General features: G+C 41.4%; 1 protein-coding gene across 1 annotated transcript; it reads right to left on the reverse strand.

Moving 5' to 3' along the window:
* Positions 1–458: 458 nt before the first annotated feature.
* ZC3H12C (zinc finger CCCH-type containing 12C) lies at positions 459–45,923 on the reverse strand. The gene is made up of 6 exons (XM_049822803.1): positions 45,817–45,923; positions 24,783–25,549; positions 12,377–12,516; positions 9,382–9,616; positions 8,375–8,481; positions 459–7,614 (listed from the first exon to the last, which is right to left on the reverse strand). The coding sequence occupies exons 2-6, from the start codon at positions 25,475–25,477 to the stop codon at positions 6,218–6,220; spliced, it is 2,574 nt and encodes an 857-aa protein (XP_049678760.1). The 5' UTR covers positions 25,478–25,549; positions 45,817–45,923; the 3' UTR covers positions 459–6,217.
* Between the last annotated feature and the right edge of the window lie 24,842 nt (positions 45,924–70,765).

The following is a 70,765-nucleotide window of genomic DNA, read 5'->3' on the forward strand; positions in this document are numbered from 1 at the left end:
CACAGCTTATAGCAGCTTCTGCTGTATCTTTGCATTCGTCAGATAACTATGCTATCTACCCCATGATATTCAGGGCTAGGCCACTAATAATTACACAGTGGAATATGAAGAGATGTGTAGCAGTGCTTGAAAGGAGACCAGGTCCACTGGCACAACATCTAAATCCAGATTCTGCTACTAAATGACTGATGTGGCTACTTAACGCTGGAGTTTTAGTTTTCTTAGTAATCAAACTGAGAGGAAACAGCCTATTAAATACAAATTACAACAATCTGTAACCACTTCTATGTTTGGAACTCCCTGAGTGAATTTACTGAAAGTGAGCAGTCTTGTTGTGCAGACAGGAACACAAAGCTGTCTATAACTCACCGCTGTTGAGTTTTTTTGTGGTTTGTGGGTTTTTTTATGAAACAAAACCAGCCCATCAATAAGGAAAATGAATCTTTATTTTTTTCTCTAAAAGCAGAATCCATGTACATTTTTTTTTGTATGGTGTAGAAGGTGGTTTTAAGATGTGAATAGTCACATCACAGAAATAATACAGAACCAGTGAAGGATTGAAGAGCCAGTTTGACAATTGCTTTATCAAGTAGTCCAAACATTGTTTTTAACTAATGCTTTTGCTGGAGTGGACTTCAGGACAGTATTAAAATCTTACCTACTCAACACAAGTACAGAGATAATGAGGGGGAAAAGAACTACAAAACACAATTATTGCTGCTGTATCTGCATTTCTGTTTCCTTGCAGGATGTTCTGTAATATGCTGGTAAAACAGTTCTTAAATATCAGTTTCATTAAGAATGTCATTCAGATAAATAAAAAGTAACCGACCAGCCAACCTAAGATCGTAAATTAGACTTCATCTGAGACCAAAAGAAAAAAGGTTGTTCTACAAAAAGTGGAGAGGTTTTGTTTTACAAGGTGAAGAGTAGATTGTTACATCTTTGAAACACTGAAGATGGATGTGCTTAAATATCTAAGATTTGGGTTGTAGGCATTCCCAACACCCACAACACGCAATTCTGACCAAATGACCTGTCAGCACCAGTGAGATCCCCCCTCCTTCTGGGAGCATGCACCTCCCCAGCTGTGCTCCAGCCTAGCCCTCCCACACTTAAACATACACCTGTTTTACTCTGGGATTCTCTAATGATGCTAAAATCAGCCCATGCAAGTGCTTGGGCTCAAGTCAGGCATACATGTAAGTGTTCAGGAAACGGGGCCCTCCAACAGCTATTAAGTCCAAGAAAGGGGATGAGAACTATTGCAATCATTTTAGCTTAAAGAGTAGACAGAGTAATAAACACTTCACCCACAAGTTATGACAACCCTTTAAGACCTGAAAATGGAAGCTGGAAAGTTATTTGAAGCATATTCGTAACTATGAACAACACGCTGTATTTGCTAGTGCCTTTATAAACATCTCCTACATACTTGACATGTACCAGTGTATTACCTTGTAATGCCCTGCAAGGAAAACCCAGCATACGGTAGGATGAGTCACATGCAAACAGACATTTCACATGTGATTAGATGACTAGATCACCAGTTTCTGATGAAACTTTAAGATATAGGAAATGTATTCGAAAACATCTAAAGATAAAGTCTGAACATCTTTCACATTACCTAGCAAAAGGTTAGCTGGAACAGTCATTTAACACAGATGATTTTAGGATTAGTTACATGGTTAGTCTAAACAATGTGCATACACATATTTAATTTGAACAAAAGTCTTAAACTATACTTCTCTAAAATTTACAAAGTATATAAAACACATGACTTGACATTTATAAAACCTCAGCCCTTTTATAAAAAAACAAAATGAGGCCATAGAATTTTAAGTTTAAATCTATTGTTTTTTCCTCTTGGCAGTTTTAGTTCCTATGATAAATAAAAAATACAAACGGCACTCCACCACAGCCTTATAATGCAAGGAATAAATTAGCAAGAGTCACACTGTAAATCAAAATAAATACTTTCTAAATTATTTTTATTTTTAAAAATGGTCTCTTTAATTGCACAGTATTTAAAATTTTCAGTAGCAATGAAAAGTCAGTTGGGTATTTTTCTAAATGCTCCAGAGAGTACAAAAGCATTGTGTCTCATTTTTCAAGCTTTACACATCGAAAATACCTTGGTCAAACCATCAACTGATAAATGTTTTGGTAGTCTCTGACTGAGGCAAGACGCTGCGGTATCTCTCACCCAAGGCATTTAGTCCTCCAGCGCTCACCTTGCTGCAGCAAACGCCTCCAGCTTCTGTTCCAAGTGAGGTACTCTGGTTTATACCGATAGCTTTGATTTTTTTGGAAAAGTGTTCACCATTAGCTATGACTTTCACAGCAGATCATCAACAGCTCCGCAACAGTCCACATACTTTGAGGCTGCAAAAGTCCCCTTCAAAGGGCTTCACCAGACTGGCACGCCTTCTTTTTGGCGCATCACATGAACACAGCAGGCTTTTGGCTCTCCCCAGAGCTATTTTGCAGTGAAGGACCAAGCTACAGTTCAGACATACCAAAGAAAATAGGGCACCTGAAAAGATGTGATCTTAACCTCAGACTATTAGCAGTAGTCTTAAACCCACTTGCCAAGTATATGTGAGTGTGTCTATATACGTATATATGCAGACACACCTATTTAAAAAAAAAAAAAAAAAAAAGACAACAAAGTGATGAATACTGTCATAGCCTGGGCATATTTAGCTCCAAATTAGGTATCCATGGGACATATTAAAAAACTCTAAATATTGACAACACATTGTTGTATACAAAACAGTTGTGGGCAGGTGCCCAATGTAAATGCATTCAAAATACTGTGTATCTATATACTATTACTGATGCAGCTATAATAGCTTGCGATTGCATCTAAAAATACAGAGTTTCTACTAAGTAACAAAACAACTTTCAAGTACTGAAGATAACGGAAAGTGTTGCCCTCTTCTTTGCAGTGGGACAGGCCTAACTTGAAGGTACTTAACCCTTCACTGCAATTCTAGCACTCAGCTGGGTCAAAGACAGTGTCACTGACCTACCTGCACTGTTTCAGTAACACAGGATGTTACAGTTCAGTTATTTGCATCAATGCAATTACATTGACAAATGTAGTATTTGACCAGTATCATTGCATTCATTTTTATTACTGGTGTCCTCTCTAAAGGCTGTTAAATATATAGACTGATCTCTTTATCAAGGAGGAGTTCACACGCAACTCCTCACTCTCTCTAAGATCACAGTAAAACCAAAGGAAATATCAAGGCCAATATTTTGTCCACAGTAGATCTGCTTTACCCAACGCAAGAGTGTCTAAGGGGAACTAGCACATCATTGCACAACATTAAAAACCACCAAATTACCCCTGTTCTTATATTTTTAAAGCATTTTTAGTGCTTGAGTACAAAGCACAGAACCTATTACAGGAATTTTCTAGCAATCAACACACTTTCAGGGATTTAATACTGCATTAAACGTATGCAGAGGCAACCAATACTGATAACCCAGGTCTGGGCGCTGCAGCACACAGTCCTACGCGTCTCCTCGCACCATTTGAACAACATGGCTAAGCCTGCTGATCCAGTACTCTAGGCCAGACTGCTACATGTACATGGTAGGAAGCATTCTGATGCTCACATGATAGGGAAAAAGACAAAATGCCTCTATTACGTACATGTTTCTGTTCATGCTTAAAGGAATTCAACTTTTGGCAGACCTAAATTCCTACATAAAAAAATAAATGTAGAAACCCATTAAAAACACAAACAGAATAATTGCATTATTAAAACAGCTACATCTACACTATGGTGTAGTACTTAAGTGTAATTCAATTTAAAAAAATCTTAGCGTACAACTAAGATGAGACCCATTTCCCAGTCCAGACCTCAGTGTCAGCGCTGCATCGACCTCTACATTATAACATGCTCTATGGATGGCGACCAACCAAATCCAGGGAAATACTGATGCCACAGGTGAAGAGGTCCTCTCCCTAAACAGACAACGCAGGACAGATGGCGCAGAGCCCCGCCGGTATCGCCGCAGGGACAGGCGACGGCAGATCCCGCAGCCCATCAGCGGTGGAAGCTGCATGAGCACTACGTCCTGAATTGGTTTGCTGAACATGGTTCAGATTATTGGATATGTCTATAAGCACAATGCTCTTTAGAAGCATTTACTGTATACCCAAACCCTACTCGCTGCAACACACGGTGTCACACAAGTAGTGAAAACATCTCCGTATTCAAAGGTGCTTGGACATCATTTTCAGGCAGCATTTTACCTTTATTTTAGTGAGTTCCCACTACAAAGATTTTAGAAGGAAGAAGATGCCAATAGTTTCTTTTTTCTTTTTAATATGTGAAATCCAGACAGACACCTAAATAAATACCTACTTTTACTTGCCTAAGTCTATTCTATGTCTGAAATCTCTAATTTTTAAATAAGGGATAAAATGTTGCCCAAAAGACTAGTTATAGTTATGCATTTCTGTTTCTACTAAATCTACAAATCAAAATAGTTCTCAGTTAAAAAGATACAATTTGTATCAACCGTAAAAGGTACTTTCTGGTTCTTCAGGGCCTTACTTTAAATTCCAGCAAGTGTACCAAAATTATCAGCAGTAATAGTGTAAACTAGTGATTTTTCTTTTAACACTGAACATTGTTACAATGGATGGAAACCTAAAACTGTTGGCAGTCACGTAAGTACATCTGACATCAACTGCAAAATCTATTTCTATTATATATATATATAAATAAAAAAAGCTTACGAGGTGCTAGTAAAACCCATGACTTAAAACCAGAAATATCCCTTACTAATACTAAACCAGACTTGGTTTGTCTGTTTCTAAAACTACACTATTTGTGGCAAGAATCAGGCCTATACGATGCAACAGGCCAAAACCTAACTTCAGGAACACATACAGTATCTTCTCTCCCCGCAACCCTCCCCTCACTAACCAAAACAAAAAGAAAGAAAAAAAAAAGTTTAAGTTATTATTTTGAGCTACAATATCATTACTATAGTGCAGTTAAAAAAACGTTGCATATCCTCAACACACAAAACCTTTTCAGGCCAGCCTTGATAAATAGCAAGAAAAATCAAACAGTATCTTAAATACAAAACTTGCATTGAGATAATTAAATTCATTTAAAAACAGGTAAATATTTTATGAAAAGCGTATTTTATCCAGTACACTTGTGCAGCAATACAAAGAAGGAACACATAAAACAACTAAACGGGGCCCTACTATTTCAGGCCCCCTTCTACTGACCAGAAATACACAGAGCTGGGTAACAACACATGGGAACTGAAACAGGGTGGCCTGGTTTAGGGACATTCTGAGTGTTTGCAGCTTGTGTTAGGTTCAAAGGGGGCTGCAAATCCTCAGCACCTGGGAAAAGCAGGCAGTAAGGCTTTTGCCTTATCCATAAGTTAGTTAAAAAAAAAAGAAAAAAATGAAAAAGATTTTTTTCCTCCTCTGATTGCATCTCACCTTCCTAATTGACTGCATCAACAAACTATTTTAAACAAAACAAAGCAAGCAATGAAAAGTGCCATACTATAAATTACCAATATATTGTTACCCATTTCACTGTTAACTGGTAACTTAATTATTTGTTTAAAAAAACATGAAGTCAGTGCTGTAGTAAATCTTTGTTTCCTATAAATAGATGATTATAGCACAAAAAAGCTCACAATAACAAACATACATACATACATACTTATGGTGTTGTAAAAAGTTCAAAAACTTGGCTTGAAAATTACCTGCCAGAAGTAGCAAAATCCTCTTTCTGCAGGTTGTTTTAATACCATGCAGCCCAAGGACAAACATCCAGCGAGTTAAAAAAAGAAACTAAAAATCCCAACATGTAACAAGGATAGAAAGTGCTGCATATAAACCCCTGATGCACCAAAGATTATAACCAGAGACCACAGATTTTTTTTTTTTTATATATATATATATATATATTAATTTAAACTGGAACATTCTCCAGCTGTGAAAATAGCCATTTAAAAATTTTCAAACTAGAACACAAAACATATCTGGTACTTCCGATGCATGGGGCTATACATACAGACTCCATGATACAGTATTTCACATAAATGGATTACTATATAACCTCCTTGCTGAGAAGGAGATCCCAAATGCTATTGTAGCAAACCTCCCTCAGCATTAGAGCTGAGCTGAAAACTACTAGACACCACAAAGATGCATCATCTCTCAATAACCTAGCTGAGATTTTTCCACTAAGATGGCTGCAGCGAGCTGCTGAGCGTCCGTCACGTGAGGGTTCTTCTTCATAACGATCCTCACAAGATCAGGGGGGAAGATGTTGCAGAGGTTAATGTAAACCTTCTCCCGGGTGTCTTGGTGCCTTGGAGGGTCTTGCGGGATTCCACAGTAAGGTACGCGCCAGGTCTGGTCCTGCTGTTCAGGTAAGCTTTGGAAGGCAAACTGCTCGTAACACGGCTGTGTGGGGTTACCTGGCAAGGAGTAGGTCTGGCGGTAGCCATATACATCCATCCCATAACTCTGCCTATCCCAACTTCCAAGCCCATCTTGGCCAGAATAAGGCTTTCTGTGTCTTAATGGAGAATTATCATATAAACGTGAGTCTGAAATGCTGTCTATTCTCGTGGACACGAGGGCTCTGCCCAGATGCATGGTCTTTGAATGTGATGAACTCTGAGATGTAGAGTAGTCGTTCGGACAACTAGAACGAGCACCAACTGTTGGATGCTGTAGATGCACAGCCATGTATGGAATTGGAGGTTTGTGGTGATGCTTTGGTTCTTCATGACTATAGCTTTGCACTCGTGTGAGAGACTCGTGGTAGCTCTGTAGGAAGGGCTGAGTGTTAAGGCGGCCATGGGGGTGCATATGTTGGCACTTCAAGTTCTCCTCCAGCTGTGGGTCAGGTGAACTCATGTAAGACCGATCGCTGTAACCCACGTAGGAATCACTACTGCCACAGCTAACACTCCCTTCGCTGCTGCAGTCGGAAGCTACAGAGCTAATCCTATAATCTGTGTCCACGGAGAAACGCCTTTCAGGACTACGTGGACCAGACATACTTAGATTTGAATATGCACTCAGCATAGAGTAATACCCTATATCCACAGGAGACTCACATTTTGGATACCGGTCATAAGGCATTGGCGTTCCGTGATTTTTGGTTGCCATCATCACTGTAGGATACTGTCCCTGTGGTCTTTGATCCTGAGGTGGGAAGTGAACTCCGGATGGAAGGCCATTAGTTAAAGGTGCAGTACTTTGGGGTTTTGCAGTAGAGGAACTTGGTATACTAACTAAAGAAGGTACAGACCTGGTTTCCAATTTGTTTTTGGTGGGAAGCTTTTCCTCCATGTCTTGATAGACTTGAGTCCTTATACTAGGATCCGATTGCCTCTTTGGAGCAGCACGCTTCAGCTCAGAAGTGCCATCATTTTTAGTGCTACAGGGAACACTATTGCTTTTTACCAGTCCTCCTTCACTTGTAGTTTTGGCAGCTGTGCTTCTAGACATGGCACGAAGTTCATCAGCTACAGATCGCTGAGGCTGATTTCCTCTTTCTGGATGATAATATTTGCATTTGTGTCCATAGGTACATTTCTTCCCTATTAATACAAACATAATCAGATAAAAAACCCCTTCAACCAAAATCTGCTAATCATCAAACAATGGAAATGCCCCTCATTTAAAGTTTTACTGATGATTTAAAGATCTTGCAAATGGTTTTGTGTGACACAGGGTGAGATTTAAGGTCTCCTCTCTTGTATTGTGGGGAAAAAGAGGCAGTGGTAGTGTGCTGCAGCTAGTGCTCGAGGAAGGCAGACCAACACTACCAGCCACATTTTGAGCTGAACATGACACTGTCAGTGTCTCTGTACACACCTGCTGTATTGGGCCAAGGAGATATACAGGCAGAAAACTTAACAGGAAAGTCCCACAGAGTCGTAAGACCAGCAGGTTTCAGCTCAGTCAAGATGGTGGTGTCCCTATAGGGATGCTCAGTAGCTAAACTTCTAACAGCTCAGTCAATTTTCTGGAAGAAAACTTTGATGTCTTATGACCAAATCACATTAGAAAAAGGCTTTCTGGAACCTGCAGAATTTAGGTGCTGTTTTGGATCTATTCCTACGAACGATTTATGCTCCTTCAGTTCAGCTGGTAGACAGAAATGTTCTCTAACTAGCACATGAAAAAAAAGCACTTCAGTTTCCACCATCAGTTCGTTATTTCAACCATTCTCAGGTTAAGACAACAATGTAAAAACCTCTGTTAAAAAGGTTTTATTTTTGGCAGTGTTAAAGTAAAGCAGGAGCTTGGTTCCCATACCCAGCAGTACAGAAAAACTGACAAGTTAAATCAAATTACCGTATGGACATGGTTGCTTCTTATGTTCTGGCACAATAGGCTTCTTCCTAAGAAAATTGTCCAGACTTGGACCATGGCGGCCAAGAGGATCATCAGGAGGCATAAATCTATAACGAAAAAAACCACATATTATGGAAGCAAGCAAGCCTTTTTATATTCCTCATGCAATGACCAAGAACCTCATGGCTATGTCCTACACCATAACCTGCCATGCTGACATTTTTAAGCCTGGGTATTTTGCGAGCTGTTTTGAAAGGCCACCTTTCTGCTGCAGGTACTGCCTGAGAGATGAGTCACAGAAATAGACTGTGTGGACACTCCTAGTCTGCTTCAGACACCTTTAGTCTAGCTCTGCTGACTGCTCTGTGGCAAACCATTCCTAAATGAAAGTAAGGGCAGCAATACAGGCAGCAATTTCTTAAAATGCCACAACTAACTTTGCAAAACTGTTCTGATTGTCTAGGACTCCTCCATCAGTATTTAGGCACTCAAATACAAGTGTCTGCTTGGCAGAGTACCAAGTCCCTTCCACTACAAGAAGCCATCAGTAATAACTGCAGTTGATCTGTATGCCAGGGTATGAAGATACCCTAGATGGATCTAAGCAGACAGTTGAACTAGAGATCTCCTGAGGTTCATTCCAACATGGGTTTTTCTATGACTCTAGTATTTAGGAGTCTAACCACAGGCACTCAAAAATGCTGTCTCAGTATATCAAGAGAATTGGAATATTATACCATAGTATACATCAAATATAGCATACACATTGGCATACACCAAAAGAGTTAGAATTGCACAAAAATATAAAAATACTGTTATAAAAAAGGTCTAGCAAAAACCAGATTTCGAATACTTTTAATCAGAAGACCAAATCTATGATCAACTATTCCTCCTGTTTTCCTACATGTACCTAACAATTTGGGTGTAACATAAGAAATTCATACAGGTCTTCAAACTGTCCTTTCCTCAGTTATTTTAGTGACACATATAAAGATAGAATGACTTACTTGTCATTAACAAATGAATACATCAGCAAGCGTTCATCTATGAACTTCTTCCATTCAGGCTTTTCATTAGCTAGATCCCTGTAGTTATCGTTAGAAACAATGATGCCATCTGAATCAAAGGCCAACTTCACTATAAATCGGTCATCATAGCATACCACCCTTCTCCCTTGCACTCGGCGGGATGGTGTGAACACCAGAATCTTCTCCTTTTCTAATTTACGCAAGATTTCTTGATCTACAAGGAATAAGAATCAAAAGTTAAAAAAGAAAAAAAGAAAAAGATAGTAGTTTAATCTCCAAAGATATTAGATTTGGGGAAGAAAAGCCAAGCATTTAGGACTAAACATGTCTTAAATGGTTATAGTCCAGCAGAACGTGTGTGATATATGATATTTGAAGTTACAGTCAGCAGGCAACTGGCAATACTTTCAAACACCCCCCCCCCCACCAAATCAAAACCTTCTCCACACCATTTCTAAGACTAACACAGGGGACCTTGTTCATGTTGCTGTGGTTCAAAAGAAACACTACTTATCAAAATGTCTGTGAAAAGCTCTGTTTGAAGGGGTGGTTTTAAACATTACTGAAGGTTTCAGCGAATAGGACAGCTACACCCAAGTACTGCCAAGGGTTTCCCGTAACTGAGCTCCTTGGTAAAGACAGACCTCTTCCACGTCTTTGTGGCACCCAGCAAAAAACATCTTTTGAAATAATTCCAGTAGCTCATGTTAATGGGACTGTCTCATAAAGGCCTCTGCCTACCGAGAGAACAAGTTACTACTAGTACCCTCAAGGACTAGAAAACCCACATTCTATACAAACACTCAGGATCTTCACAAACATTAACAGCATCCCCTAAAAAGACCTCTGATGCCATCTTGTAACCAACAGCAAATGTGGTTTTGGTTTTTGTTTTACCTCCAGTAATAGTTCAGCATGTATCTTTCCTTAAAAGGTTTACAAATTTATATACAAGGTCTTATCAGATCCAAACAGATTCCTCTTTAATCCTGCTAAATAAGCATGTTTAACATTTTATGTAATTCCTTCTTTTCCTACACAGTCTGTCAATCACCTATCCAAAAGCATTTTCTCTTTCTTTGTGTGGAACCTGGAGATCCCAAGGAGCTTTGAAAGATGGGCTCAGGCTACTAAGGAGGTTGTACTGGGGCACACACCCCTTGTATTGATTCTCCTAAAGCTAAGCAACATCTAAAATGGCAGAAGATGCTTGCGCAGTGAATATGAGTCACGGCTTTTAATAATTGTTGAGATCTCAAATAACTCAACTGTTTTGTAGCATAAGAAACTTAACAGGGAACGTGTTCCATCTAGGAAAAAAACAAAGACTCCAACAGGAAGAAATACAGCATTAATATTACATATAAGCAATATATTTGATACAAGCATTCATCTGCTTAGTAGAAAAAGCAAAAGTTTTTAAATTAAATCCAACCTTTTTGTATTCACCCCCCACCCCCCCACCCCCCGCCATGCAGTAAATGATGAGTAGGAGTATGATGGAGGGTGATTTATTTTTTTTCCCACTAAGAAAGAATAAAAAAAATCTGCCATGTAATGATTGGTAGGTAATAATAAGAAAGATGCAGCTGTTGTTTAGTCCAAGAAGCTTCTCATGAATACTGACAGTCTAGAACCATCCTCACATTAGTCATCTAAGACTTTTCCAAAATTCCAGGTGGCCACATATTTCAGGTGTGTATCTCTGGAAATGGAGTGTCAGCACAATGTATTTCTCAAGGCTAGTAGCAAACAGGCTCCCTACATCCTGATAAGAAAACTGAAGAAACTCTGTTTTACAGAAGATAACCTGCTTTGATCTTCCTCCCATTTTCAGGGTCCATGATGACACATGCCAAACTGATTTTTCATTGCTAGACAACCGGTCAATTCTAAGTCTTGCTACTTTCTTGAAAATCCTTTTGGGGCTTCTAGCCCTGTCCACTTTTTGCAGATGTCACAATTTATTTCTAAATAGCCAAATCTTTACTACTTAGCCAATGCTCTTCTCATATCTCAAACACTAGTACAGTGAAAGAGAAAGGCTTCAAGAGAAAGGCTGCACGCTGTCTGTGATGAGGGGAGAACAGCAGCTTTCCAAACATTTTCTTGCATCAACATGATATAGTCTAGTAGCAATCAAGCAAATGAAATGAAGTGTTGTGAAGATCTTTCCAGACACTTGAAAATGCATGTGGTAATCAAAACATGCTTCCATACTCTTTTAGAAGCCATAGCTACTACTCTCAAAAGCTTCCCCTGCTTTCAAGGTAGCCAAGTTAAAAAAAAAAACAAAACAAAAAACCCAACCCCCAAACCCCAATCCCTTCTCCCTCCCTAAATTCTAGTTTGTTTTTTTTAACCCCAGGTTCTCCTCTGCTTCAACTTTAGGGCAGAGGGAGGATGACTCTCCAGCCTTCACACAGAATCAATTAGTTTGATCAGGAAATAAATACCTATACACCAATTTTTTTTTCTAGATAAACACATTCAAAATTAAAATTTTCAAAAGCTGTCTCACTTGTTAATAGTAACAATGAAAAGGGGAACTGTTCCCTTTCTGTCAGGCTAATTCCTGTAACCCCATGTGTGGGCAGTGACTCACTGCAGGTGACCGGCAGACAGACTAGTCTGGCAGAATCTGCTCACCACTAGAAAGATCACCCAGTGAACCACTAACGTCAAACCTCTTCGCTGCCAATGCTAGATGGGCATAACAGTTTTAAAAAATGGAAATTACATTCTTCAGGAAATAAGTAGCAATGTTAATGGAAAATTTATCAGGCAAGCAGAAAAGGAGGACTTGGAGAGAGCATTGCTTTGTCTTTTTCCTTCCTGAAGATCACACTGAAGTTACTTCACCAAAGATGCTTTCTATTATAGTCTTTCATTTCTAAAGATTTGTTCATTTGAGCAGTAGCACTCATGCTGCACAAAGCATCAAACAAACCAGCAAAGGTGGAACAGAGCTTACCTGTGATAAGAGCATCAGGTCTTGACTGTTCTTTCCTCCATGCTGGCACAAACACAGTAACATCCTTGTGGCCTCTTTCCAAAAACCAGTCTACCGCCAATTTGATTCCTCGACATGAAAATACTTCTTTGTTCCCATGGCTGAAACAGACATTAAAATTCCTTATTATAGGACTTTTTTTCTGCTATGACAGTAAGCAGAGCACAGTGAAACGCGGATCTCAAAGCCATGCTCTTCACTTGCTCCTTGGTTTCGAAGGGCAGCTGGGAGTCAGTCTGAGCCTTGCCCAAACATCGCATCACTTGCAAAATGGTGTGGGAGAGGCATACTAGATCTGCCAAAAATTTTTAGCATCTGTACACAGATTTGACAAGTAAGGAAAAATATAAGTAGGGAGTGTTAAAAATCCTCATAGCCCACCCTAAAGTACTGGGTATAACAGGCACCACGGAGACTTGATGAGGGAAAGCAGGAGGCCTGAAATACCAACATGAACGACTGCAAAGTGCAGCCAGATGAGCACTGAGCACTGATGCGCACGGCGGCAGGGGAAGGGGCAGCAGATCCCCGCCACAGGGGCTCTGAGGTCCCATCTGAACAGGGAGAGGAAAAGGTCTCCAAGCCCAAGGGGATAGGAGGCACACTGCAGGACAGATTAGGCAAACTGGAGAGACTGTCCAAAATCAACACGACAAAACTAAGAATTTGCTTAGTACTGCACTTCAGAAGGAAAAATTAATTGTGCATTAAAGAAGCTGTGGAGAGACAGTTAAGCAGAAACTGATCAGACACAAGCAAAACAAAAGATGTGCATCTGTTGTGCAATAACAGTCTGAGGTAAGGCAAGAGACACAATGATGTAATTTTCTAAAGGCAGATGAGTCCTCAGCCAACTTCTACATCCAGTTTCGGGCATGACTTATTACAAAAGACACAGATGAAGTAGAAAGAATCCAAAAGAAAGTGAAACGAGACCTATGGGAAATGGCTGAAGGAAGTGCATTTAGTTAATCTGGAGAAAAAAGGCAGTGTGTGGAAGAAGAAAACAATCTTCATTATATAGAAGGTAATTAAAATAGAGGACAGTAATCAACCATTGGCTGTCCATAGAAAAGTGCTGGTAGCAGGGGGCTGCAGGGTGGCCTCTGTGAAAAGAGGTCAGGGGCTGCCCCAACCCAGGCATGCCCAGCTCTAGCCAGCTCCACAACTAAGGAGAAAGGAATGAGGGAACACCAAGGCTCGGGGAGGAGGAGGAGGAGGAGGTGCTCCATGAGGAGCAGGTACACCCCCAGAGAGACTTGCAGCCTGTGGAGAACAGGAAAAGCACGAGAAGGAAGGAGCAGCGCAGGAAAACTGCGTTTTCAGCGTTGACATCCTGACCCCAACCCCCTGCACTGCTTACTGTCTTTCTGAAGGGACCGAGTGTCACCTGCAGCCATGACGAGGCACAGGAGAGGCCTCTGCAGCGAGGCTGTGATGATGAAGCGGGGAGGACAGGGGTTTGGAGTGAAGCGAGCCTGGGAAAAGGAGAGATGTTTTTCCACCTAAGTATTTTAATGTTTGTCTATTTTTGTTTCCCAATACCTGAATCAGTAATTAAGTATTTGTTAACTGGCTATAAATTAAATTAAATTCCCCAAGCTGAGTCTGTTTGGCATGCAACAGTACTTGGTGAGTGATTTCCCTGTCATTATTTTGACCCATGAATTTTCTTGCTCCTGTTCCTCCTGTTTTCTCCCCCATTCTGCTGGTGGGGGGAGCTGCGGCCGACCCACGATAGTCCCATTGTGTAGGGACAGAGAAGTCCTTAACTAGCATAAGGAACAGTTAAGCAGTATCTTAGAAAAAGCCTTCTAACTGATCAATGAGACAGTCTGCCCATGGATTTTGGGATCTTCTCACCAGACACTTCGCAGAACAAGTCAGATGGCTCCTCTGGGGCCAGTCTGGGTTCTCCACGCACAGGTGGAGACGAGCAACTTTTGTGAGGTCTCTCCCAAGCCCACAGCTCTATGTAGCAGAAGAAACACAGGGGCATCGCAGCAAGCTGTTACTTTTCGCTTGGCTGGCTTGTCACGTATAGCAGGTATGCCACGATCTGCTTTCCACAAAGGTGAAAGACAATTCTTTCACCGTGGAGTGATTTGTGAAGGTGACAGTATGATGATGGACAGCCACAGCGATCCTAAAAGCTCCTACTGGCATGTTTCGAGGTAAACAAAACCACCAGAAAGTTTTGTTTGGGTTTTTTTTTTTCCCCCAATAGGACCATTTTAAAGTACCTACTATTTCCAGCTTTCTAAAACATAGCACTGCTGCACATTCCTTGATACTTTGAGGGAGCTTGAGTAATTCTGCAATGGATGAAGTGCCACAGTAAAACTGAGAAAAAAACGGAAATAATGTTCAGATTCCAGAAGCATACAAAGGAGGTGGCATACATGTTCACCTGTGTGTATGTGTTGAGAGAGAATGAGTCGCAGCTAACACCTCTCACAAAGCATCATCCTCAGCAGAGGCTGTGTTCAAGGTCACAGGCCCCAAGCAAAAAAAAACCAAACAACAAAAAACAAACAAACAAAAAAAACAATTAAAAAAAAGAGGGGGAGGAAAGAGCCCGCTAACATTATCTGGATTTAAGTGAGGAACTCTACTATGTCCTCTTCTAATGATGCTGAAGAAATGACCTGGAAACATAACCAAATACTAAAATATTGCAATTGTTGCTGGCCATAATAATCAAAGTTTGTATATTTTAGCTGGCACAGGGTACTCCAAGGATAGTTTAAGTCCACCTTCTGTGCCTATAGGGCTATAGTAGGAACACTGTCAGAAGCAAAGACATCTATGTACCTCAATATCCTGTTTAGCTATGGTTATAGGCCTCTGCAATAATACATTCCCTGTTTTGTATGATAATGTCATGTAATACACTATTACATTGTAATATAACTGTAATAAAAAACCACATAGCGATGTTTTTTCTAGGCATTGTTCTATACTGTACAATTATTCTTGTACTTGTTTGGCTGAAAGAGTAGTATCTTTGTGTATTTCATAACTGCCCAGGAATGGGAAACCAAACCACACACAGATATGTCACATTTAAAATGCACATATGCATAGAAAAAATGGCCAACAGTATTTCTAGCCATGGCAAGTCTAGTTACATCTCCCTGCGACAACACAAAACCAGGACACTCGGTGGGCGTTCAGTAGCCAGTGAGCAGCCATAAGGCCTCCTTTGCAAAGCCTGATAGAAGAAGTTACTGCTCATGCTATCAGCAGGTCATGTGCAACCATAAACATATTGCAATCCATTTTAAAACAGTCAGGAAGGGCTTGTTCCAGCTACTAAACTCCAGTGAAATCACTGTACTGTTACTACTCTAAACAATCTCCATGGTTTCAAATGGATAAAACCACTTTTCACTCCTGATGGCAAACAAGCGTTTTGTTAGACTACATTTTAGTAACAGTACATTTCTTGCTGTAAGTCTGAGAAATCATTTCTGGAATGAAATCCTGGCCTCTCTGAAAGAAATGGACATTCTTGCCTGTTGCTTTCCATCAGGTTGGAATTCAAGCCACATTTTTAAAGGCAGAGGGAGGACCAGGCAGTTCATCTCCTTAGTTTGCTCTTGCCTAATACAGACTATTAAAATTCTTTCATCCAGCACATAAATTTAAATATACTTAAACTGTATGCAACAGAAATGGGAAATGCATTACAAGGCGTACTAGCTTTTCTGCACTGCTGAGCAAGTGGATTTATAGCTCGTATAAATCTTCACATTTTTTTCTGCTCCTTTTCAGACACATGCATAAGCTGGTATCTGAGTGGATACATATTCCAAGAAATTTAAATGATTAGTGAGTAAGTCTGTGAAAAAGATATGCAATTAAAATTTGTTCTTTTCTTCTGTTTTGTTGTCATGCTGATTTGATGCTCTCCTTTTTGTGATCTTTGTGCTTCATCAGCTTTATGTTACATCATATGGTGAAAAGACTGAAATCATGCTGCTGCTTCTGACTTTTTTACAACTAACCAGAAGGAAAAAAAGAGAAGAAATGTTTGTATTTCTTTGTCATGAAACTTTTCTTTTAAAAATCTCTTCCCAGTTATTAAAAGTATGTGAAAGCTCAGAGCAGTCAGGATGACAGCTGTAGCCCTGGGTGAGACACTGGTGTATACTGCTTTGGTTCTGCTTGCTGACTGTGTTTAATCTACCACTTTTAGTTGAAGGAAAATGAATTATATTCCTTAAGAAGTATCTATTTCTTTCACACCATGCATGAATGATTCTTTTTATCACCACTTCTATATTTGGCCTGTTGATAGCTGTGGTTTTATTTTTAAATGAAAAAAAAAAAAAAATTAGTATAACACTTCCTGAACAAAAATCAATCAAGCATTTTCTAGGCTAGGAGAGTTAGTATAAAGCGGCAAAACATCTGATGAGAACATTTTCATTTTCTCTGTTACCTTCCTAGCCCCCAAACTAGATTTTCAAGTGACCGTCTTGAAAAGAGTTGTGGTATACACTCCTAAACCACTGACTACTTAAAATAGCTGCAAGACTTCTGGCGTGCTCTAATGCAATATTCAAACCAACATGGAGCTCTCAGATTTTGAAAGCTCCAGAAAACATACACATTGATGACAAGGGACACTAGAGCTGAGGTCTACCATAAAGTCTGTTGCAATACACATACAGGTTTTAATACAACTGAAATCTGGATACATCAAGGTACTTCCCATGTAAAAGCATATTGATTAAAAAGCAAGAAGAACAAAACTAAAACACAGATCTGCCTGGTAAATTTAGAGAATTACCAAACTATTTTCTTTTGTCATGTCATAGCAGGAAAACAGTGTTCAGTCCATAGCATAGAGATAAGAATTTCTACCCTGTATCATATTAGTGACTCATCAGCCTGGCAGCCTGGTTTTGTCACTAGCTTCATCCCTTTTTATTTATTTTTTTTTTTTTTTAAAGCTCTACTAATTTCTTAATCACAGAAATCATTTTTCCAAAGCATTTCTCAGTAATCCAGGCCTTCCATCAGTCCTGTATTTGTTCCTTATATATATATATTTTGGTGCTGACACGAAGTGGATAAAAGTTCCCCAATTTTTTTTTTTTCCATTAGCCCATGACAAATCATCCCAACGCTTTGAGGTCTTCGAAAGAAAAAAAGCCTTGGAAGCTGTAACGTCTTTCAAAACACATTTGTCTGTAAGGCTTCCAATGCCGAGGCACTCTACAGAGTATGGCAAGCGCAGTCGCCAGCCAGACATACATGTGGGTGTCTGATAGAGCAAGAGTCATGCAGTCAGCAGTCAGAGGTCAAAACAGGCAAAGAGAAGTTGTACTCAAAGTTGCCAGTGACAAGATCCTATCCACATGATCATTACTTGTTGGAAAAATATTTTTATCTATTCCTTAAAGTGACTTCTCAAAATAACCTAAGAAACTAGACAGCCAGTGCCACTGAAAGATGAATGTCTGAATCAAGGTACTAAGATACAATCGTGTCTACCAAGCTCAGCAACACGCAATCTGAGAAGAGGCTAATGCAGCAAAATTGTCAGTTTGTTAAAATACATATACAATTAAATTGCCATATGAAGATGACAGATGGAATAGATAAGACAATCAAACCATCCTTTGGTTGACATAGTTTGCCGCTGTGGAAAATCTTTTATGTAGACAGGGTATCAGGAAACCTTTTACTACAGCCAAATGACCTGCCTCATGATTAAGGCACGGGGACAAGACTCAGTTGCCTAAACAGAGATGTCTAATGCTAGTTAGGCACCTTTGGGTATCTCACACTTCCTCCAGCTGAATGCCACTCCTGAATGGCACTGGGGTCTCTGTCATGTCTGTCAGGCCTGGGTGTATGTTTCTGATGCCACCAAGCACCTAGAACATCCACAGCTGAAGGGATAGCTGAGCATGAGAGCTGTAAGAAAACTGTAAAACACCTGTCTAAAGTGGGAGTGCATTTAACTAAAAAACAATTCCCCCAAATCAGCATCTTCCTCTCACAAAGAAAAATAAAGTATGCAATGGTTATCTCGCATTGTGTTTTCCCTGGTGCAATGAAGTACCGTCAAGCACCACTTAAACATACAAGCCAAGGTTTTCCAAAAGGGGAAACTGAAGTGCATCACCTCCATGGCCTGGGAATCCTAAGGGTGAAGTTTTCAGAAGAATCTAATTGCTCAAAACAAAATTGACTGATTTCAACCTACAAACCCAGATGGCACACGATCAAAATACTTCAGCTCTTTTGCCTACATAATTCTGAAAGTGGTTGCCTAAAAATTATAATACAGCAAATAAAATATCCAATTATTTGCTTATAAGTGTTATCTTCATGTTGCACTCTCTGTAAGCACAGCAGATGCCTTTTTTGCCTATATGTTTTCAACATAATTTTATATACATTTATGTAAAATTTGAAACTCATTCTTTTTATGTTAGCAAAGTCTGAAGGCACCCAGGGTAGCCAGGGAAAATTAACAAATATGGAACAGAAGCAAACGAATAATATAGTTAAAATTTTCCCACTGTCTTTGTGACTAACAACTCTGTTCCTTACTCCTTACTTCTTGGTGGCAAAAGCCTGACTTGGATTCCAGCAACGAGAAGTATCACAGCAATAACCAATTTTAGGCAATTCTCGGCATCCCAACTTTATCATTGAAAAGGACAAGCAAAGGAGAAGGACTGTGCAAATGTGCTGCAGTGTATTTCTCTCTTCAGAAGGAACTCCATCCCTCTCAACCTCAGCAGTAAAGGGAACTCTTAAGATGAAGGGGCAAAAGAGAACCTCTAAACCTTGCCTCTGCTGTCTCATGGAGAAACAGGACCTTCTCCCCTCCATTCCAGACTGTGCAGGCTCAGCTGAGGAAGCCGGGGAAGAGCAGGTCCAAGAACCCACTGGAGAACAGACAGATGTAGGGGTGAGGAGCTGACGATCTGCTGTTGCTAGATGGGTGGAGATCACCTTCTTTTGTCTACATCACTTATGTAAAGGGAAAATTTAGGGTAGCTTAACTCTCATCACACAGGGATACAGAACTACTACTGACTGGAATGTGTTACCTATTACCTATGCTGTGCATATAAATAAGGTCCTGAGTGCATTTTTATGTCTATGGACAAATGCCTGCCTTAGTCATGTGGACTAAGGTTCTAAATGAAGATTTTGCATTACAACATCATCTACATGCAAAAAAACCCCCACCTTATGACACAGGGTTAGAGCTACACAGTTCTCTGGAAAGCCAACACAGGTCACTGCTCAGGTATGGCAAAACTGAATCCAGGTCCTACACCTTAGTCCAGCCTCACTCTCAGCTGTGGGAAGTGTCTATCAAGCTCTACAGCTGTTCTAGGGGATTATCTAATTTGCTGTTCAGCTCTGGTTTTAAATTTACACACACACGCACAGAGAAAAATCAGTCTCATCTGTAAGAGCAGTCTAAAAAAAGACTGTGTGTGTTAGGCTTAAACATGTAGTCATCTTTACTTTTCTGGAAAAGGATTAAGTCAACACCATGAAAGCTAGAATAATGAAAGAACAAGACCAGGTTTGAAGTATCCCATAGAAACTAAATGGGAATTCTTCAAGTCATAGCCTGCAAAAGCCACCTTTCTGCTATTCAGTTGAAAGAGTGGGTTTGCTTTGTTTTTAAAACTTTAACCAATTCATATTCTTTAGCCAATATTGGAGCTTTAAAATTGAAATACACAAGATGTATCTGATTAACAGTTTTCAGTTTAAGGCACGAAAGACAAGCAATGCCATCTCAAGGTATAAGAAAAGCTTTCCAAGCATTACCAAAAGGCAGAAAAATTGAGAGGTGGGGTTTTTTTTTTTAAACTACAGTTTGCTAAAATGTCTTGTCTGGAACATGAGTAGTCACCATACATGCTGGCTCTGGCTGGCCAGAGGAAGTTATTCTGGCCCAAGCCTTGTTTTGTGCTGCCCTCAAAGAACCACAAATCCACCCATCACCAGTTGACTAGATGCAACCAGTTACACAAACATGAACATCCAGTCACATAATCAGACACATCCTTCCTCCTTTGTGTCAGACCTAGCTGTTCTCACAACCACAAGAACACTGGGTTTCATTTACAGGTCTAATGGAAAAATAATCCTTTCCGATTTTTTTCCCCTCCAAATTAGGGAGCTGAATCAACTCATTTTGCAGCCATGCAGTCACTAGATGAGGTGCAGGTAGGAAAGCATCCCCAGCAGTGAGATAGAGGCAAGACTGAAAGTAAGCCACTCTGTGTCACTCATTAGATGTTTTGTGAAACCGCATCCTCAATTAGTCATGCAAGGGAGACACAGGGCAGCACACAGATGCTTCCAGAATAGGACAGCTGTCTCATCCTACTTGTATTATCAGACATCACTCACCTCAACCTTCTCTACAAAACTTCCCCCTGCCCCCATCAAACACATCCTTTAAAGGAAAATTAGCAGTTCTTATCTAGAATAATTCTAATAGTAAATGGTATCATTAAGTATGTGTATTACAACAACATGGGAGTAAGAACATAGATCACAGTCTACCCATTTCTGTGAGAACACGTGAGAGAGCTACCAAGAATATCTCTCGAAAGACTATCTACAGTCTTACTTAGGACACAGACCCATTTACCTTTAGCAACTCTGAAGTGAACTCATTGGCCACAGCTTGGAAAAGCAAAGAGGAAAGAAAAGAAAAGACTGTGCCAATTTATAGGTTAGTTACTCTTAACAGGACCCTGGACATTTAGATACAGAAATTTGAACAAGATTGTCTAAACTGCAGATGAATTCCCATATTTCCCCCAATGCTTTGAACATTGTTCTTTTACTTGTAAAAGCTGAAATCTTTCCTTTTAAGTATTTAAAGTGCTTATTTACTATTACCTATTTTCTTGAAGGGAAAAGGACAGATCCTGCCAGTAAAAAACTGGTTGCACAGCTGGTGTCAGCAACAGGGACTCATCTTTTACGAACATGGGACTGGCTTTCATAATCAAGGACTGATTTCTAGGAAGAGGTGGGATCCATTTGACCAAGCAGAACAAAAGTGTCTTTGCCAATAGGCTGGCCAACACAGCAAGGCATGAGCAACCCAGGAAGTTTCTGGAGTGCATTGATGGTAACTTCTTAACGTGGGTGACTGCGGACCCAACGAGGGAACTTGCGGGACCTCATACTTACAAACAAGGAAGAACTGGTCAGAGATGTGAAGGTCAGGGGCAGCCTTGGCTGCAGCGACCGTGAGTGGTTGGAATTCAGGACCCTGTGAAGAGCGAGCAAGGCAAAAAGCAGGATCACAACCCCATACTTCAGGAGAGCAGACTTTGGCCTGTTCAGGAGAATCCCATGTGATATGACCCCGGACAGAAGAGGGGCACAGGAGGGCTGGTTGATTTTCAAGGATCACCTCCGCCAAGTTCAAGACTGGTCCACCCTGATGTAATCTTTGAAAGGTTGTGGTGACTGGGAAATATTCCTAAGGACTAGAAAAAAGCAAATATCCCTTCTATCTTCAAGGAAGGCAAGAAGGATAATTCAGGGAACTACAGGCTGGTCAGCCTCACCTTGATCCCTGCAAAGGTGATGGAGCAAATCCTCCTGGAAGCCCTTTCCTAACAAATTATGTAGATTAGGAACAATCAGCATGGATTTTTATGAAGGGGAAATAAGCTTGACCAACCTTATAGCCCTGTGGTGAGATGACTGGCTCAGTGGATTAGGAGAGTAACGGATGCTGTTTATTGTGGCTTTAACAAAGCTTCTGACAAACTTATAACATCCTCACTGACAAACTAACGAAGTATGGGCAAGATAAGGGGACAGAGAGGTGGGCTTAAATCTGGCTGAACTGCTGCACTCAAAGGGTTATGATTAATGGCATTAAGTCTAGCTGGAGGCCAATCAGTACTGGTGTACCCCAGGGACTGATACTGGGCTAAGCATTGCTTAACATCTTTGTTAATGACCTAGATAACGGGACAGAGCGCACCCTCAGTAAGTTTGCAGTGGATGCATAACTGGGAGGAGTACACCAGGTGGGTGTACTGCCATTCAGAGGGACCCTGGCAGGGTAGAGAAACGGGCCAACAGGTACCTCTGCAAGTTCAACAGAAGGATGTGCCAATCCTGCACCTGGGGAGGACTAACACCAGGTATCAGTACAGCTTGGGGGCCAATGAACTGGAAAGCAACTCTGAAGAGAAGGACCTTGGGGTTCTGGTGAACACCAAGCTGATCATGAGCCAGCAATGTGCATTTGCAGCACAGAAGGCCAACAGGTATTGCCAGCAGGTCGAGGGAGGTGATCCTTCCCTTCTGCTCAGCCTTGGCAAGACACATCTGGAACACTGGGTTCAGTTCTGGGCTCCCCAGTATAAAACAGTCAGGGACAATACTGGAGAGAGCCCAGTGAAGGACAACAAAATTAATCAAGGGACTGGAGCACCTGTCATAGGAGGAGAGGCCAAGAGAGCTGGGACTGGAGAAGAGAAAGCTCAGGGGGATCTTATTCATGCGTATAAATACCTGATGGGAAGGAATAAAAAGGACAGAAACTGACTTCTCACTGGTGTCCAGTGACAGGACAAGAGGCAATGGGCGCAAACTGGAATACAAGAAATGTGGTTTAAACATAAAACAAGAAAACTTTCTTACAGCGAGGGCATTCAAACACTGGCCCAGACAATATGTTGAGTCTCCATTCTTGGAGGCATTTGAAACCCAACTTGACATGGCCTTGAACTGACACTGCTCTGTGCAGGTGATTGGACTAGAAGATCTCCAGAGGTCCCCTCCAAACTGAATGATTCTGTGATTAAATTTGGTAGAAAACAAGTAAAGACCTGTTAATTCAATTCCTGGGATACAGAAAGACTGTTATATTAATAGATATAATCTGTTTTAAGGCCCTGTAGCATGCATTCATCTTTGGCTCATTTTACGTAGGTGGTCAAGAAAGTGAATTAAGCATAGAAAGGCAGGTCCTAAATATTTATGCTAATAGCAGAATACACATTAAGGAAAAGTGACTGATCTGGAGCTGCTTCTGGAGTGTGCTCAGTGCAGTTTGTGGGAGAAGCTGATCCTAAGTCCACCCACCAAGTCTGAGCTGTGCTAACTAGCTAACACTCACACAACTGTTTTAGATTTATGTGAAATACAATCCAAGCCCATTTTAGTAGTCTCTGGATAACTTCTTGGTTGAGTACCAGAACAGTGTTCATTCAACTGGACATACTTCCTTTACAGTTCAATTTGAACAAAAAGATTAGGAATGACACATCAGGCAAAAAGAACTCACAGAATACCCCATTTACAAAGAAGCATCCTTGCTTTATGGATTAACGCATCTACTTAAATAAACAAAAACTATCATATTGTCATAAATAAAGAGTTGTATTTAAATTTCATTTTTAAAAGCCTCATTTAAAGGTAACTGACTTGATTAGGAGCTAAAAAAACCTGTGCATTTAGCCCAGAAATGTCTTGCACAAACTTTTATTACTAAGCCAATGAAAACCACATCAAGTCATCAGAAGACTAAAATTGACCTTCCAAACCATGATGCTAGTAATCAGATAATCCTAATGAGTTACCCAATTAGTTACTAATCAATTTGTCATTCAATCATTTATATAGCCATAAACCCCCATCTCTCAGCATGTTTCTCTCTGCCATCCCCTCTCTCTAATCACCGATGAAGCATGAACCTCAGGGCCTCCCCATAGACCAGTTTCTTGCTATGCAACTAGATGACTGGGATCAAGATGGGTGAATGTTGTAGGTTATCTGTGAGGATACGCTGTTATCTGTGGGCACATAAGTGAAACTCTGAAGCACATTAATCTCAGGAATTAGTAGCAATAAAACCTAACTCCAAATCTGAGAACTAAGACCAATTTTACAGACAGACCAGTTATCATAGAATGGCCTACCAAGAATAAGTATCCTTTAAGCCACTCAATTCTAAATCACTATTTTATAATCATAAAGAATCTTACATTTGCTTTAACCTCCTGTATGTAACTGGATACAGCAATTACCCATAGCAATGGTGCCTACCAAAAATTAACTAAGTACTAGGCTGGCAGTGGGAAGGAGAGATTTGATAGTTGCCTACAAAGGGAGACTGGCATTAACCTATGGTTGTTTTAACACTGAGTACAAACCACTGAACTCTTACAGACCTCTAGCCTCATTACAAGACTGGCATACTGTGGGGTCGATGAAGACACTTGCGAGAGAACATGCATACAGTTTTAGGCAATTATACTGAACATCAGTGCTTGAAGAAAAGGTCATTCTGTTTTCATTTAAATATAAAAGCAAAAGCTTCATGGTCACGTACCTCATTGCAACATTGCTGCCATCAATAACTATAGGCCTCAGGTTGTCACCATCCTCTGTCACATCCTCCTGCAGTGGAGACTCTGACCTCTGAGACTCTATGGAAGACGCTTCACGTATTACACTAGTGTTAGCATTAGTTACAGTCTGATCGGTCTCAGTTTTATTCCCAAGTTTGACAAGTTCTCCCAAAATATCATTTATTAAAGCATCAGTACCAAGTTTATTTAGTACAAGTTGAACCTGCTCTTCAGAGTAACCCAACTTAAGTGCAAACTCCAGTTTGGTTTGATATTCTTTCAGCACATCAGGGGGCTTTTTGACTTCCTTAGGTACTATCTGAGCCTCTTCTATCCTAAAGTCTTGCAAGATTTCATTTCTTTTTAGTATATGAGGCTCTAAGCAAGGAGATCGGCACAGCTGTCTGTGAGTCTTAGGCAGTACATGTGATTCTGATGCAGAACTATTCAGTCTCTCTGAATCATTATCAGAATTTGTGCTTTCTTCAGAGTCACAGCTGGAGCTTCCGGAAGTCTCTTCAGATGTCTCCTTGACTACATCATCTTTCCTAGAATTAACCTTATCCATCGTTGGCTTCTCTGCCATTGACCAAGGTACAATTGCATTTATTTGTGTGCCAGTGCTCCCCACATAAAGGTGGCCTAAGTCATGCCCCAGATGATCCTTCAAGCCCATGAAGCTGCTGCGTGTACTTGACTCCACTTTGCTGTTTTTCTTGTATTCCTGAATATAAAGTGTTCCGTATTCCTAAAGAGAGAACAAAAACGTTGCAACTGGTTACACATATTACTTGTTTTGTATTTTCTTGCTGCTTCCTCAGAACTGCATTTATTCTCTCACAGCAGAGAAATACAACATTTTCTAAAACATGGGAAACTTTTTTTGGGAAAAATTTTTTTCTAAGGAACATCCATAGCTAAGCGGATAAACAACTGATCATCTGTTTTCTGAGTGTATCAAATGCTTTTACTTTCTAGATATGGGTTTATGAAAGAATAGGAAACCAAACACTGCAAGTTTACCTACTGTAATGTAGAGACAGAAGTCTTGTCATGATTTAAAGGAACCGAGATATTTCTTCTAGCTTAAGACAGTATTTTAATAATGAAAAAAACCGCAGCTATAAAATACAAGTACTAGAAAAGCTTTTTAAACTAAATACCTTAAACTCTGTTGAATAGAAAGAAATTAGCATAGCACTAGATTATCTGGCTTATTAGGCAAATATAAGACATCACAACACATAAAATAGATTAGGAACAGAAAACATGATAAAAAGTTATTGGCCTAAAAGACACTATCAGTTCAACTGAATACACTCAAACTATTTCTGAATTCCCTTGCAAAGTTATAATTAAGTCAAGAAAGACTAACTGCTCTCAACAGAGTGTTGCATTACTAACACATACAGCATTTAGAGACATGGATTGATCTAATGGCCAATAAAGCCAATGGAAGCCTTTGCACTGATTACAACAGACCATTCATCAAGCCAACAAGGCAACAAAATTAAAAGCTGATTTCAACTCTTGGACTAGACTTGTGCAAGCCTTTTGCTGAATCAAAACTATTTATATAGACAGAAGTCATGGAGGAATTAATGTTGCGGCTTTCTGGACTTCATACACTTGCCACATCTGTTTTTCTGGAGGAATTTTGCATAACGGTAGTTATAGAGAAGTGAGCTACCCATTTCATCACAAGAATTACTTCCACAGTCTACATTTAAAAGCAGATCGCTACCTCTTTCCCTTATTTACATGAATCTCTGCTAACTGTTTCAAAAAAGTAAAAGATAAATTACTTCTCATAGATAAAAATGGACCATATGGACCAATTGTACTGCAAGGTTACCATGAAAAAGAATTTACATTAAGGGAAGACTATGAAACAAAGAGTTCTTTCACACTTCCATCTTACAAGGCAGAAAATAAAAGGAAGATACAGAGGCAAAGGACTTCACTTGAACTTGACAGATACATTACAGATAAATTTCATCAAGGAGGACATACTGAGAAAAAACATTATGCCAATCTCGTGATCTATACTAATACAAATTACAAGATGTCTCATAAATAGCCAAAATCTGTCAGCAAACACATTAACTCTCCCATCCCCTTACAGGTTACCATTTAAGAATGACCCAGTACTTTTAAAATACAGTATACTTTACTCTTCTTGGCATAAAAGTCTGAGAGTGCACACAAGGGAAATTCATTCAGGCTTAAGACTAGAGAGAATCAAGAAAAAGACTCTATCTGTGGTTCAGTAAAAGCAGACTCTGTAGGCACTGAGTGCCAAGACATCACTGCTGTGGTGGAGCTTTTTGGTTATGGGGCACAAAAACTTCCTTTACCTAAGCATTTCTAGTTAAAATCAATCATTCAATCAATAAATAAATCTATCATCAGTGTTTTCATCTCCCAACACCTTAATCCAAGGCAAGGCTGATAGGAAAGAAATTTTTATTTAGATCTCATCTTGTTAGAAGGCAGCAGGGCTGTAATTTTCAGGCAGTGTATCAATAAATATTACTTTCTTTTAACTCAAAGCTTTACGATTTCAAGCAACACCACAGATTCAACACAAGAATTTAGGAAATGAACCTTTTCACACAGTGATTTATTAACTAACGTAATGCACTTGATAGCACAGCGCTAGTAACAAATCACAACAATATCCCAATAAAAGGATACAGTTAAAAAACCAACACTGTGGTCTCCACAGAACTGACACCAAAAAAAAAAAAAAAAAAAAAAGAAAAAAAATCTCAAACAAGAAACCCCTATTGGAAGTGAGGCTGCTTAGCAACCAGCCTTTAGTTGCTAGGATGCGCTCCTTTAACATACCATCATGAATACTAGCACAGCGAAAGAATAATTTGGTATGAACAAAAGCCCATGAAAGAGAGTGGGACTTAAGTGCGTCTGGTTTCCCCTTGGAGAACAATGCAGCTGCCAAACCGATCTGGAAGCCCCGACATCATTGTTCCACCAACCCCACAATCTGCTCTGACTCGAGGAAGTCTAGTTAATGGGCAACACTTTTAAGCTGGACTGAAAAGTTGAGCTGGCTCATGTACCGCTGCCGCAGAATACGGGGAGATAATGGGTCACTGCCTAAATCCGTGTACTGTGAAATGTCATTTTAGTATTGAACTAAAAGTAGATGGGGGGGGGGGGGGGGTGGCGCTGGGAAGGAGGGAAGAGGAGGTTGCATATTAACAGCATGGAATAAACAAAGCTTTAAGTGCATAGATCAGAAAGAGGATTTTTTTTTTTTTCTTAGTGTTAGTTAAAATAATACTTAAGTCATTCTCCAAACACTTCTTCCTTGAAGTGCTTTACAGCAACTACAATTGTAACACCCTCCAGTGGGATTCAAAGAAGTCACTAGCATATGAATGTGTCTGAAGATCAGGCATTATATGAAACATACTTTAGATGATTTGCACATTGACTGCGTATGAAAAATGACCGTAAACTGGCCTTTGTCCATTGTTGGGAGTGTATACATAATCAGCCTTGCATCTATCTGCTTTAAGTCTCCAGTCAATCTCCATCTTGCTCCAATATATAATTCTTTCGCACAGAACTTGACTGTTTTTCAGAAACTATTTAAAGAATAGAGTAATAAGAGCAGCAGCTTTAAAATCTGCCACAGATAATATATAGTCATCATACCATTGCTTTAAAAGGGTAGTTAAAATGACATTTACACTGTAAATCCAAAGCTAAAGATTTCTGGAATAGTTCTGCATAAGCAGTACACTATTCCTGGCATGCAAACTGTATGTATTTTCAGACAAATTTTTACAACATCTGTGAACTTTGTACACTGTATTTGTGGTCAGCAGCATCTCTTAGAAACGCTAGACTTTGGAGCGCCCAACATGATGTCCTTTATAAGATTCATTGATTAGAACCATGAAAATCAGATGTCACTGTTGAACGCTGCTGGAATTGATTATTTTATCTTGATTTGGTTAGTGAAGAGCAACATGCCAGCCAGTCTATGGGAATGAATTTGTATTGCAAATAAACAGTAATATACCTATATTTAGGACAATGAAGCTCATGGAAACCGGAAAAGGTCACATTTACCCAAGGAGCAACATCAGATAAGAAGAACTCCTTGCACTCTTTATTTACAAGGAACTCTCATTTTGCGCATATGGTTTTAAAGTATGTTTACTAATACAATGCAATATAGCCAAGAAAAATACCTCCTATGAATTCTGACTCAACTGAGAGCCAAAAAACCAAAAATCAGCCAAAAAGTTCTTGTCAAGAAAGTCTTCAACTCTTGGTTATGCTCATCACAGCTGAGTAACAGAATTTGTATTTATAAAAAAGTTAATAAAACAGGTAACTCCCAATTTAGACATACTTATGACAACATAAGTTTTAAATGATAGCCTGTTTAAAACTACAGTATCTCACACTAGGTTCACTGTTAAAGGCCTAAAATACTGTATTACTGAGTCAAAGACATTTATCAAATATGAATGTAAGACTCTGGATGAGCACTGTGCTACTACATTGTAGAAGCGTAATCTTTTCCCATTTCTTAGAAGTCACCACTACTTATTTTCCACTAACCATTAACAATAATGAGCCCATTAATTCACTTTAACACAAAACAAATATTTCTCAAAGGGATGTGGGCAAGGAGATCATTTAATCTTTTAATATGTATTCAGAATATTTTCCACTTACAATAGAGCATTAGAAAAGCAATTTAATGCAAATTTAGTTCACAGAGGAAAATAACAAGGAGTAAAATAGTGTGTCATGTGGCACAGTATAACAGAAATCGTGTATTCTCAAAAGACCATCAAGCTTCTGAAGATACATTCTACAGTGAAATAGTTCAGCATGTTTTCACACAGGCAGATTTTTTCTAAGTCTTCTAAACACAAAATGGAAAATATTGAAATCAGTTTGTTGAAACACTGTCATTACTTGTCACAAACAGAAGTGTAGAGCTGATCAGAAAAGAAAAAAAAAGAATGTATCAGTTATCCAAATGACAAAGATACTGCAACAATGCAAATAAAATAATGAATATGTAATAAATACCTACTGCTGTAGTTTCTATGTATTTAATTACCATTGTATTTCAGCGAGTGCTGTTGTCTGCATCATTCTATCCAACAAAGGAAGGATGTCCCATTGAACAGATTGGTTAATGCTCTGGGGCAACAGATGTCTACTGGAACTGCAGGAGACCAGCAACTGGTGGCCTGCCCATCTTCTGAAAACTTTCAATAGACTCATGCATATGTTCACACAATAGGGCATGTGGTAGAAATGCAAACCTCTTTTTAACCCTTTTATATGCTCTCTTTCCCTCCCAACTGATATATGAAGGTCTTTGTTTTGTTTTTTTCTTTACAGGATCCTTGGAACACAGGTTCATGGAGTATACAGTGTTTGTTCTTCAGCCTAACATCTGAACTCAAAACATAAAACAAAACAGATTAGAAACTTTATGATAATAGCCAGGCTAGATCTGACACACTTATGAATAGCTTCCAAAGCACAAAACCTTTGACTGGAACATATTCCCATCTGAGAGCATTCTAATGCTCTATCTTGCACTACAGTATCTTCAGATAGCCCACACTGGAGCTCTTCTTATTTTCACAAACACAGGAAATTTTACCTTTTGTATGGTATAATGGAAAAGGTGTTTGATTTTTCTTTTCCTTAAAAGCTTTTTTTACCAGTCACAAATTAAAGTAAATAATAGCTTATTTGCAAAAAGGGTAAAAACTTACAACTTAAAGTTGAAACCTCCCCTTCTCCCCAGGGGGCTAGAGGGGAATGTTCTGTTGATGGCTACTGCCTACTATTTTCAAATTCTGGGAAATACACCATTACTGATGCTTTTGAAAGTTCCTTAATAGAACACACTGAGTGAGATCATTGCTCTTTAATATACTTAGTCTTCAGACATAACTGTTTTTCTCTCCCACTTTTTCCAAGAGACACCTAAAGTGTGCAAATCTCAGCCGACACACACGCTAGCTACGTTGTCCAAATGCAAACTGATACGCTGCAACACCAGAAAGGTGAAACGTCCCATTTCTGCAGAGAGAAGCCCGTATACTTACGTTCGCTGGAAAACACACAGACATTGGTTTCTCGTAGCTGTTCCAGAAGCAACTCCTTAACACGATTTCAGCTGCAGACTTCAGGCAAGCAAGCAGAACAATGAATGGACGAACAGATGGACCCACGATGTCTTTGCTTAACCTATTACTGAGCGGACGCGGAGCCAATCACAACCCACAGCGCTCACAATTAGTTGGCCGGGCAGATGCAAGGCAACCTCCCCACCCTGCATCAGGTTTGGAGGTTTCTAAGATAAGCAAGTTGATGTCATTCTCAGGGTCTGCCCCGGGCAGCATGTGTATTAACGAGGGGTGTGCAGCAACAATAGGCCATACAAAAGAGACTAGCAGGCAGCTGCTGTATGAGAGCCAGAGTCATTAGGGAGCAGGCTGCCAACAAGAAACACCTGGCTTGGGCAGACTTCAGCTTCTCCTCATTGTTTCTAATTCATGAAACAAAGAAAGGAATTATTTTTAAGTAGTAAAAGTTGTGAGTTCCTATTAAAATATATCAGTCTTAAGGAATATAATCCCTTCTATTACGGAAACAAAAAGTTCATTGTAACAAAAAATATTAAAGAGAAATAAATCTATCAGTAGCTATTGTAGTCCCCTTTTCTTGTTAGCAGAAATAATCATATTGGTATAAAGTGCAAGGAGGTACGAAAGGAGCCCACGCTAAACACTGAAATGTATTCAGAAACCGCATTATGAATTTCCTGACACTTTTGTACATCATGCAACAAATGTAATAAACTTGCATTTACACACAACTCTAACAGAGTACTTGTGGGTAATTTCACTGGAAGGTGAAACTGATTAAAATAAAACCACATAACATTAATATATGGAATAATGGATATTTTTAAGCAGTGGCACTGAAACATTACAGCACGCAATAGAAAGGAACTATGAACCACTCTTTTGTTCTGGAATCACTCATATTTGTTTGCAACAGAACTTCTTTCCCTTTTATTTCACAGATCTGTTCTAGATGCCAAGATCTTCCTGTCTCTGCAATGACGAAATATTTGAACAAAAGTCAGGAGCTAGGCCATAGCCAACTTTTTATTATTTTTATTTTTATTGAAGTAAGCCACGTGGAAACACAAACTTCAGTCCACACCTCCCCTCCCTGCCCAACATTTCCAATGTTCCACCACCAAGCCCTGCAACACACATATTTAGCAATGTAACAGTAGCAAGGTTTGATGCTTGATAAAAAAATGTGGAGCAATGTGGACTTTCAAATAAAAAGCTGCCACTGCTGGTAACTTCAGTGAAGACAGATCAGCCAGAGAAGGGGATTCTACATTTGCAAATGCTCATCGGAATAACTACTAGAAAAGTGTATTTACTGAACTTCAGCATCATTACATGACTAAAAGCAATACTGAGAACCACAGAGGCAGCTGTCCTCCTCTGCTTGGGAGGACAGGCAATCTGCTGGGAAACATCTACTGTGATTTAAAAGTAGAAAAGAATGAGAATAGGTTTGTTAAAACTGCTTTGAATAATTTCCCAAGCTTTCTGTGATTCAACATAGTAAATGAAATCACATACCATCATGCTATTACACTGATGCATTTATCATGTGCCCAGATATTAAGCTGCAAAGCAGAAACCCCAACTATAGTTTCTCTACACTGTCCATTAAACATGCCTAAGAACAACTACTAACACCACTATTTTGGAGCTTTTAAGTCAGAGGCAGGAGGAGACTCCTCACTAATTTCTGCCACTGTGAACACAAAGAGTGAGAGAAAGCTACCCACGAGCACAGTGGGATGCCTGATCTCCAGCACTGGATTAAGCCTCTTTGCAAACAGCGAATAAAAGCAGTGATCTGAAAAAGCTAATCAGTCCCTGCTGTGGTATTTAGACTACCTCAGTTGCCGGTATTGGATAATGTTAGGCATATTAAAACTTCTGTGAGCAAAATAGGAAGCCAGTCCAGTTCACCTATGTCCAAGAACTGCCCTTAAATGCAAGCAGGATCACTTGGCTAGCCGTAAGTTGGCTATATCCCTGATTAGAGCCAGGCACTTCTTTTGTGATACCAGAAATGCTTGTTTTGCAGAGGGCAGGTATGATACCCTTAACGTACATCCCTTAATGTACATCTGTAACAAATTGAGAACTCTGTAGCACAAAAGTGGTATACTTAAGGCTCTACAAGCACAGCGAGGCCAAGCGTATGATCCAGCTTCAAAATCTGCCTTAAAAATAAGGTTGTAAGAAGTTTACTTGCAAAGACCTCCCCCCTCAATGTCTTCTACAGTAACAATAAGAATACCACTCTCCCCAAAAACAACTCTCCATGCTCCAAGTGCATGTCTTCAGGGAACCAGGTCTAAACTTTAGCTGCAGATAAATGTTCATGCTAATGCCATGCTGCAGCACTATGACCAAAGTCAGAACAGATACAATCTGAAGACTTATGTCATATTGTTTAATTTACAGAAAATATTCTAGCAAGCTGTAGTTGCATGAATTAAGAAGACATTTTCTAATTCTACCTTGTGCACCATGTCAGTTACTTAAACCAGCTACCTGTTCTAGAAGCATCTTCTCAGCTCTTCCCTAAAAGAAGCTGGGCTGTCCAAAGTTTACAAGGTGGCAGACTGGCCTATTAAATCATGCTTGTGATGACAGAAAAGCATTCGTATTACTGTTTAACCAGTACACGAGGTTTCCTTCTGGGAATGATGACCACAACAAAGAAACCTTAGTAAGAAACACTGGCTCTCCCATCACATCTGTGAGAAGCTATAACAGCATCACTATAAGGTACACAGCACAAATGGACAAAGCAAGTTTTACTTCTTGTGCTAAAACTTTCAAAACCAATAACCTGACTAGTTCAGCAATCTCCTATTACCATATCTAAAATACAAAGAGTCAGTAGGTTAAATCCAGTCACCAAAATACAGCAAATGTAACAGCTCTTCAAATTTCTGGTCTTGCAAGATCAGTAAGCTATAAAAACCTATTTTTGTGACTCCTGGAGATCAGACATTGTGTACAGTGCTCATCAGGTCCCTAGTGCCACTTGATGAAACAGCAGGCCAGCACAAAATCCTGAATTGGCTGGAGATGATGGGCTCAGGTACTCCATGGTGGAAGGAGATTTCTGAACGGCACACAGCAAGGTGATGGGATGCTGCAGAGATGCAGACCAGGGTGAATCTCTCAGCTGGGCGAAGGGTGGGAAGGAGAGCATCCCCTCCCCTCCACTGCCCAGTTTGGTATGAAAAGCATGCATGGGAGGATCAGAAAGACCAAAGGAGGGAGAGCTAGAGCAGCTGGGAAATTCAGACAGCATAGGCTAAAGATATTAGGGAAGCACTACTATAAGGGGGAGAAAACCAACCCTAAAAAAAAGCCTCTAGTTCCAGCCAACTTTTGTTGTTTCAAACACATTGAAAACAAAGCCTTATTTAAAAAGAAATTATTTTATGCAAGCATACAAAATAGTCATTCTGTAACTCAAGTGGTACTACTGCAGCAATTAGAAAGACAATTTGTCCCACTGAAGTATTTCATTACCTTTTATTGTAGAACTTGATGCTAAGCCTCCAGTAATAATGCATTTGCAAGAATACACTGCACAAGTTAAATCAATCCCATACCGTTGCATTTACTAAATAGAAATGAAGGTTGTATGCTACAGACAAAACCCACTGCTGTGCCATTACAAAATACCCTATATTTACTGTTGGACTTGGAAGCTGCAAGGGAGATGCTTATCTTTAAAATTAAGAGGTGACAATACAACAGAAATTCTTCTTTTCCAGTTAGTATGTTAAGAGATGCAAACTATCTTAAGTGGAACACTTTGAAAGTTTACTTAGTTTTGAGGAATAGTAAGTGGTGCTCTAGACTGTATCTACACACAGTCATAAATAAAACCCCAAACTACCACCACTCTACAGCCATACAGAGGAGTGAACTAACAACCAGTAAAAAGTGCCTACAATTCAGAAAAATTACTGATATTATGATAAAGATGAGTAATGCTTTGCCTAGAGAATAACTAGCCTTTAAAAAAACATTTTTAAAAAGGAACAACTGTATTTTCAAATGCAGTGTAATTTCTCTGTAGAAAAATATGCACTTTCAAATGTATTAAAACAAAGCAGCAAAGAGTTCTTTCACTCTTTGAAAAAAGACTCAGCTGTCTGTCTTTATCCTTAAAATTCAAAAAAGTAGAGCTGCATCTTCCAGCAGACCATCATCCTAAAAGAAGGTTACAAGGTCTACAGTTTCTAGTATAATCCCATTAGATCACTAGTATTGACTGCATGCAAGACTTAAGCGAACCATTGCAACACTTATCATGACGTCCTCTAATATGTTTTGAAGAGGAAAACCCTAAGTTTTATAAGTAGCGATTACGTTTTTGCTAACCATGGGTGTAAACGGATCCAGTCTTTCCTTTTCTGTGGGTAGACAAAGGCTGTGACCGTAAGCTGTTTGTCATGAGACGACAAGGTGTCCGCCTGCAGCTGCGCCTAACTGCACCGTTTGCCTACATTAGGAGCCCAACAGGCCTGAGCCATACCAGCCAACCACATGGAAAGCATAAAGCAGCATTCTGTAACAGCAAAAACACTGGCATCACCTGTCAGCACCATACTGAGAAGTAGCTCCTGAAATGAGATACGTTTTCTGAAGCAAAGACTTCCATTTTGAAAGTGAATAGTTTTGATCACGTGACAAAATAAAAACCCACTATGCTTACCTAAGAGGATAATGAAAAAGTAGTTCTCGGCACCGTAACTTTGGATATCCACTGTAGGCATGGATGCCTAAGCAATGCTCTTCCACAGTATCACAGAATGGTTGAGGTCAGAAGAGACCTCTGGAGGTCATCTGGTCCAGCGGCCCTGCTCAAGCAGGGCTACCTAGAGCTGGCTGCCCAGACAGCTTTTGAGTATCTCCAAGGATGGAGACTCCACAGCCTCCCAGGGCAACCTGTGCCAGTGCTCAGTCACTCTCACAGTAAAAAAGTGTTTCCTGATGTTCAAAGGGAACCTCCTGCATTTCAGTTTGTGCCTGTTGCCTCTTATCCTGTCCCCGGGCACCACTGGGAAGAGTGGCTCCATCCCCTTTGCACCTTCCCTTCAGGTATTTATATATGTTGATAAAATCCCCCGAGCCTTCTCTTCTCCAGGATGAACAGTCCCAGCTCTCTCAGCCTTTTCTTATAGAAGAAATGCTCCAGTCCCTCCATCATCTTCATGGCCCTTCATTGGACTCTCTCCAGTAACTCCCTGCCTCTCTCATACTGAGGAGCCCAGCACTGGACCCAGCACTCCAGGTGTGTCTCACCAGGGCTGAGCAGAGGGAGAGGATCACCTCCCTCAACCTGCTGCACACCCCCTCCTAACACAGCCCAGGACACGCTAGCCTTCTCTGCTGCAAGGACACATCGCAGGCTCAAGGATTTTTCCATCTTTAAATGGATGCTCTAACTCAAGTGTGGTTAAACCCAGCACAAAGTCACTATAACCATACCTGCACAAGTACACCAGGGCATGTGCACACAGATGGCATGAGATGGCATGATCACAGAAGTCTTGTTTCCAAGGGCAGTAAGTCATGTGGCCAGAAATTCTTGGGGTTTGGGGGAGAAGAGACACCCAAGAACACTCCACCAAATGTGTTTTCCTTCACTAGGCACATAAGCAATGTGACTGTTTCTATAGTTTGGCTGGTTAAGGTTCAATTTTGCAACTATGCCTGTGTTTGTACAGGTAGATTCCTTCGCTCCCTGCTCTGATACAGCCACGTCTAATACCCACCCCATTCTGTCAGTCTTCCTTTAAGACCAAGGCCACAGTTACCGTTTCCTGTCCGGAAAAAAAAAAAAAAGTATTTTATTTAAAAATGCAAATATAAGGGAAAAACACAGCAGCTGCCACTAGCACCAAGAGTCTAATAGTCGTTTTAGCTTTCTTTAAAACTGCACTTAATATAATATCTTGTATTTGTTTTTGCCCTTTTGGGGGATGCAAGAGCCTAGAACACCTTAAGTTATTCAGAAAATTACTCAAAAATCCTTAAAAAGAAGAAAAAAAAAAAATCACCTGCCACTGGTTTTCAAATTCCAGTCTACAGACACCAAAGGGTCTACCTTCCTTCCGCCCCCTCCCCCCCCACTTTACCAAAGAAACTCACAAAAATCCAACCTGCAGTTCAGCCTCTTCAACGCTGGGCCTACCAGCTCTAGCAACAAGTTTTCAGGGATTTGCAAGCCAGAAAACATTGAAAACCCATGCCATGCACTAAGATGGCTGTTGAGCAACTGCTCTCATCAACACCATGGCAGCATGGAACATGCTGCCAATTCCTGCAACAAATGGGGGAACAGTGTTTATTTTAAGATTATCACTGGAAGGCACTCTGTTTAATTTCTTGCTTAATTTTATTATTTATGAATTGAAGCAGAGACACTGAGATACAAAGCACTCTAGAAAAAAAAAGTTTCCAGCAATACACGTTAGATTTGATCTCTTCCCACTTCCAGAGTGAGTCACGCTGTCTGGATGCTTTCTGAGCATGAAAATTTGAACTAATTAACTTTCCCTGTTACAATATTGGGCGGCCAGACAATGCCTACAACTGTACAAAGTGTACGCCGTCATGCTTAGCAAAGTACTTTTATTCAAATTTGTTCTGTCAGAAGAAAATCCTCTAACAAAACTAACATGGTTATGTGAAAAAAAAAAAAGTATTCTCTTCATTTAAATACAAATTTAAGAGACTTAGCTAGTCAAAGTAACGTCTTTTATCTGTGCCACAGACTATTATTAAGAGTTTGAAAGGCTCATCAGAGGAGAATGGGCCTCTCAAACTGTCTAGCGACATGGCCAGGTTGTGTTGCAGGTCGTGCTGCTGGCAACAGAGCTCCATAATCTCCAAGGTTCCTGGACAGAGTTCAAGGTGTTGGTTGGACTCTGCATCGCCCTAAATGGCTTCACAGGGTTACGCTTATTTGAGAGACAATTCCTGTGCCTGTACCACACGGCTGCAGTTGTCACTTTGGACTGGAGCCTTCTGCAAGAGAGCTGCCAGCAGTGGATTTTCTGCAAGACTTTCAGCCTTGCCATTTACTCTCTACCGGGATGAAAGAGCCAGAGAATACATTAAGGTCCAATTTTTTACCCGGCTTTAGTAAGTTAAGAACCAGGGAAGAGAGAGATGGTCATGTGGTTTGTCGAGACACACTTAGGGTATAATTATTTCTTACTTTCTGGGGAAGCTTTTAATAGACCTGACAAGTAGCAACAATAGCCAGATCTTACAGAAAGTAAGTTACTGTAACTGCAAATCCAAGTCCAAAAATAAACAGAAAGACAGTAGCTACAAAGAAGTCTATCTTACTACCTGTCATTTAGGTATGTCTTTTCTTCAGATTTACTATATCCCTGAACTCAGGAGAGACCACCAGGAAGTCCCCCCACCAAACTACATATGCCAGGCTTTGAAATCCTAGTATTTTATATGTTAATAAAACAGCTTGCTCACTTTTGTTTAATAACCTAATATATCAAAAAGAGACAAACCATCTGTTAGTGATTCCACATAATTTTTGTAGGTCTTCAGAGTCTCAGAGTAATTTCATTCTAAGATCGGAATTTTGCAGCTTTTAAAGTAGAAACTAATATTGCAAACCAAATTTCCTTATGTTTAGTCTCCACTTTATGAATCTTTTTTCTCCCCACCCCCACCCCCTCCCTTTTTTTTTTTTTTTTTAAGTTGGAAAGCTGACTAGGTTTTAGTCCTGTCAATACCTGCACAGATTACTTCATTAAGGTTAATATTTCAAGCCCTTTTTGGCCTCCAGAGCTCACATTTTGCTTTTCAGAGTCCCACCCTGTCATGAAGTTAGATTTGACAATGGCAGATGCAAATGGCAAGGCTTCATTCAGAACTGGTGATGCTATTAACATATAGAATTAAATAATTTAGTTCGGAAGGGATCTCTGGAAGTCAGCTAGTCCAACAAACCCCCACTCAACACAGGGTCAATTACAGTAGGTTGCTCTGTGCCTTTCCAAGTCAACTTCTAAGCATCTCCAAGGCTGGAGATTCCACCACCTCCCCAGGCACCTGTCCCAGTGTTTGAGTATCCTCATGGTGACATTTTTTCTTCATCTCCAGCCAGAATTTCTTCACTATAGCTTGCAACTGCTGTCTCTTGTCCTTTTGCTGCGTGCCTTCAAATAGAGTACTTTGTCTTCTCTATAACCTCACATTACGCAGCTGAAGACAGCAACAAGATCCCCCTTAGTCTTCTCTTAGTAAAGCTGAACAAATTCAGCTCTCCCGGTCTCTCCTTGTACGTGATGTACTTCAGCCTCCTAATCACCCTGGTAGCCGTCCACTGGACTTGCTCCAGTAAGTCAGTGTCTTCTCCTGTCCTTCGGAGACCAAAACTGGACACAATGCTTCAAATGCAATCTCGTCAGTGCCAAAAAGAGGCAAATGATCATTCTGCTTGATCTTCTGGCTGGGCTGTTGCTAATACAGCCTATTTGGCCTCATTACCTATTTTTGCAACATCATGTTGCACTTATCAAGGGATGAGGCTTTACTTCCCACAAAAGCATTCCATGTCAGCAGATGAAATAAACTCTATTTACAATGCCTGCTGGAGGCATCTGTTTTCAGTCTGCCCGCTACAAACATTTTCTCTCCAGAGCTCCCACAGGCATACCGATGAGCGTATCCAAGCTGCAGATGAACAACTCAAACTGCTCACAGAAGTACGTGGAGCACAGCAACAAAGACCAACCTTAAGATGATGATGCTTGTTTTCACACTAATGAGTTTGCTCATCTCAGGTCTCTTGCAACAGCTATATACATCAAAAAGTAACCAATTGGTAACATACTGATGTCTGAAATTTAGCAAAGTGTCTGGTGTGAAATACAGACTGCTACCACAGCCTCACAAAACTTTGGAGCCGCCAGTTTTATGAAACAAATCAGATGGAAGACCATCACCAAATACAGAACAAAACCTTACGGAGAGACCATGCATGGTACCAACACAGTCAAACTTATCAAAGCCAAAGAGCAATTACTTTGAGTCTTTTTCAAAACACTGGCTTCGTCATTCCACAAGGCAAACACACACTAGATGTCTGGAGATCTGTAGTTTAGTTTCTCCTAATTTATCAGGCAAGGGTGTTTTACCAAATTTCACTTATAACATAAGCGATGGTCAATTCGGAGAAGGCAGAGAGCTCACAAGAAGGTCACAACTTTGAATGAGTCTTGGCAATAAGGTCAAACTCCAGCTAGTGGGTACCACCTAAACACATTTATGAGCTACAGAGTCTTTTGCTGGAACCAGATGAAAGTCACATCAATGTATGCATGATACCAGATGTTATTTTCTTCCACACAACAGCTACAATAAAAAGCTATTAACAGACAAACGAACAAGTGGCTGCGGAAACAACAGCTGAAGCAGAAAACTCTGATTTTAATCTTTCAGCAGTAAGCATGGGCTGTAGCTCAGCAGCAACTTCAAGAAACCCAGACTGCAATCCCAACAGCAATAGTTCCAGAAACGCTAATGAGTCCAACTCACAGCTCAGCAAGAGCAGCAAAAGCCCAGTTGGCAGCCCAGCAAGAATGGCAGCAGCAACCCCAGAAGCAGCTGCTACAGAGACTCGAGAACGCAGGTGCACAGCCCTGGGCACTTGTACATCATAGCTGTTCCGTAGCCAGAACAAACCATTTCCAGAGGTGTATCTGGCATTACAAATAATATGTATTGGAATTATTGCTGAAGGAGAAATCATCCGAGGTTTTCAAATCAGTAGAATGTTTTAGGTGGAAAGGCCTTAGGGGATGTTGCTGTAAACCATGAGGCTCTCAGACCCTCCACTTAGAAAAAGGGGAGATCTCCATGAAAGTGCTGATGGTACTTTTTACAAGAGAAATGTCTCTCATCAAGGATGAGGCCATGCACTGATGCTGGAAAGATTAGATAACTCAGTGATTCAAATATTAGCTTTACAGATGAGGAAGAATTGAAGAGACCTGTCAAGAGTCAGGGCACCAAGGATAATGGTGACCAGGAAAGTACAGAGTTGAGGATTTATAGATACCAGCTACCTACGTTAACAGTTTGTAGAACAAAAGGAGACTAGAAAAGTAGCTTCTGTTAAAGGAAATACAATCTGTCCCTTTTCCAGCCAATCTCTGCCAAACTTCCAAATCTCATTAGTCCTAAGATAAAAGGTCTAAGTCACAGCACAATAGAAATTTTCAGCTCATTGCAAAACTTCAAAGTTTGATGGGACTGATTCATTGATTTCACAACTTAACACATTACTTTTTACAGCTCATAGGGGAGGATGGCTCACACAAATGGTCATTTAGGAATTATCATTACAGTTTTTATCAATTAGTAAAGGAGTCGAGGACTTAAGACTCTTCCCAGCCTCTGAGCTTTACCCACTGGCAGCAAGCAGACAACTTTTCAGGTATTTGCAATAACGTGTGTCACGTTTACTGCTGAACACCTCCAGCTTCACTGACTTCCCGGATCTCTGGCACTCCTCTGCAACTTTCAGCCACCTCCCAAGACATTCTTTTCATACCAAAAGAAATTACAGTACTTCTTCCATTGGGAGGATTATTAACGTCCGTTAAACAATCCTGCACTCCCAACCACTGAAAGTCTTGCTTTGCCTCTCCCTCCTCTCTCGCCACTCTTTTCTCAAAATAACAACTTCCTATTAAGTAAAATCCCTCCTCCTGAACATAGCTTTAGTTTCCTCACTATCCACCCTCAAGAAAACCATAATTTTAACACAGAATACATTTTAAATACTTTGTATAGTCTTGCAAAAGTTTTATGCAGAGGACATATTTATCCTGAAAGAATTCAGAACCAAATCACTTTGGTCTAAAACAGAGGTATATTTGTAAACACATAGGAGCTTTCTACATTTAAAGGGCGGCAGACCCTGGGATGGTCTAGCATTCTATTCTGTGTCTATCTACCCATACACACACACACGTACACGTATATACGTAAGCAGACATCTCCCCTCCCAGGGAGGAGGATAACTTATGTCAATTTTGAAGTGTTATACTGGTATCATAAATCAAGCAAATACAACCTTAAAACGGCCAGGCAGATGGAAGAGGTAGTCTGGCACATGCTGTGAGGTAAGCCTGGAAGAATGATGAATCTCAGAGTTGCAGAGGGTGAGCTTCGTTACTCCCCAGGGCAAACTTTGAAAAGGTCTTGTCTGGACCTTTCCAGTCAGGACAGCAGAAGCACAAGTCTTTAACTTTTTCAAAACATTCTCATTTTGCAGCTATGATTCAAGAATGAATGGAGCTTGAGTTTACCACAAAGCTAAAATAATTCCGTAACTGGGGAATACAATATCCTTGCAGAATAGAAAAGTCAGTGTCAACTGTCAAGCCCAGTGCTTCATACTAAGCAAAATACAGTTTGGATTTTTGGTAGTGCAAGCTGAGCCTTTTACACAAGAAATGTGACCTAACCTGTAGTAATCAATCCTGATAGGTAAGAGAGAAATGCCTAGTTCATCAAAGCAGAAAGCCCCAAGGTTATGAAACCTCCCTCAATTCCTGCTCATCACTAAACGACATGGTAAGGAACATGCTTTTTGACAGACCTGCAAGCTGTTACACAAAAACATTTAAAGATGCAGAGCCTTACAGTGAAAAATAGTCATACAGTATTTTTCTCCTCTAATTCTGGAGAGCTGCCTATTCCACAAGACATACAGAAAAAAATATGGAGAGAGAAAAAATAATAATTTTTTTTTAAAAAAGAATATTAAGAAGAAGAGGAGGAAGAAGGAGAAAAGGAGGCGGGGGGAGAGATAGGGGAAGAGAAATGCCTCATAGGTCTATCAGGAAGGCAATTATGAGCAGATTACAATTGATTTTCTATCTATGTGCTAACTGGAAATGACTATGCTTTGAGACCAGGAGGTAAGAAAAATTACTCTGCTTCTTGTTACACCATCTAACCTCTGCTTTTGTTATATTCTACCTTTAACATATAATTTAGTAACTAAAATGAAGTAAGCGTCAATTCTTTCAAGCATAAAAATACAGGCTTGTTCAATTAATGGGTTTCTTGCTTTAAACATACGGTAGAAGTAGTACATTCATTGTAAATATTTAGCAAGCTTGAAGACAGCAGGCATTTTAAACTTAACTATACATAATAAGAGATGTAAAACATCACTATACAGTAACTTCAGTCCAAGGACAGAAACATTTCAGTCTCTTCATAGAAACAACACACTGCAGTCTTTGTATAACATCTGTTTCTTATGGTACCTCAGATATAGTTTCCAGTACCACAAGACAAAAAACGAAGTGTAACCACCTTAATCACTAATAAGGCCACTGGCTAGCTGCCATGGCAACAAACACTACGGAAATGAGTGAATGATGAAATCTCTCTTGAATAACTTAAACCCTTATCCATGACTTCCTAGCTACATGTGGGACACTGTTTCACAGAACAGCAAAAGCAGCAGAATAATATTTACAGAACAGGAAAAAGAGGAGTTTTACACCATAACCTTACACATCACACATTTTCTAACCTTCCTCTTCGTTACTATAATCCCCTCCCCTCCTTTCTTAGTATTGCCTCTTTCAAGCACTTCAGTTTTTAAGAAGTATTTAAAATACAGACTATGAAAACATCCATGACTGGAAGCTGAGGCTAGCAAAATTCAGATTAGGATGTGTTTTAATTAAAAAATAAAGTGCAACCAGTGAAAAAAAAACTACCCGGACTTTAAGTGTTCAAGGGCTGATTTTTTTGATTTTTTATTTTTTTTTTTTAGATTACTGGTTCAGGCCAGTATGGGTCTGATGCAGAAAATACCAAACAAGATTTTATGACTTCTGTAATGAAAGAAGTCAAACTAAATCATACATCCCCTTTCTACCGAACACAGAGTTGCTTAGCCATAGCCATTTCTGAGTACAACAAAAACTGACCTGAGCCAAGCAAGTTCCTCATTTCATTTCACACTGACTTTGAATTGTCTTTTTCCAGCTCGCTTGAAAAGTATTTTCAGCTGCACATAGGATGTATAAGATCTCACAGAAGAAAATCTCATAAGGTTTTTGACTTACCTAAGTAATACGGAACAGTAAATAGGTTTCATCAGATATTGAACTGAATCTCCAATCTTTTCAAGTCTCAGTGACTGCAAGCCTAGTTCTCTTCACAAAAATAAACAGCTCTGGAACACCAATAATGTTTTTAAAGGCTGCTACAACCCAGGGAAGCAGGCAGTGAAATCACTTCAGCAGACTGTTGCTCAGCTCAGCAGTCAGCCTGAAATGCACAATCTACACAGATGAGTCAAGTCTGGATAATCCCTTCATGCTCTGTCAGGTTGAGAGTATGAGGTTTGTTTTTAAATTGCATGCCTTCAATAAACTCCACTTCTCTTTACATTTACATTATAAGATTACTTTTTTTTAAGGCGTGCTTTGATTTGCAGTTGCCTAAAAATATTGTTAGTGGAGCTCTGTCTATCAGGACTTCATAAATAACAACTGCCTTTTTAAAAGGATCACAAATGGTAATGGTAATTATAAGACCACTGAGTGCTGCCCTGTGGAAGTCTAGTTTAGTCATAAAGGTGTAATAACCATGTTGGACTAAAACCATAAATACAGCAGGGTTTGTGGAGAGATGAAATACCTTGAATTGGTTCAACTGCGTCCACTAGGATAAAAAAAAAAAAAAAAAAAGGAAGGTCCTGAATTCTGAAGACTAATTAGTCTAATTAATAAAAAAAAGGGAGGGGGGAGAGAGAAAACACAAAACCCTTTCCCTATTTTCCTAAAATAGTTGCAAATGTGTTTTATGCTGACATAACAAATTCTCTTTAAGATGACAACATGTTTGAATTTTTATCCATTTGCTACAGTGCACTCTGTTGAAGTGTAATCTCACCCTGGAGCATCACCAGGTAGAAAACTTAGTTCATTAAGATTTATCTAATACAGTACTGGAAGAAGCATTATCACGAACTCACTAGCTTGCTATATGGGCAAATGCCAAGTGGTAAGGAGACAGTGGAAGAGGAAGTACCCTGCCACTTTGAAAAGCCAGACACACTTCAATGGTTTATTTTCTTTCCAGATCAAAAGACTACGCGCTACTGCTATCTTAAGTATGCTGTTAATTGCATAACCCCAAGAGCTGCAATTATGAATTATGTCTCCGCTTTGCAAACACAGACCAAGAGGCCAAGACGCAGTAAACAAGACATTTCAATACATCTACTGCTAAAGAAGCGTGGTCTACTGTTCAGTGGGATGGGTTTACTTAACCCAACTTTCAGCGACACCATCGCGTAAGGGCTATCTGGCCCTATCAAAGCTACCAAACCAGAGAGGTGCATGGGAGTGCCAGACAGGACCAGGACCAGCTGCAGAAGGTGCTGCACAAACACAGCCCAGCAGAGTTTCCTTCCCCGGAGGCATTATAAAATAACGTCACCGCTCCACAAATACAACCGTACATGCCCAGCGTTACTCAGACATGCCTGCAGAATTGGGTCCAAAACACACAGGTGAATGAAAATTAATTTTTAAGAGAAACTGAAACTTAAAAGCCACAGCTGGATCTGAGAAAGGTCCAGGCAGCGCTTTTAGAGGTTTATGCCTATTACGGTTTGGTTAAATAGAGCAAGCCAACTTACGCAGCTGGCTCCCTCACCCAAAGCGTGGAGAATAAGTCTCCGCTGTTCTCCCAGAATTACAAAAAAAAAAAAAAGAAAGAAAAAACCCCCACCCACCAAAACCAACCCCCCCAACCAAAAGTTGGAACGGCGGGGTAGGCAGAGTACCTGAAACAACTTCCAAATTCCTCCTCGGGCTCCCGGTCCAGGCGGGGACGTGCCTCCCCCGGGACAGCTGCCGCTCCCAAACAGCCGCGGGACCAGCCGAGCCGGCGGGCCAGCCCGGCGCTGCCGGGAGGCACGGCCCGCGGCTCCCGCCGGGGTCGGCAGCCACCGGCTCGACGAAAACTTTCCGCGAGGAACGGGGCCCGGCCGAGGGGCCGGCCGCGGGGCCTGCCGAGGCGCGGGGCGGCCGGCGCCGGCCCCGGCCCCCCCCCACCCCGGGACGGCGGGGCGAGAGGGACGGGGCTGTCTCCTACCTCCCCGGGAAAGCACCGAGCGGCGCCGGCGGCGGCGGCGGCTCGTCCCCAGCCGCGCCGCGCCGCGGCCTCCGCCGCCCGGGCGACCTCCGCCGGGCGACCTCGGGGAGGCGCCGGGGGCAGGGCCGGCGCCGCGGCCCCGTGTTGACACACGCGCCGGCTCGGCCCCGGCAATGGGCGGCGCCGGGGCGGGAGCGCGGAGCGGGGCAGCCGCCGCCGGGCACGGCGGGGCAGGGCCGGGCACGGCACCCCCCTCGCCGCCATCGCCGGGGGCAGCCGCGCACTCCACCCCGCCCCGCCCGGGGCCGGGTCTCCCGCGGCCCCCCGCAGCCACCCACCTGCAGCCAGCCGGCAGCCGCCCGCCGTGAGGAGGGCGGCCCGGCCCGCCCCGCCCCGCCGCCCGCGGGCGGGAGGAGCGGCGGCAAGGTCGGCTTCACCTCGCCCGCCGCCGCTCGCCTCACGCCCGCGGGGCCCTGCGGCCGGCCCGCCGGCATCCCCGCGCCGCCGCGGGGAGGCCGGGCCGGGCCGGGCCGCAGGGCCGGGCGGCACCTGCTGCCGAAAGCTGACGGGGGAACCGGCCGCCCCGGCCCGGCCCTCGGCGCCGCCTGGTGAGGGCCCGGCCCGGCCTTTGCAGCGGCCTTCGGTGGTGGGCAGCTGAGGGACACGGGTCACCCGCCGTGTGGTGGATTCCCGCCGCGGGCGGCGGAGGCCGCCGTAGTTGGCACCCTCCAGAAAGACCGAAACGTTACCGGCTGGGGCGAGGGGGGAGGAGGCGCCGGCCTGAAGCGCTCTGGCCGGCGGTGGCTGCGTCGTCTGGGCAGCGGGTCCTGCCGTCTGGGCAGCGGGTCCTCCCGGCCGGCCTGGCAAAGGGCCTGGTGCCATCTGAGGAAACCTCCCTGCGCTTGTGGACGCTTACTGTGCAAGCCTCGCCATGCCTTACTGCCCCTGCCTTTGCAGACGGGGAAGGGGAGGCCGGAGAGCTCTTTGCCAAGGATAACAAACTCGGTCTGTGGCAGAGTTGGTAGAAGCCTTAATTTCCGTCCCGCGTTCTAATTATGAGATGTTTCCTCCCACCCCGCAGTTACTCTTATGCAGATGAAGTAATCTACCTCTCACCATCCCACCCTGCCTTCTGTGCTCCTGCCGAGGCGGCTGGTTAGAAGACATGAATGAAACTCCGGTGGTGTGATTACAGCTTGTGAGCTGACTGAGCGTGTTGTATACGACATACTGCTCTCAGACTGGAAGAGTGTGTTTATGATTTTTATTCGCTCCTATTCTACTACTGAAGTTTATAAAAAACTCTTCTGGTACTCAGCAGAAAATGAGCTAAATTTTTTTTAATTTTACATCTAATCTATGCAAATCTTACACAGAAGTACGAGCCTGAAGGGCCACTCTGCAGGGCTTATTCTGCCAATAATATGCGATACGTTTGCCTGGATGAAAGGTTGTAGAGGAACAGGGCTATGTTGCTTTCCGATATATGTTTCAATAAACCCTCCCTCTTAGAGCTGACATAGTTTGTGAGAGCGATGGCATGATTTTGTCCGTTCAACTCATTCAGAACAAGGTCTGTTGAATTTCTCAGTGTATCTTATCCCTGTCTTGGGCATGAGTTTGGAGGGTTCAGCTCATGATGTAAGAGGCTGGCTCTCTCCTCTGGTTAGTTACTTAGCTGCACAGAAGAAGTTTGAGACCTCTGCTAAAAAAAAATAAAATGCTTGTTCCCTCAATCCCAGATGTGCTGATGCTGTTTCAGAGTCAGAGTGGTGTCCAAATGCGACTGTGAATATTAATTTAATAGAGGAAATTGGTGAAAGCAAAACTAAAGAATTAGGCACTTGCAGTGCTACTTTTCTGCTTATTATGGAAGCCTTTCCCGGTGATTGAGGAGCATATGAGTCAGTTAAAAGCACTGCAGTGCTGGAGAAAATGATTCTCAATTATCAGAATAAGAGAGAACAGAATAATATGGAGTGAAATTGATTTTGGAACTACTTAAAGTCACAAGACAGTTTCACAATAACTTTTTTTTCCTTAGTACGCCATAGTTCCTGCTGAGTTTGTCTAAAGGATCTTTTTGACCTCATCTCCTGCTTAGAAGAGATTGTGATTCTGTAAACCTACAGTACCTTAGTAATTGATTGTGCTAGTTATAAGCACAAGTTAAGTCTGCTCAAATGTGAGGTTTACTGAGCTGCTTGATGTCACTGCATTGCTCATTGGTAAAACATTTCCCCTCTATTGCCTTAGGAAGCGAGTTGCTTCCCAATTAAAACAGATGTTTGGGAGTCGGAACCCAGGATTTTTCTGTCTTGTGACCACAAACACCAAATAGGGCAGTAGTACCTTGGAAAGGGAGGTTGTAAGTGTTCAAAGACTTTCTTTGGGTAGGACAATCAGGGGCTGGGGATTCATACGCCTCCAGAACTTCCCACATCCCTCTCTTCCTCGGGGTTTCGTTCCCCATTGTATGTCCACAGTCTTTCCCACATCACCGTTTTTCAGGTTTTGGCTGAAACTCAGGATTTCCGTAGCTTCTCTGGGACTTTCACACATTGCACAACACTTCCCTGGTCAGCAAACGGAGGAAAAATTTGTTAATAAATGAGAAGACACTCGTGGGATTAATCAGTACTTAACAGCAAGAAGAGGGAAAACAGAACCAGCTGCCCCATTCTGAAACCAGAACCTCCTTCACTTCCAGAATCTGTATTTGCATAACTACAACATAACAATACAGAATAGCAGAAGTTTATAAACAATACTTTTTCAATAAAACTGACCTCCTATACATACAAAGTCTGATTTCCCTTCTGTCTTCTTTATGAATCTCTTTCATCAGACTTGCTTTAGCATGTTACCTCTTTTTTTAAATTAAAAAACTGCACATTCATATTTTCAAAATTTCTTTACCTTCTCAATTATGTTGTGCATTTAATCTGCTATGTCCGCTCTCTCCTTATGAGCTACAGCTGTTTTCCATGACTTGAATATTTTCTGCCTGTAACATAGAGAATGCCTCTTTTATTCCTGCAGTTGTCCAATGAGCTGGCCAGCCCCTGTAATTGAACCTACTCCTCACCCTCTCAGCCCGGGAAACCTGCCTTTCGTACCTCCATCCACAACAGAGCCCACTTCTCAGGTAACCCCTGCCCAAAACTCTTGATCAGCTTGTTCTTGAGATTATCAGACATGCCAGAGCAGATAACTGATTTCAGCAGAATGTCATCACTATTAGTGCTTGTTGCTTTTGTCTTCTTAAATAACTGCTGCTTTACTTGAAGATCCTAAACATTAAGTCTACTTCTTGCTGGCTTTCTGCTTCAGTCCTTTGTGTACCTTTTGCAGGTAGACCCTCATCCTTTCCTTCCACTTAATCACAGTTATGGTCCCTGGTTCCAAACTGACATCCTTGAAATGTCTAGATGATCTGTCAGCTCTTTGTTTAGCTTCCACCTGGCATTATTTTCCCTTTCACCCACCACATTTTGTCCAGTTACTCTTTCATCTCAGAATCTTGTGCTGCTTCTGCTGTTACTTGCATGGAAAAGCCTACATACTTTATATGACAAAGCTGCTTTGACAATGTACATTTTGTTAATTTATGTTACCACAGCAACATAAGTCATGAGTCATGCAAAAATGGAATGTTACATTGTTTGATATTGTACCTTGGTATTCTGATAAAAAGCTAGGGAAATGGAGTCTGTGTGGAGCTACTATGGAGCTGGGGCTTAACTAGGTAGATAGCTGTGCCTACAGAGTAGGTATCAATGGCCGGTGACAAAATGGGTTTACCAGGTAGGATCCTCTAGGAATCTAAATCCCGTTCTGGTGAGTTCTGGGAGGAATTATAGGCATGTTGGAGGAGGGGATTAGGATCCTGACAAATAGAAAACTGGTCTAGAAAACATAAGGCACAGGTTGGGGGGACAAAAGCAAGCTGCTGAGCCTAGACAGGTGTAAAAAATTGCACAAATTCAGGAAAAGGAACAATTGGTGAAAAAGTAATCTTCCAGAAAGGAATCTGGAGTCTACCCTAAGTCACAAGCTGAACATGAGTCAGCAATGTGTTTTCATGGCAAAAATAGTAAACATCCCAGGAAGAAGTATGTGTGGGAAGCAGTCCGTGGGCTCTATGCAGTATTGGTGGGACATTGGTGGAAGGGCTAATTTTGAGCACCATAGCTCAAGATGTTCGTGAACCAACAGGAGACAGGGCAGGTGGCAACAAGAATGAACAGAGGACTGGGAAGACTAAAGGAGCTGGAGTTGTTTGGGCTAAAGAAAAGAAGGCAGAAGAAAGACATGCTAAGAGTCTTCATATACCTAAAGGGTCATTGCAAAGAGAAGGGGAATAATCTATTGTTGGTAGGGTAGGTAGGGTTTTGTAATGGGCTTAAATTGCATCAAGGAGAAAAAGCTTTTTTAATGGTAACATTAGTGAGGCACAGCTTTATATTACAAAGGGTATAATAGTGTCTCCATTACTGGATGTCTTTAAGTACATACTGGACAAATAGCAAGTACTATTGATCTGGCATTGGAATTGGAGGATGGACTACATGCCTAATCAAGGTCCATTCCAGACCTATTTTTCTGTGATTACATGTAATCTGAGGCTTCTCATTAATCATCATTCCTTTACCCAGTCCCATTGCACATTCTGTTTTCTTTTCAAGTAGGATCCCTAGTCATTCCTGTGTTCTTTGGAGGACAAAAAGTGTTTTGTCCCATTTTTCTCTGAGTGTAGTTGAAGACCAATGCCTTTCTCATTTTTCCTGGCAGCCTGCAATGGACACAGGCTGGTGAATTGTACTGCATTGAGCTGCTGAAATAACTATGGTAATTTCATGTGATTCAAACATGCAATAAAAATTATTTAGATGACTGTCAGACTGATGTTGTCAGTCTATTCAAACACATTCTCCATAGACCCTACAAAATGTTAACATAAATCTGAAATTCTTAAGACATATACTAGATAAAATTGCTCACGTCATAAAATGTTGCTGTATTCCAGGCCTACCTAATGCACACAATCCTAAATTCTCCAATCTTCACTGCCAGGAACCCATGGAAGTTTTTAATGTGAACTGTACTATTTTCTAGGCTTGGTTTGGTTTTGCGAAGTCTTGTACATTTAAAAAAAATGTAGTTTAACATTCATTTCTACATTTCAATTTAAAATACATAGCTTATACCAAGAACAATTGGCATTTGTTTACTTGGCAGATCTGATCAACAGACAGCATTCCTGATAGGTTTTCTATTTTTCCAACCATGTTATCTATTCTAATTAGGTATTACTCCTTTCTACAAACTTTTGCAGTTATAACCTTAAATCAGCATGTCTCTGAGAGCAGACCCATGCACATCTTGGGCACCCTAGAATAAAAATGTTATTGCAATAATTGCCAATGCTGAATACATTTATTTGCTGAACTTTTAAAGGCAATGTTCATCATGAGTTTAAACCTACCCCTTTGCCCCTTAAGGACAACTTTGGCAAATTGTATAGTCATTTTATCCTTTCAGAGAATGAGGATTTTCTTCCTGTAACTGATTTCTTGTTAAAGATTAATAATGTGCTTTTCTATGCAGAACACATATTGCCCATATACCTGTGCTGATCAACATATTCAGAGGTGATGTGGAAGAAGAGGCAGGGAATAAAGTGGCAAAATTTCATGATAATACTGGGTTTCTCAAGATCATAAGAACTAAAATCCAACAATGAAGTACCATCGACTTCATGTGAGGCAGAGGACATTGGAGTTGTAATGAAAATGCCAGTGTTCAGCTGCAGCTGAAAGAAATTGATATTAAGAAAAGAATAGGAAACAGAAAGCATCATTATGCCACTGTTCATGGTGCTTCAGTTTTTTGAATGCTGCAAGCAGCTTTTGCCTTCATATCTCCATAGAGATACAGTAGAACTAGAAAAGAGTAATATGGATGATCAGGGATATGGGACAGCTTCTCAATGAAGTGTGGCTGAATAGACAAGACTCTTCAGCCTGAAAAGGACAGCCAAGAGGGGGTATGAGAGGGATCTGTAAACCATGGATGGCACAAAACCCATGACTTGAGTACCTGCCTTTTTTAATATCGGAGTTAGGGAACATCGGATTACATTGTCAGATGTCAGGTTTCAGAGAGACAAAAGGAGAAATTCCCTGAAACTACCACCAGTGTTTTCAAAAAGCAAGTGGGTATGTTCATGGAATAAAAATCCATCTAGAGCCATTAAAAACTAAAGTGCAGAGATGTCTGCTTCAGCAAATCCCTAAGATAGCCCCAAGCAATCCCGAAGATATCCCAAGTTCCAGCCCTGCTGGAGCCTTTATACATTTGTTTAGTTCTTGTGTTTGGCAGAGGATGTCTTCAGCTGGCCACCGTCAGAGAGAGGTCCTGGGCTGGACCGAGACACGTGTCCCAGTGTGAGCATTCTTACTTTGTTGTTTATTAGCCTGCTTACTGAGAAAGCTCTGAAACCCTTTGCCTTGTCTGGGGCTGTGCTTCTGCAACCCTGCAGCACTGCAGGAGACACTTAGCCTGGGAAGTGATCAAAAGAATAAGCAGGAGGTAGAAATCTGCCTTTGATAAGTCAAAGCTTTTTTTTTTTATTTATTTTTTTATTTTTTTTTAGTAAAAAGAAGAAGGTTGCCTCCCACTTTCATGGACACAGACAAGCATGGACAGATGCCTGACTCCATTATTACCTTCTCCTTCATCATGAAAAAGCCAAGCAAAATCGTAAGGCACTTTAAGGCCACAAAATGGGTCAGTAACGCTGGGGGTGGGGGAAGTGATGAAGAAATTCCCTTGCTGTGCCTGCTGGAGAGTGAATCAAGCGGATGCAAACCTACTTTCTGCAGCTGGGAGACATCACTTGAGGGATCCCCGAAGTGGGTCAGGGCAGGGGTCATGCTCACTGTTCTCAAAATTTCCAGGGCATCAGCAAGAAGAAGTATCCTCTGTCAGCATATCCAGAAGTATGATTGAAAACTAGCATGGGAATCTTCTTCCCAGCAGAACACGGGAAAGCAAGAATTTGTTGTTTGAAAAAGTCTGTCTGACAGGAATATTAAACAGGCTTTCACTTAGCAGGATATGTACATGTTGGCTTCTAGAGACCAGGAAGGAGAGAAGTCACCTCAAGCAGCAGCTTATTGGAGAACTGTGAGACGTTGTATAGCCAGAGGAAGAAGGACAGTGCTGAGGGATTCTTCATACTTATGATCCCCTTTAGGCTGGGGAGAGCACTGGGAGAAGGTGATGGAGAAACCCCATGTTAGCATAAGAAAAAGAATTTCATCCCTGTTTTAGGAAGGTCTTTGTTACCTCATATATTCGTCTATTGCTACTGTCATGCTTTGGTTTAATGAAGAAGTGTGACAAGGACATGGGAGTGTAAAATGCCTTCTTCCCATTTATTTACTATTGGGTGTTTGTATTTTGAAGCAATGAAATTTCAAACAAAAGTAGTTGCTACAGCATTTCAAATTTTGAGTAAAAAACCTTAAAACATTGAGCACTTCTGGATGCATAAATTTTACAGAATTTTCATTAAGCAAAATGAACCCGTCCTTAGTTGGGGTTTTTGATTCCTTGATTAGGAAGAAATTTTCACTCTGAGATTTCGTGTAGTTTGTCTGAAAATATTTTAAATGCCAAAAATTAAAATGAAATAGCACTTGGGTGATAATTTTCAGATAATCAAATGCTGACCTTAGCTCTTTTATTTTCTTCATAGCTGGCAAAAATTGGCAGAGCCTTACAGAGGAACAAGCTCTTTTCTGCCCTTCAGCATCCAGTATGGCTCTTAGTTATATTCTGCTGTTTCACCTGACAGTATTTTTATTATAAAGCCTTGGCTGCAGTGACCATGAAAGGGTAGAGTTCAAGATCCTTTGGGCAGCAAGGAGGGCACACAGCAAGCTCACCGCCCTTGACTTCAGGAGAGCAGACTTCAGCCTCTTCATGGATCTGCTTGGTAGAGTACCATGGGATAAAGCCCTGAAGGGAAGAGGGGCCCAATAAAGCTGGTTAATATTCAAGGATCACCTCCTCCAAGCTCAGGAGCAATACATCCCAACAAAGAGGAAGTCAGGGAAAAACACCAGGAGGCCTGCATAGATGAACAAGGAGCTCCTGGACAAACTCAAACACAAAAAGAAAGCCTGCAGAGGGTGGAAGCGAGGACAGGTAGCCTGGGAGGAATACAGAGAAATTATCCAAGCAGCCAGGGATCAGGTTAGGAAAGCCAAAGCCCTGATAGGATTATATCTGGCCAGAGACATCAAGGGCAGCAAGAAAAGCTTCCATAGGTACATCGGTGATAAAAGGAAGACTAGGGAAAATGTGGGCCCCCTCCAGAAGGAAATGGGAGACCTGGTTATCCAGGATATGGAGAAGGCTGAGGTACTCAATTACTTTTTTGCCTCAGTCTTCACCAGTAAGTGCTCCAGCCACACTGCCCAACAGATGTTAACAACAGACGTAATCTGCCTGGACTTGTGCAAAGTGTTTGACACCGTCCCACACAGCATCCTTGTCTCTAAATTGGAGAGACGTGGATTTGATGGATGGACCACTCGGTGGATAAGGGATTGACTGGATGGTCATACTCAAAGACTCAACAGCTTGATGTCCAAGTGGAGAGCAATGATGAGTGGTGTTCCTCAGGGGTTGGTATTGGGACTGGTACTGTTTAACACCTTTGTTGGCAACAGGGACAGTAGGGCAAGTTTGCTGATGACACCAAGCTGTGCGGTGCGGTCAGCACGCTGGAGGGAAGAGATGCCATTCCGGGGGGACCTGGACAGGCTTGACAGGTGGACCCATACAAACATCATGAAGTTCAACAAGGCCAAGTGCAAGGTCCTGCACATGGGTCTGGGCAATCCCAAGCACAAATACAGGCTGGCAGAGAATGGATTAAGAGCAGACCTGAGAAGAAGGACTTGGCGGTGTTGGTTGACGAAAGCTCAACATGACCCAGCAATGTGTGTTTGCAGCCCAGAAAGTCAACCATATCCTGGCCTGCATCAAAAGAAGCATGACAACCAGGTCGAGGGAGGGGATTCTCCCCCTCTACTCTGCTGTCGTGAGACCGCACCTGGAGTACTGCATCCAGCTCTGGGGTCCCCAACATAAGAAGGACATGGACCCGTTGGGGCGAGTCCAGAGGAGGGCCATGAAGATGTTCAGAGGGCTGGCACACCTCTCCTATGAAGACAGGCTGAGAGAGTTGGGATTGTTCAGCCTGGAGAAGAGAAGGCTCTGGGGAGACCTTATAGCAGCCTTCTAATACATAAGGGGGCCTACAAGAAAGCTGGAGAGGGACTTTTTACAAGGCACTGGAACAAGTTGCCCAGAGAGGCTGTGGATGCCCCATCCCTGGAAACATTCAAGGTTGGGCTGGATGGGGCTTTGAGCAGCCTGGTCCAGTGGAAGGTGTCCCTGCTCATGGCAGGGGGGTTGGAACTAGATGATCTTTAAGGTCCCTTCCAACGCAAAGCATTCTATGATTCTATAGTAAGTTTTATAGCTCAGTGCCATGGGTGGTTGGTGCTTTTGTAAGGTGAAGTTATACCATTTTGTTTCCTTCATTTTGGTAAAGTCTGATCTTACTGATGCAAAAAAAGAATCAATGCTTGTGCTTTTTTTTCCTGGGGTGTGGTGGTATTATTTTGTATATAGTTCTGCTTCACGATGGCTCAGAAGTGAACACAACAGTTACCACAGATGAACAAAATGACTTTCGGTTGCAGCAAGTAGTTGTTTTTTTCAAGAACTGTGCAATTTGGCCAAAAACTGCTAACTACACACTACCATTTTCTTAGTGGTTTTGTGTATCATTAATGAGATAGCAGTAATACCTTCTCTCCTAATGGTTGCTGTTCTTTATACCTCATCTCCTGGGATATGAGAATCTCTACTTTCTTTATTCCTTCAATTTATATAATTCTTCTGCCCCCTTTTTTTGAACAAAATCCTGAAACAAACAAGCATTAAAAAGTCTCAGTATTTATTTATTCATTGTGTTTGAGATAGCAATACTATGATAGCTGGGACTGCGCCTCCACGTTCTCAGATTTTGGTTCACTTTGATTTCAAAAACTGGAAAAGTTTTTGAACCAATAGAACAGTTTCCAGTGTCTGTATTTTAGTTGGGAGGCAATAATGACTATGCACTCACCTTTTAATCTGCTCCAGTCTTTGAGTCTCTTGAGGCCTATTTCCCCCATTCCTGGCCACCCTTGTATGTCCTTATAAGCAGAATCATAGAAATCATAGAAAATATTATGAGAAGAGACATCATTTGGCCCATCTTTATACTCCACAGCAGGATCATCTCCACATAAATTAGTTCTGAAGGTGTTTGTCCTATTTCTTCTTGAGAGTGCCTGGTGATGGAGACACCATATACTCTGCAGGCAAAATGCTCCAGCACCAACTGGTCTGTACTGTTTGAATAATTTCCCTGGAAAATGTCTTTCAAATAGTCATCGTGGGATTAATTCTCTAAGTGTAGATGTCTACAGATATATATCTACAAATACTATAGGTTTCTAAGTTTCTGCTGGAAGAACTGGAGATCTGGATGTTGATTCAGTTGTCTACAGATAGGCTTTTAGAGCCGTCTGAGATGGAAAGAGCAACCCTAATGTCTAACCTGTATCAAAAGCCATTTCACTCTCTCCCATCCACAGGACAGATACAGAGTGCAATTTATTCCTTTCCTCTTTGTTGTACCCTTTACCCTTATTTATCATGTTGCCTTTCAACCTATATAGGCTAAACAAGTCCACTATTTCGTTAAACACTGCTTATTCTCAAATCATCCCTTTTGTTCCTCTTTGGACTCCTTCCAGCTAGTTCACGTAGTTCTTATAATAAGGAACTTGAAACTAAACATGTGGTGGAAGAGAGACTGCATGGCATTAAATGTACACTGTGTGAACCCCAGCTTATCTTTTAGGGCAGTGGGTGGGGAACTTGGAGGAAAAGCTCTCTTCCGTTACATCACCATTGAAGCAAAAGTAGTACATGCAGCTGTGTAGTGCTCGCTTCAGGCTATACTTACTGTAAAGCTGAGCGCTGGATATCAGTGAGCCACAAGGCCTGGTAAGAGAGTATCAAAATCAGAAAGCATCACGTCAGCAGAAGTGTGCTGGCTGTTACTTGATGATTTATGTCTACAATGCTTTAAAAAAGGTGCTTGCAAAAATAAGATGCCAGAAGTGCTCTTAAGAAACTTTATTCCCTCGATCGCTAGTTTAAGAAGGTATTGCCTTCAGCCTTGGAAGTTGTGGAGTAAATTTTCAAGTTCACATGTGGGGGAGGAATACTGAGAGGATTTTTTGCATATATCTAAAAAGCAAGTTGATCTAAAAATATGCTCCATTGTAGCTCAGTGTTCAGAAATATTACTCTCTTCAGTTCTATTTTTATAAACAGCTTCAATGATTTATAATAGTTCCTTAAAAAAATTCCTTATTACTGTAGTACATCTTATGATGGAGGATAATTGTTTCTGAATCTTTTAATTGTTCGTGTGTCAATCAATCTACAAGAAACTTAGAACAGTTTTTTGAGAATAACGGAACAAACTTCAAGTGGAGAGAGTTGTCTGAGGTCAAAAGAAAATACAAATGACCAGACTGGCAATAGGACTGTGGGAGAATGCAGGAGTATCTGCAAAGAGCATTTGTGGAAAATCCGTACCACTTTGATCATATCTTGATTTTAATAGCATTGTGATACTAATGATGGCCATAATGCACATGTTACCTGGGATTCTGAATTTCACATGAATATCATTGGTTTAGAGAAATCATCACATTTTGAAAGATAGAAACCAAGATAGAAGATAGAAAATTTACTTCACATGCTGTTGCCACTGTTCATCTAGAAACATCATATTTAACTGCTGCTACTTTGATGTTCTGGGTTCAAAATCATCTGAGAGGAAAGATAGGACATTCTCTTCTCTGTGGAGATAGAACTGAATTAGTTTTTCAAGTCTGAACCGTTCTTGCACCTCAAGATCCTCAGGGCAGAGCCCACTGAAGGTTTGGAGTGGGCTTTTTGATCAGTTGTTTTGATGCAGAGTCAAGATCCTGGCTGTCTCAGCTATGGCATGTGACTTGACACATGGACGAAAGGCTTTTATGTTAAAAACCTTGTGAGAATTAGTTGGGTTTGTGATTCTGAGATTGAAGACCAATCAACATCTTGACTGGATACCCTCTGCTTTATGATACTGTATAATAATATGTAAGATTTTCCACTCACACCATATATTGCAAAGTACTTTGAATTCATATTGTTATTCATTAATAAACCTCTCCTGGAGTATTCTCTTACTATTATTACTGCTACTTGATATCATTTTCAAATTAAATTATTGGCAAATCAGAATCAGCTTATTATGATGTGCTAACTGCTTCTAAGTTTCTCCATGGCCTTTCGGGTATGAGTTTTGTCTTTATAAAGCTTTACATTGTTCAGGACTTGCTGACATAAAGGGCAACCTTCTTCTTCCAGTTATTCAATTATTATTTGTTGTTTGTATTATTGTTACACTTAAAGGCTTATTTAGTAGTACCTTGTTCTAGATGTTGTACAAACACAGAATGAAAAGAGTATCTCTGTTCCATCCATAGCACATAACTTAGAACAAGAGAAGATAGGTGGATGCCACAGTCAGAGGCATGTGATCTGAACAACCATTGGTTTTGGAGATATGAAATGAGATATATCAAGATTTATATGGAGACAATTCCATTTTTCTCATTTGAAAGTGACTTTTCTACTGAAACTGTGTGGTGAAAAAACCAAAATAATCCAAACTGAATTGAAATCTCTTTTTAAACCCAAGTAATTTCTTTTTTTTTTTTTTTTTTTTTAGATTGACATGAACACTTCTTATCCTGATGTGGGGTGGAGATTTTTTTTCAGTTCTTGAAAATATTCCCTAGGTGCGAAAATAATTTCCCATCTGCCTCTTCCTCAGCAGACAGTGGGATGAGGGAAGACTCTTTGGGTCTTGGGGCAGAGCCTGCACTAACACAAGGATGTACACAGTAAACTGGACAGCTCACTTTCTATCAACATCAAGCAATTTTATACTCGATCTCCCCGATTTTTACTTTTTCCAAGTAAAACTTAATAGCAATTACTAAGCATGCCACTAGTGATTTTCAAAATTTAGAGTTAACCATGTTGCAGGTGACCTGTGTTAAAGGACAGCTTCTCTCTAGGAGCAACATGAGAAGCAATGTTATGAACAAAGTGAAACCATGGCTCACTGCTTAGCCATTTGAGAGGTAGGATGTGGAAAAGGCCCTGACACTGGTTCTCTTTTTCTCTTGTCAAATGTCAGATTAATTTTAGTTACCACTATTGGTTTTTACTTGGTGTTTGTTCTGTCTGTGGTTGGTCTGAATTTGTTTGAACATTGCAGGCTGCTGAACTTAAGGCAGAGTGACACTAAGTAGGGTTGATTTTTTGTTAGCAGAAGATTTATTATTATTTCGACACACTGTTGTGGGGTGAAATCTCACCATCTATTTAAAAGTGACAGTGTGAAAAGATCAACACGTTACAAAGGCATAATGATTTCTGATATGATGTTTTAATATGTCCCACTGCAAAATTTGCTGGCTTGATTGCTGTGTGTGCAATTTGCCAAAATTACTTATGAAAAACACATTCTGAAAGGGTGGCATCTTAGGCAGAGGTGAAAAGACAGCTCAGAAATGCTTTCCTAACCCAAATACACTTGCCCCATGCTAGACCTACCCTAAAAAGGGATGGTTAATCTTTTAAATGTCTTGCAGTCCCCCAAAGTATTCCTGCATTTCACTGTCTATACAACACATTAACTACAATATATTGTGATTGCCACCCTGGTTCAAGTAAAAATAATACTGCAATTATTTATTACAATCCAAAATTAATTTAGTGCAGGTCTAGAGGAATGTACCTAATGCTGGGTGGAAAGCTGGTTCTCTCTCAGCAGCAGCATGTGGGTTTTCAGTAAACGAGGACATTTGGTGATGTTTCAGCTTTCACAGATGAAAGGTAAGAAAGATTTACATTTATACATAAACATGCACAGCATGTGGGAGGCTCGTCTGCCTCACTGCTTGCAGCAACTGTTCAAACGAAAATGAACACTTGTTAAGAGTACTATTCTGGGAAGTGCTAAGAGTCCATGCTGCGCACTGTGCCAACAGCCCAAAGAGCAACACACCTTAGATGTGTGCCACAACATGGTCTGGCTAACAAGCATAACCTCAGCTGTCAGAGGCTTATGGAGTTCAATGAATTGTTTGTTGATCGTACATGAAAGAGCTCAGCAGCTAGTGGTGGAGGTTCCACCGTATACCAGAAACATCCATACTGTGTCCTAGGGAGAGATACGAGTTGGTAATGTAACAACATCAGTACAATCACTAACCCAACAGGAGGTAGGGAGGTGGGAAGAGTCTGGGACATGTATCTGCCTTGGTACCAGCGCACTTGTGTTTCTGCTTTTAATGAAATCCCAGCCGATTTGGGACAGGCCTCTGTTGCAAAATCCTCAATGGATTTGTCTTACTGGAGGCAAATATGTCTTGGTGTTTTGTAAGGGGATGAGGGCAGAGACACTTTCTTCCTGGGATAGTTGGGAGAAATAGTGAGCTCCTTGGTGTCCCAGATCCATGTGATGCTATAGGATCCTTCTTGTTGGAGATGGCAGGAATTGCTCGATGGCAACATTAAACAGCTTTCATTTTAGCTCTTGTCTATTTGTGGGTTTTGCCCCTGCTAACAGTCCTACGTAGTGGGTGTGTTCAGGGTTCTGGTACCTCGGTGTTCTGCATGAGGTTTATGTTCGCTCTGTATCTATCCTTGGGTAGTTTCTCTCCACTGGGATTTTGGTCGGCAAAGAACCAAACTGTGATGGTTTTTTGAGCAGAGGAATGGTTCCCTACCATGGAAAAAACAGTTCCCCAGACTCTTCTTAGAGCTATAACCTGTTACAGACAGAGCTGGGTGTTCCTGGGACAATATCTAATGTCATATTAGAGGGAACCAAGAGAGTACTGAAAAGAAATCACAAGGCTACTGTCTTTGCCTTCTCTAGATCTTACTCAAAAGAGAATCACTTGTTCTTATATTTGCTGCTTTTCAGTAGGTAGCAGTGAGACTTTAACATAAGAGACAGTTGCCTGACATCAGTCAAGCCATTAATTTAGTCTTACCTCTTTCTGCAAGAGGCATTACTAACCAAAGATTAGAACCTTGCAGCTTAGGCTTGGCTCAGCTGTCTTGATAACAGTTCATAAGCAGCTTGCCAAAATATTAGCATAGTATGTACCAGGACTGGCTCTAAGCATATCAGCTGCATGAACCTCTTTGTACGCTTCTCCAAATGTGTTGCTGAAGGCTACAGTTGCAGGAGGATGATACTCCAGTAATGGTTTGCATAAGGTTAAGTTTGTGTCCTGTTATCTGAACGGAGCTTGCAGCAAGCCTGAATGAAACTTGCTGTTCTTGCCTCATTTTCTGTTCATACATTTTCAGGATCAGCTGCTAGTATTACTGTGTGTATATTTGCATCACGCTTAATCAGTATGATTAATCTGCCATTTTTACACAGGCAACAATCTTCTATATTAGGAAAATGCCAGGTCCTTGCCTTAGATGTCACAACAGCTCTCCCCGTATCAGTCCTTATTTTGAGAACTAATTAAATTTGATTGAAATGATGTCATACCCTGGGATTAACCCTCTTTTTATTTGAGAGTAGATGAATGTTTCCTTCTTTAATGCGATTTATTGTTTGTCTGCATGAGAGTTATGTGTCTGGAAGAAGGCTAAAGTTTAAAACAAGTAAAAATGCAGCCTTCTGGTCAATTGCTTCTTATCCATATAGGGCAGAAATTTGTAAAATACCCAGTTTAGCTCTCTCTAACCAGATTAAGACCATGACTTCACTCCAACTAACAGCAGTGTGTCTGAGCAGGTTTAAAACTAGATTGCTTAAGTACCACTGGCAGTTTCAGTGTGCCAGCGTGGTACCCTGCATGAGCTGTGAAGCCTGACAGCATGACTTTGGGGAAGCTCTAGTGACTCAGAGAGTTTCGCTGCTGCTCTGTTGCATGCCACCGACACTTCGGTGTCAGTCTGACTGCTCACGCCTGTTTCTCAGCCCACTCCTGGATACCTAAACTATCTACTAGGGCTCTGATGAGTCTGAGAGGGAATCAGTCTTCTTCAGGATCACTCCTAATTCTGGTGTATTTGTGTATCTACCTTTCCAGCTATCCTAATATCACCCATAGCATTATGAGAACTGCATTTTAAAAAATAAAAATTAAAAAAACCTGTATTACACTAAAGCAGAAGATGTAAGAAAGTCATTGTTTTGTTTAAGGTGAAATACACAGAAATGTGTGAGGTTCGTTCTTTCTTGTTCAGCTACGAAGCTCTCAGGTTGCTCACTGAATCCAGTTCTTTGATGAGTCTCACCTTCAAATTTGCTTGTCTTGAAATGGATTCTGATTTGGGTTTGAACTTACTCTTATGTCGCCATTTTTCTCCAGAAGCCTTCAAGGAAGATTTCAAGGAAGCCCTCAAGTGAATGTCCATAAAGCTCTTTGTGGTCTTTCGGAGTACCGTTTATAACTGTAAAATGTAGCCACTGAAAATGAAATTTTATGTGAACATATTATTTGAGTATCCCTTCTGAGACAGAATGTTTATGTTTATAAAAGGTTGAAAAATATAAGTGATTACTGGTGTGTTATAGATAATAGTTATGAAGATACCAAAATAAATCTGGGAGCAATAGTGTGTTGGTGGTAAATGACTCCTCTCTTTCCCTGTGGTCCCCCAGGTCTGGCTTTCTGACACTGGGATACCATGACATGTGCTAGAAAGCTGATAAAACCTCAAACCATTAGTTCTGTGCTGTTGGCAACTCCACTGATCATTGCATGGGAAATAGCATTTTACACTGAGCAGCTGCAGTTGCAAAATCTTTACTTTGGAGGTGCCTGGTTCAGCTGAGAAAGTGGCTTCATGGTGCAGCTTCTCACTGTTCATTCCTGGCCTGATGGCACTCGTACTTCACTGCTCTGTTGTGGGAGATGTGTAGGAAACTGAGCCTTTGGGGAGTTGTTTTTTTTTTAATTCTGTTATTGTAAACTACACTAACTCCAGCTGGTGCTGGAGTAAAGATATCTTATGTGTGCTCATGTATTTTAAGAGCTCCAGTTAATGCTTGGGGGAGGTTTTATATATATAAATACAAAATTAAATACTTTCTGCATATTCATCTGTGAACTCCTTGTTTTAGTCATTTGAGGATCAATCAAATAAGGTATGTTTTTAAACGTCTTTTTTTTTCCACTGGACCCCAACATCCACGTAGTATCAGGGAGGATGGCATTAATTACCCATATGGTGTGATGTTCAGCACCTGTTGCTTGTGCTGTTTATTCCTTTTGATTCTCAAGAAGTACAGTACTTACCTAACAGATATCTTGAAAACTTGTTTTATTTTGCCAGATTTTTCCCCCTGTTTGATGACTGCGGTTTCACCAGGAAAGGTTTTGATAGAGGGTTATTTCCCCCCCCTGCTCAGTGATTTTGTGCCAGGCTTTATGAAATGCTGATCTGCTTTTCTGTCCAGAGAAAGCATTCAACAGTGGTATCAGCATTTAAGGGAAAAAATGACTGATCACAGAGGTTATGCACTAGTGGTTATGGGAGGACCCCTGTTCACTTCAAGTGCAACTGCTAGTGGGTTTTACATTAAACTAAAACAAAGTTCTCAATCACAGGCTTCTTGCAGTAACTTGCAAACCAGCCAGGGTCAGGTTTCTATTCAGTCTCCACCCGCACTCATTGCAGAAAACTGTTGCTATAACCTGTCAGACGGTGTTGATCACAGGAGCTCTGCAGGGTGTTACTTTTGGATAAAGCATCCTCAACTGCTGTCACATTTGGTGGCATTGCTGTCCACGAGTGACCACTCTGAGCAGCCGCTGTGTAGAGCTGTGGGTGCCTGTCTCCATGCACAGCCCACGCCGGGAAGCAGGTGCTCCCAAATGGCAGCTCAGGGTGCTCAGAGCGACAGTCCCATCATCATCTCCATTTGTGCAGAGTTCGTAGCACGCTTCCCTCATTGTTTTGGCCTGGGCCAGCTGATGCTGTGCTGGACAAAGCCTGGTTTAGCACAGGCCTGGGTCTATTCCCTGCAGGCAGTTTGGATGAGGCCACTCTGTTTTAGTGGACGGAGGGTACCTACATGGTTGTAGGCTGTGCTGTGCCAGTTGGTTAGATAAGAGTCTCTGAGCTGTTTTTTTTCCTTGTACAGATGTGGCGTAATGGATAGTCAAATGAGCCTCACTATCTGTATTTTAATTATTCCTCTGTCATACGGGTTTAGAAAGTAGTACAGAAGTGCTATGAGAATGAATACATTGAGAAAAGGCTGTGGGATGCTCAGAAAATGTGGCTACCAGGACTTCTTAAGAACTATTGATTACCTGGAGCACTGTATTTAATGAATCTCTGCCATTTCTTTTCCTACTTTAATGTCCTTGCATGCTCAGCATGGATGACACTCAAAAAGCATGGAGAAGTAAATGCATATAAGCTATCCTCCCCAAAGTAAATGATAGGAGAAAAATAACCATGCCATCAAGGGCATGTATTACTATATTCCAAGGCATGTGAATGTTTTAATTGCTGTTGGGAGCGAGTGAACCTTTTGTTGTTCCTACCTGTTGTTCCTCTTTGTTTCCCTGTCTGACATAAGGAAAAGCCTTTATAAGGCCCCCTTAAAAAACCTGGCAGTGTGCTACCACCCAAAAAGCAGCTCTTTCTGTCTCCAAGGAGTCCTTTTGGTCTCTCCAGCAGTACTTTTAACACATAGCCTGACTGGAAGAATACAATGCGGTACTCCATCCCGGCTGGCCTGAAGGCTGCCCCTGATCATGTAGAGGCAGACCGAACTGTGATGTGCCATACGCTGGAGGTCTTATGGCTTCATTATTATAACTCCTTAGGTCTCAATCAGCTTAAAAACAACAACACTTGATGGTGCCAGGTGACAAAATGTTTGCTTCATGACTGTGCTCTGCTCTGTATTGTCTCCCCTCCCAGCAAAGTGCCTGGTTCACGGACAACGTCCCCTCAAAGTCCTTGGTGACCCTGGCACGAGCTTCCTGCGCCCCTGCTGCTCCTGGGGTGGTGGGCGATGGAAGACGTCCTCAGCTGGAGGACATTCTGGACTCATGCCATAGCCAGGCATTCTCAGCTCCCTCAAGGTCAAAGGCAGTACCATGGTCTGAGAGGAATATTTAAAGCCCTGAATGTGCTGGAGCTCATTTAGTGTCAGAGGAACTCGCACAGACCAGCAGCTAAATAAATACCAAACTAACTGCAGACTCACAAACATGGAACGCCCTTCCAAGCTGAGCTTTTAGTTAAGAATCACCGTTCCCAAAATATCCATCTAGCTTGTCCCATGGGTCACTCCAGCTATCTACTGTATTAGAGAGACCAGGAATTATTTTTTCTTCCAAGTGAAAATATGTGGCAGGTGACAGCATCCCTTCCAAGGTAGAAGGCCAGCCTGAACGTTTTCTTTCCAAATTGAAGGTCAAATTTGCTAGCAGAGAATTGCAGGAGCCAGAGCAAGATGCCGCTAATCAGATATCTGAAGCATCCTGGCTCAGGGTGAAGCATGGGCCAGAGGAACAGGGATCTGAAGCCGTTCTTTCTCCTGACCTGCAAGATGTCACAGCCCCGAGCTCCAGCTCTCTGCATGCCATGTGGGCGCTGCCCGTCAGCTTACTTCATCTCTGCGCAGCAGGTTGCCCATCCCTTGTACCCAGCAGGGACTAGCTGCTAGTAGCTCTTTTTAAGAGATTGTATTGAAGGGCAGCAGCTCAAGGGGAGGGGGGAATAAGTATGGAAAAGGTGTTAACAAAATTACTAGATTCAGTAGCTGAAAAGTTGTGACTCAGATTCCGCCCCCCCCCCCCCCCCCACCGCCCCAAATCGGTGCTGTTTTCTTTAAAACACCAATTTGTTTTCTTTTCTGGCCCTCCCTCCACACTCCCTGGCCACATCTCCATACTTTATTCTGCCACAGCAGCAGTTAGAAATGGGATTAATTTGTACTAAAGGCCAAGCTCCTCACCCAACCACTGGCCCCAGGCTTTGAGCCGGGAACAGGCAGGAGCCAGGATAACAGCGTGGCAGCCGACACCGCCGATGTCAGCCACAACCAGGGGTGGAGACCCCACTGCCAGACCTTTAGGTGAGCTCAGAGGGCAGAGGGAAAGGGCAAAATCAGGTGGCAAAGTCCATTTTAGCAGGCTCAGAGGAGCAGGGCTGAGGTACTCAAGGAGCAGTTTTGTAGCTCTGTTGCAAATCTGAGGAGGCATTTTAAGGAGCACCAAGGTGTTTGTGATATCTCGTCCTTCATGACTCACTAGTGGGTTTGCCTGTGGCAAGTACTCACTTTTAAAATTGGTCCAGCATTGGGATTTTTTTTTTCCTGAGAGTAATTAAGATGCCCAGAAAAATATGTATTTTCTTATGTCTTGCTGTCAGCCTGTTGCAGACATTTTGGCTTGTATATGTCAGGATTAGACCTGCTGTAAGTCGGTGGACTGCATGGGCTTGCTCCAAGTCCACTTCATACTGTATCCTGCTAGCTAGACCTGAAAGGCCATTCAAATAAACTCCAGATGAATTTAGGAGAGTGCAATGCCTTGAAGGGGACACTGGTGACCAGTGCCAAAGCTGTCAGGGGATTTCTTTTCCACTAACTCTATTAGTGAATAAAGGCAGTGCTCATCATTCATCTTCTGCAAAACATGCCCCTTAAAGATGTAAAAAATTGGTACATAAAATCAAATTTTTGAAATTTGGACTATCATTTGTTATGTCTTTAGGTTTTTTGGCTAGGAGGATTGTGAAAAAGAAATGGAAAATAGGTGAGCCCTAAAAACTGAATAAAAATCTTTTTTTTCCCCCATTATGAAACATAGATTTTCCATTAGCTGAACTCCTCTCCTGGTGGGTCAGTTCCAGCAGCAGGGTTGAACTCTACTTGCATTTAACACCTCTGAATGCTCCTGTGGTCGTTACTTGTGGCGATACCCAGACCTAATTTGTAGAAACAGTAGGCAAGAGAGGGGAAATTCAGTCTGAACATTTTGTCCTTGAAATTATGTGCACAAAGTTAATAACATAGCTAAAACCTTAATTAATGTTATTTTCAGTCCCCTTTCTGAACCAGAAGTATTGACGTCTCTGGTGTAATCTCCTGAAAGCAACCCCACAAAAGCCTTCGCCCACATACCCGATTGTAGGAACCAGAGCTCCTGAGCACATCCTTGTTTGTTGTCCTGTTCAATCAACCTTAAATACCTCAGCAGCAATGCCTTGGGCACGATTTGTCATGCTCTGTGCACTGACTCAGTACCCTGCACTTCACTGTGAATCTAACCTTCCCTTTTCTTTCTTCAATGCCCTTGAGGGTGAAAAACAATTCGCTGGTAGTAGTTCTGCTTTTTTATGGACAGAGAAAATATTCTATTTATTTCTAGAGACGTACATTTACCTTTCATGTCCTTTTCCTTTTCTTGTTAGCTAAGAAGCTATTGCAAGAGTTTCTTTTTCCCTCTGTGAATTTTTCCACATAATTAGTGACAAATGACAAATGCAATGTTCACCATGTACTTGTGCTGTGGACAAATCATGTTCAAGCACTGTGAAAAATGTGGTGTCATTTCCCACCAAACATAATGAACAATATCGTATCACCTACTGACTGGCAATCTGTAAAGCACTGACTGCTCAGGAGTTGATGCAGAATGACAATTTAGTGGTTGATGTTCTCTGTTTACTCACAGAGCCTAAGTAATACAAATTTGTAGTCCACAAGATGATGTATAGGGCTTGATTTTTATTTCAGAGTCCTTTTGGAGGGGCTGTGATGGTTTTGGTCTGTACAGGGCAAACGTGGGCTAGCTTTAGCCAGCCATCTCAGGTACTGGTAGCAGGCTAGCTGTGATGCTTGTCTTCTGCTGCCCGTTTGCCCTTCATCCCAGCCTGCTGATTGAAGCTGGCGGCTTTTGGGATGCAGATAAATCCCATTAATAGCGGAACTGGGATCAGAAACCTAGTCATTTCTAAAATTACTTCATCTTGAGAGGACTGAGATAAATGGGCATCTTGCAGGATAAAAAGACACCAACCCCTTCAGTTAAGCCTTCCAGCGAAACCACTTATGTTTTTGCTGAGATAAAGCAAAGAAACACTCACTGTCCCATCTGCCGTCTCCCCAGGCCAATCAGGTAAAGCTGAGGACTCAAAGTAAAGGAAGGTCATTAATTACCATACAAAATCCTGGTCCGCTCACTGAGCTGTGTCCCTTAAACAAAGCAACAATTCATTGCTGCTACACCGTGCAACATTTCCTCATTCAGTTGGTATGCAAGGGCATGTGTTGCATCGCAGCAATGAAATGGGATGCAAAGGTGAAAAAAAAAACAACTTTCAGTCATTTACTGTTATCTGTCTGACAGCACTAATAACAGTAATTTAATAAATGATTCAATATTTTTTACAGGAAGCAGTGAAAGGTCAGTTCTTTGCTGTTGAGGGAACGAGACTTGTATCCCAGATGTCCAGTGTGCTGTACAGGTACTGTGTACAACATCCTGAGTATAAAATCTGAGTTTAACTCTCCTGGCCAGATTCTGACTCAGGAAGAGTGTGAAGGCCTGATCCGATCGTCCTTCAAAACCAAGGAAATTACATCTAATACAGATAAAGCTCTAACACAGATTAGCTAGGTTAACCTCAACCTCTGATGAAGTCAATAGAATCACTAAATATTTACCTGGGTGTAGCAGAATAGGAAATCCAGCAGGTTACTTCTGCAGCGTACCTTAGTTCTCAAGTCTGCAAACCCTCAGCCTCTCCTTGCTGAGAGGCTCCTTGCTATGTACTTAGAAATCAGTGCAACAGAGCTTGCTTTCTACTCATGTCTTTCATTGTAAATCGACTGTAATATCAATAGCTTTCAGCCAAAGAAACCTTTCACACCTTTGTTGAAGAAGCCACTTCAACAATTACTTATTATGTTATACAAAAGAGCTTAGGAAACCAACTGCTATTTGTTTTAAATGGAAACAGAATCAGTATCCTTTTAAACAGATGTTTTTCCTAGCAGTGTCGAAACACATCATGGGACATGCCACACTCCTAATTCCTAGATGGAAACCCAGGTGTGAAACTGGACACACTGGCCCCTTTTCTTCTGCCAATTTCCTACATAGCTGAGAATGATATCTGGAAAAAACAGGGCTGGAGGGCTCCTTACAGGTCACCTAGTTGTCCTTTCACCCAAGGGAAAATGAATTGTAAGTATGTCATCCCTGAAACATGTTTCTCCAATAAGGACGATGGGGTTGGGCAGGGGTCAGCTGAGGCCTCATCTGCCCTGAGCCAGTTGTGAGTATCTTCCACAGCTTTCCTGCCGGCTCACCTCTGGTTTATTCACTCCCAGGATGATTTATGTCTTTTTGCAAGAGTTTGGCTTCTCTTCATTCTGTGCTTCTCTCTAACTGTACCCTTTCCTGAGCAGTGTTTCATCTTTCTTTCTGTATATGTGTGTCTGTAAATGGGAAGTATGGAAGTATATCCATCATGGTAAGGAAAAACAGAAATGTTTTTTCTGATTTTGTTGGGGTTTTTTTGCTGTTTCTGTTTTTGTTGAAACGTGTTTCAACACAGGAAGTTGGGAAAGAAGGGAAGCACTTTTTATCTTGGTTTGGCTAATTCATAACAAAGTCTGCAGCTGTACTAATTCAAAGCCATTATTATCCCTCTTGATTGTCTGGATAATACAAATTAGCTGGCTGGATTGTGGCTGGATGCATCAACTGGCATGTCCCCCATGGCAGGAGGGACGTGGCAAGTGACTTAGCCTGTTACTCAGGTATAAGCCTGGTCCAGCCACCCTAAGTTCAAAATAACAAGAAAAAGAGGCACCTGGGGCTAGTTCAATAGATGAATAAAGACTTTTAGCATTTATAGCTAAAATTTGACACAGTCCACTTGCAATAGATTTATGAAGACACGTGAACCCAGAGAAAATGGTATTATTTATAGGAGAGTGTCACAGGTGGAACAGATTAACTGAGATCACGGCCACATCTTTAAAATTCAGTAGCAGATCTACATTTCAAATGGTAGTTTCTTTCTGTTGTCTCTCAGCTTAATTTCAGCAGGGCTAAATTCCTGTTTTCAGGCTGATTTGCACAGATGGATTATCTGGCAGAACATAATACGGATTCCTGAAAGAATCAGATTTCTGTAGCTGGTTGCCATAATTCACAGCATATTTAAGGCTGTAAAACATTGCAGCAGAGGGAAAATAGCAAAGAAAAGACAGGAAGCAGAAGAAATTATGCCAAGGTCATTTCAAGATCATTGAAGTCACGGGAAGGAGATGCATTGATTTCCATAGCCTTTGGGTTTGCCCCTTAGGAGACAATTTACGAGAGCCCCTGGGCATTGGGGTGAGTTTGTCTCTG

The sequence above is a fragment of the Accipiter gentilis genome, chromosome 19, assembly GCF_929443795.1.
Source record: "Accipiter gentilis chromosome 19, bAccGen1.1, whole genome shotgun sequence".
Classification (NCBI taxonomy): domain Eukaryota; kingdom Metazoa; phylum Chordata; class Aves; order Accipitriformes; family Accipitridae; genus Astur; species Astur gentilis.

What these genes read in the sequence shown, in the direction of transcription:
- ZC3H12C (XM_049822803.1), bottom strand. Translation starts at nt 25,477, where the DNA reads ATGGGCTTGAAGGATCATCTGGGGCATGACTTAGGCCACCTTTATGTG. An exon ending in ACCTGATGCTCTTATCACAG is followed by an intron (nt 9,617 to 12,376) that starts GTAAGCTCTGTT and finishes TATTCCTTGTAG; the next exon opens with ATCAAGAAATCTTGCGTAAA. An exon ending in GAAGCAACCATGTCCATACG is followed by an intron (nt 7,615 to 8,374) that starts GTAATTTGATTT and finishes TTGTATTAATAG; the next exon opens with GGAAGAAATGTACCTATGGA.